The 72,089-nt window shown below is 39.1% G+C and overlaps 3 protein-coding genes and 1 pseudogene across 5 annotated transcripts; 3 read left to right on the top strand and 1 right to left on the bottom strand.

Moving 5' to 3' along the window:
- Positions 1 to 44,569: 44,569 nt before the first annotated feature.
- LOC113297976 lies at positions 44,570 to 47,276 on the bottom strand. Of its 3 annotated transcripts, none has more exons than XM_026546600.1 (8): positions 46,886 to 47,276; positions 46,505 to 46,558; positions 46,182 to 46,258; positions 45,810 to 46,072; positions 45,656 to 45,724; positions 45,495 to 45,553; positions 45,075 to 45,176; positions 44,570 to 44,979 (listed from the first exon to the last, which is right to left on the bottom strand). In XM_026546600.1, the coding sequence occupies exons 1-8, from the start codon at positions 47,112 to 47,114 to the stop codon at positions 44,882 to 44,884; spliced, it is 951 nt and encodes a 316-aa protein (XP_026402385.1). In that variant the 5' UTR covers positions 47,115 to 47,276; the 3' UTR covers positions 44,570 to 44,881. The 3 variants fall into 3 exon arrangements, with proteins under 3 accessions (XP_026402385.1, XP_026402386.1, XP_026402387.1); XM_026546601.1 differs by having other exon boundaries at positions 44,570 to 44,917; XM_026546602.1 differs by lacking the exon at positions 45,075 to 45,176 and having other exon boundaries at positions 44,570 to 44,917.
- Positions 47,277 to 51,913: 4,637 nt separating this feature from the next.
- On the top strand, positions 51,914 to 52,846 carry LOC113294996. Its single transcript, XM_026543357.1, has 3 exons — positions 51,914 to 52,204; positions 52,611 to 52,745; positions 52,841 to 52,846. The coding sequence occupies exons 1-3, from the start codon at positions 51,914 to 51,916 to the stop codon at positions 52,844 to 52,846; spliced, it is 432 nt and encodes a 143-aa protein (XP_026399142.1).
- Positions 52,847 to 54,324: 1,478 nt separating this feature from the next.
- Positions 54,325 to 55,451, top strand: LOC113297975 (tRNA ligase 1-like). Its single transcript, XM_026546599.1, has 2 exons — positions 54,325 to 54,453; positions 54,895 to 55,451. Exons 1-2 carry the CDS (start codon positions 54,439 to 54,441, stop codon positions 55,276 to 55,278), a joined length of 399 nt encoding a protein of 132 aa, XP_026402384.1. The 5' UTR covers positions 54,325 to 54,438; the 3' UTR covers positions 55,279 to 55,451.
- Positions 55,452 to 56,322: 871 nt separating this feature from the next.
- LOC113297974 lies at positions 56,323 to 65,552 on the top strand (annotated as a pseudogene).
- The last annotated feature ends 6,537 nt before the right edge of the window (positions 65,553 to 72,089 follow it).

The raw sequence follows: 72,089 nt of genomic DNA, 5'->3' as shown, positions 1-72,089 counted from the left end.
AGGAGGAGGCTGTGATCATTACACTGCAGACACACCCAAATGAATAAGACAGAATTATATGGAATCTCAATGACACAGGAGTGTTCTCAGTCAAGGAGTTGTACAAGGCAAAAATTGATCATCTTTACAGAAATGAAATACTAACTGGTAATTGGGAAGCCATTTGGAACATGGATGTGGCCCCAGTTATCAAAATCTTTATCTGAAAATGTGCACATGGAATCCTTCACACAAATGCCAAAACAGCTAGCATCTTGCATTACATCAATCCATTATGCACTGCATCAACCAGTCAATATTTCTTACAATTGGAATGCTGAAGCAAGATTTGGGAAGCATATCAATATATGCACACTACAAGATCCTGAGAATTCTTTATATTACATTGCACTAACAATGACAGATTTTGCAGGAAATACCATTGGCACTAGAGGACATCCAGGACACTATGGAGAAGGGGGAGCCACAGGAGGGGCATACCTAGCTTTCCAGTGGGCCAAAGAAATGCAGCATACAAACATTGCAATATCTACTGAATCAATGGACATTCTAGATCGCTTTAAGTTACTCTACCATGAAGCTGCTCAAGGAAGATTTCATCTTAATTTCAATGAAAGAAGACAACAGTAGAAATATGGTCATAAACCACATATCTTTTGTTTTATTGAATCTTAGCATCATCCATCGCAGTCGAAATATGGATGCTTTTAACTTAGCTCTTTCTTGTAAGAACAATGTTGGCAGGCTGAGTGCATCCACATCCACTGCCAATGCCAAAACACCACTCTTGTTCTGCTCTTAGTGCCTTTATAGGTCTAAGCTTTTCCTATAAAAAAAGATATTGGACCAGCGTCGTCTCTGGCCGAATCGTAACTTGTGAATAGAGAGTAATACTTCGCCTTCATTGATTGATCAAGTAACAATGTTTAGTTCTACAACTTTTTTTTTTAGGCTTTCTTATCCTGGCTAATTTGGGGCCTATGACTAAAAAATAAAAAGGATCATTAAGAAGTAATCTCTAGAAACCCCTTACCCTCCCATTTATGTTAATATTCTCTTATTCATTAGTGATGATTAATTTAGTAATAGTTAAATTAATAGTTCTGCTGTGACGAGGTCACCCTCGTGACAGCTTTTATAAGGGTGCATCTTCTGGCTCTTAATAAAATTTAAATATTATCCCGAGATGCATATACATATAAGATGTAATATCTAAGGGCCAAAAGATGCACCCTTACAAAAGCTGTGATAAGGGTGACCTCGTCACAACACGACTCTTAAATTAATTAGTATTTGAGTTTGATTATAATAATAGGATTAGAGTAGAATTTCATTTCTTGTTCTAAGGTTTGGAGGGAAAAAGAAAAAACTTGGGTTTGTGATTTTCTTAGCAAAAATAAAACTTTATAGTGACGATGAAGACTCTAGTAGCGATGAAGAAGTGGGTGCATCAGATAATCTTAATTTCGATCCTGCCGAATTGGATAATTTATTGAGTGGAGAAGAGAATGTCAACCAAAGAATGCTTGAGGATATTATTCAAGCGCAAGAACAATACCGCCGAGAAGAAGAAGGTGATAATGCTTATAATAGACAGGTATGAGTTGTAATGATCTACAAACATGTATTTGCATGTCCCGATAGCCCAAAAAAGGAAAAAAATTCAATTTTTTTTTTACTCAGAATCAGTTTATTCGATAGTACCACATAAACCGATTCTGGGTAAAATCCCCAAATTGGGAACAATAATCGGTCATTGTTCATGCAATATAATCCGATTGTAGTAAATTTTTGTCGCGATGAGTACGTGACGAAAATCGATTTTTGTTGGTGATGTACATATGCCGATTCCTTCACTTGGATGTTCCAGTAAAATACACGAAGTTCACAATCGGTTCATTTACGTATAAATGTGTTTATGGGTGAAAACTATTTCTCCCGGTTTTAGTAATTTGGGGTGTGTGGATGAGAAATGAATCTAAACCCTAAACAAATGCACTGCACGGGAGTGCTTGTGATTCGAGAAATCAATCTGTACAACTCTAGCCTAAACCAAGAAATGATCGTTCCAGACTTGCTTCGGTCACAAAGTGAAGGAGATGGTGTTGATCTTAGGGAGGGAAGCGAAGAAGCTGTTGAGATTGTGAAGGTGTTGGCCGTGTATGACTTGTATCAGAAAGCTGAACTGGGTTGCAGAATGAAAGCTATCAGTTCTGGTGTTGAAATACGATTGTGTCAACACTTGGCTTCTGTCTCGTCTCTTGTTCGGAAATAGGGAGGAGAACCTATTTATACAAGTCATTGCGCCTAACCCACGTTTCTCATGGGAAGTGGAGGAAGTGGAGTGATGGAGTAGTGAAGTCGTGGTAATTGTCACACGATCAGGTAAAGTCCACTTCTCCCATCATCACTAAACGTCCATGACTTCCTGACACGTTCTTATGATGGCGCGTTATGCGCTGCATGCTGTAAACCGCCAGACCAATACCCCAGTAAGTATCCCCCAGTTTGTGACATGATTAATGTCTCGAGTGTGTGGATCGTGGGACCCCAAAAGGTAGCATGTGATGCTAGATTAACTAACTAAGTTATTTAGGAAGTCGATATTTATGAAATATCGTGTGTATTCTATGCATGTAATGCATCGAATATATTCAGCACGTATGAAGCATCGTTATCTTAAGGCTTAACGGAGTATGTCACGATTAAGCGTCTTAAAATAGCATCACGTCCGACCATCTTCGAGTGATCGTTTGGAGGCTTTACATGTAAGCCCTTACTTGGCCGATCACTCTGTGTGGAAGAGTGATATTCGGTGATCGTGGTGATGCTTCACTGGTCACCTAAATCCTGTCTTAAGCTGGAGAAATTGGACGGACGAGATGGCTTGCGACCCACATCTGCGACCGTTGGATTAGGGTTTTGAAGAGGTGTGCAAGCATCACTCTTCAGCTTGGTCGAATCCAAGCATGGGAGACGTTTTTTGCAAGACCGACCTGGCATGCGTGTAGACGGCTTGCCGGTGTACGCGTCCGTACCTCACCGTCCCATGAAGATATGATCTAATCCACCCAATTTGTCCGATAAAGTTGATTGGTTGAGATCGGTTTGCAATAGAAAAACAATTCCGCAAAGGAGTTGCGACTATGCCTAGTTTAGGCGCACGAATCGAGGCACCTAGTCATGGTCGGCCTTGAACGATCGGTCACACATGTAGACGGGCCCACGGTGATTGTATTGACATGCTTGGGACCCTTTGAATCTACATCTACACCCTCCATCTATGCTTGGGAAGATGGATGGTTGTGACTGATTTGCGACACATGTGATATGCCGCAAACCCTAATTAGGGTTTCATGTGCATGCTACTTTGGATGGACGAATTTGCAAGCTATGCTTCTCGTATGGGGTGGCCGACCATGTGGGGCCCACATTGGTCGGTGGTGAACGTGCCAATACCTGTCTGATGGCTATGGGTCTGATCTAAGCCATCCAAACGTGCCGGTGAAGTTGGATTGTCGTGATCGATTTAAGACCCTTAGTGGAATTTTGTGCGACCCTTGAAGCATCACGCCGACCGAAATTTGGGAGGGCGTTTGCTCCTCTCTGGCTAGGTCGTGAGATGGTCGGCTATGCAGGTAGAAAGGGGGCCCGCCGGTGTACACAAAGGTGCTTGTCCGACCGGGAATGGGGAGATCCGCGCCGTCCAATCGCGCCGGCGAAGATGAACGGACGTGATGGATTTGAGACTGCCGTAGGCAGCTTTTGCTCGTACGAGCTCCTCCAAGATGCTCTATACCAGCCTGGACATCCAACTTCAGGCTGGTGTTTGGTGGTCGTTTGGAGGGCGTGACTTGTACCTGACCGGCCATGGCATTAAGGGGGCCCGCTGGTGGTCATTGTGGTGGTTGTCTGTTCCTTCTAGGGTTCGTCTAGGCTGGTTAAATCATGCGGCCAACTTGTGTGGTCGTGATCGTTTCTGAGACTGACATGGGAAGTCCAGATATCCCTTAGGAAATATGCTCAATCGGGCTAGTATAACACACCGAGAGATGTAGGCTCAATCAGGTTAGTATAACACACCGAGAGATGTAGGCTCAATCGGGCTAGTATAACACACCGAGAGATGTATGCTCAATCGGGATAGTATAACACACCGAGAGATGTAGGCTCAATCGGGTTAGTATAACACACTGAGAGATGTAGGCTCAATCGGGCTAGTATAACACACCGAGAGATGTATGCTCAATCGGGCTAGTAAAACACACCGAGAGATGTAGCATGTACGGGTATTTCATGCATGCCTCATTATTGACACTTGGAGATTCGTGTTACTCTGCTGATAGCAACACTTAGTCGTCATGCCGCACCAATAATGAGAGTTCTGCGGGAACATCACAGGAAATATAACGCTAATCATGCATTATAAATAATGCTAAAATTCACAGGGTATTTGGGATTGTTGCTACATGCTCCAACCTGGATGAATTTGTATATTTAATTCACAGAATACTGGGATTGTTGCCACATGCTCCATTCTAGGTGACTTAGTAAATTGAAGAATTATTCATCACTCAGATAGTTTTATCCTCTGTAGGATGTCAGCATATTAATTGGTTTTACAATTTGATCCCTGAACTAAAATCCACCATCAACATTAAGTCCCCTGCCTAGCACATAATGGTTACACTATTGTGGGGTAGGCATTAGATGATGACAAATAAAGATAAAACTTATGAGACAAAGTTAGACGTTATTAGGAGACACGGGTCGTGTCCTTGGAGCATGTCACGTTCAAGAGGCGTCCAGGCGAGCGTTCCCCTAGCATGATGTCGGTCTTGCCTGCTTCGATCGACCTTGCTATGCCTGCTTCGGTCAAGAGCCTGCTTCGTTCTTGCTCCGCTCGAATGTCGGTCTTGCCTGCTTCGATCGACTTTGCTATGCCTGCTTCGGTCGAGCGTGAGACCCTATGTGAGCATGCTTGCTTCGAACATGGGCAGCTGTGCATGCTTCGGTTAAATGTGGGTCCACTGCGTGCCTGCTTCGGTCGAACGTGGGACCCGATGTGAGCATGCTTGCTTCGAACATGGGCAGCTGTGCATGCTTCGGTTAAACGTGGGTCCACTGCGTGCCTGCTTCGGTCGAATGTGGGACCCGATGTGAGAATGCTTGCTTCGAACATGGGCAGCTGTGCATGCTTCGGCTAAACGTGGGTCCATTGCGTGCCTGCTTCGGTTAAACATGGGTCCACTGCGTGCCTGCTTTGGTCTAACGTGGGACCCGATGTAATCATGCTTGCTTCGAACATGGGCAGATGTGCATGCTTCGATCAAACACGAGTCCACTGTGTACATGTTTCAAACGTCAGCCCTATTCTCTGCCTGCTTTTCCCGTACGGTTGATGTGCTTGCTCGAGTGTCATCCTTGCTACTTCGACTAAACACCGACCCAGCTAGCTTGACCAAACACCTGACTTGCTGCCTGCTCGAACGTGGGACCCACCACGTGCTTGCTTTGCTCAAAAATGAACCGTGTGTGCTCAAATGTGAATGTGGGTCCTGCAGAGAACATTGAAGCAGCTTCTGGAGCGAGCAGGTCCTGGAGGGCTTTGAAGCAGCTTCTGGAGCGAGCAAGTCCTGGAGAGCGTTGAAGCAGCTTCTGAAGCGAATGTGGAGGTGGCTCCTGGAGAGAGCATTGAAGCAGGATTCTGAAGCGAACGTGGGTCCCGGAGAGAGCGTTGAGGCGACTCTTGAATAGACCATTGAAGCAGCTTCTGCTGGAGGGAGCGTTGAACTGGCTTCCTCTTCAGTTTGATTTACCCTTGCGAATTCCATGATTCTTGATTGACCATCTCTCTCGTGTTGAAGAAGTTCTAGACTGACGGTGAAGTAACTTCATGCTGAGCCTCAGTCCCCAAGCGTGGTTTACATGCTTATATCTCTGTTCTTAGTGGTTGTTGCCATGGTGAAGCTCGGGCACTGGTATCAACAAACGAACAACGGTTCTTAGCTGCGGCTGTGATCAGAAGAGACTGACAGGAAGAGGCGTGACAGCTACGGGCACGAACTTGGCGGTGTCTCGTTATTAGAGCGATAAGCATGATGGAACCGATAACTTCTTGATGTTGCCTCTAGAATGAAAAAGAGGGAGACAGTCCCCTGCCCACGAGTATCCACTGAGCCTTCGACTTGATAGATGTTGTCACGCTGGTTTCATGAGGCCGTCTTTACTACGTTGCGTTTCATAGACATCCAGGAATATCACCGATCTTTGACAATACGTCTGTTCTCTTGAGTGTATACTCGTATTTGTACATCTTGGAATCATAATGATAGCGTGCTTGCATCCATGTTTGAGATGGACAACGCGCTAAGAAGTCCCCAGTCACACTCCTTTGGTAACGCAACTACTTCTTCTACGTGAGATGAAATTCTGAAAGCGTCTCTTAATGTTTCTGCCGTCATCTTGGACGTTGTTTCATCATTGTGGCAGTCGTGTATGCGATACTGGAGTTGGAGTTGGCGCGCATGATGTTGTATCTCGGTGGTTTTCCTCTTACTACTTCAGCGAAACTGGTAGCAGGGCAGATGTTGTTGCGGATGAGCGTTCAACAGCTCCAGAGGATGACCAAAAGCGCAGATTCTCCAACATAGCACGATAGACATGCACTATCTTCTGATAGAGTGACTCGCCCGGATCTTGCTCGACATGACGCGTGGGCATCGTTATCTTCTTGAGGCTTCTCCCTTGAGGTATCGGCTCCAGTGGAAGATTGCCTTCATAGAGCGTTGATACGTTGCACCGACATTCTTTAAACCAAATGGCATTACAGTATAATAAAATTTTCGAGAGGAGTTCGAAAATCTATCTTACTTGTGTTATGCTCGTACATCCTTATCGTTTGTAGCCGCTACATCCATCCATGGAGGAGAACATGTTGTGTCCGCTGGTTGCATCTACTAACATGTCGATGTTAGGTAGAGGAGAATCGTTTTTGGGGCAGCATCTGTTCAAGTCCATGCAGCACCTTATCTGTCCATTTTCCTCGTGTCTGAACTGCGACTCCAATCGAATATGTCCTGGTACTCTTTGAGAAGTTCCACGAGCTTCGTGCGTTCATCCGTACACAAGGTTGAGATGATGGAGATAGGCCTAGGACATTCCTCAACGATTTCAATTTCATCAGTTGTGGAGTTGGTGCCATCTTGCAGCTGTTGTGGAGCATCTAGCACTTCTTCTTGTGGTTGTTGTAGCATTCCATTGGGTAGAGAGACTGGGTAACAGTCTCCCCTGCTAATTGATAATAGCAGCGTCGGTATACCGTTTTCCCTTTCTCGTTACGACTCGCCAGAAAAGTTCGTTCCCTCTTGGTGTGAACATGGGTTTCGGCTTCACCGGATGAAGAAGAATGTTTCGTCAGCAAAGATGACTCGTGGGGCTTAGACCTTAATGATGCGAGTCGGTCCTCCTCCTGGATTGACGCTCATGTGGGGAGTGGGATGCAATGGAATTTGTCTGATTCATCCTGCGGAAATTCCCTCGGTTTGAACAGTTCCACTCCGCATATTGGTGCTTATGGAGACAATGATGCAGGAATACGAACGACTTCTTCATTCAGCATAGTCTTCAGGCACTAGTGATATGTTGAAGGGACGATCCTATTGTCATGAAGCCATGGTCTCTCTAGTATCATATGGTAGTCCGGCTCCTTCTCTATGACTTCGAATTTCACTTTTGACTGAATGGGTCCTACTGATAAATTCGGATTGACATACCCGTATGTGCTAGTCTGGTTTCCTTCAAAGTCTGTCATTGTGGTAGGCTGTCGTACGATCTTGCATGGACGGATCTTGGTTGTCCCGAGAGTCTTGAGGGTAATCACATTCGAAGACGCTCCTGTGTCGATGAGGGCTCTCTTGAACTCTGAATCTTTGATGCGTGCAGTAACATGTAGGGCCCGGTTGTGACCTTCTTCCGCCATCATGTCGTCCTCTGTAAATGTAACATTATTCACAGATGTTTCTGGTACGTTTGAGACTTATGGACGTGGAGGAGTTAGGTGCACGTCCAGGGCTATCTGGTTGATTGCAGCAAATGTCTCCGCCCGCTGATTCTTCGAGAGGTGTAAAATTTCACACAAACTTTCTACTAGAGAAGCCGCTTCCTGATCCACTGGCCTCCGGTTCGTAGTAAAACTATTGACTTGAGTAGGATCGTTGTGAGGATCAGTCCCCAGTGTAGGAGTCTCAATGACATGAACGCTCATATATGATGTCATCTTGATGAGGAGATGTCGTTTATCGCTTCTTTGATAAGGTCCACGTAGGCCCGCGCCGCTGAAGTACCTGCTCCGGGTGCGTTGAATGCGTTCCTTGTTGGCTCCAGGGCCTGTCTTGGCTCTTGTGGCAACCGATCAGTTAATATCTTGAGAAAAGTGAGTACCTCTTTCTGATTTGCATCCATGTCCGTCTGTGACTTATCAAGGACTTCTTGTCTCTCCATCAAATCCACCATAGTAATAAGGGGTTGTCTTCCTCTGGCTCCTCCGACCCCTCGTCCTGAGGCAGGAGTGGTAGTTTCCCTGGTGACGGACGGAGGCGTTATACTCGATGAGATGTCGGGATTTGCAGCTGCTCTGGCTCTGGTGATAGGATGTGTCACACCCAATGGAATATCTCCTCCAGCTCCGCTGGTGATGGTGGTAGAGGACGTAATTCCACGAGATACATTGAATGCATTGACAGGTAACACCACTAATCGGGATATCAACGCCGAGAGTGTTGTCGGCGATGGCTCCGTCAAGATTGGTTGCTGATTCAGACCTAAGATCCACCATTTTGCAATATGAACAAATTGAAATGAAATTGAAAATTGATTTTGCAACCGAGAGATTAATCTCCCACTGTGGTCGCCAATTGTTTATGGGTGAAAACTATTTCTGCCGGTTTTGGTAATTTGGGGTGTGTGGATGAGAAATGAATCTAAACCCTAAACAAATGCACTGCACGGGAGTGCTTGTGATTCGAGAAATCAATCTGTACAACTCTAGCCTAAACCAAGAAATGGTCGTTCCAGACTTGCTTCGGTCACAAAGTGAAGGAGATGGTGTTGATCTTAGGGAGGGAAACGAAGAAGCTGTTGAGATTGTGAAGGTGTTGGCCGTGTATGACTTGTATCAGAAAGCTGAACTGGGTTGCAGAATGAAAGATATCAGTTCTGGTGTTGAAATACGATTGTGTCAACACTTGGCTTCTGTCTCGTCTCTTGTTCGGAAATAGGGAGGAGAACCTATTTATACAAGTCATTGCGCCTAACCCACGTTTCTCATGGGAAGTGGAGGAAGTGGAGTGATGGAGTAGTGAAGTCGTGGTAATTGTCACACGATCAGGTAAAGTCCACTTCTCCCATCATCACTAAACGTCCATGACTTCCTGACACGTTCTTATGATGGCGCGTTGTGCGCTGCATGCTGTAAACCGCCAGACCAATACCCCAGTAAGTATCCCCCAGTTTGTGACATGATTAATGTCTCGAGTGTGTGGATCGTGGGACCCCAAAAGGTAGCATGTGATGCTAGATTAACTAACTAAGTTATTTAGGAAGTCGATATTTATGAAATATCGTGTGTATTCTATGCATGTAATGCATCGAATATATTCATCACGTATGAAGCATCGTTATCTTAAGGCTTAACGGAGTATGTCACGATTAAGCGTCTTAAAATAGCATCACGTCCGACCATATTCGAGTAATCGTTTGGAGGCTTTACAGGTAAGCCCTGACTTGGCCGATCACTCTGTGTGGAAGAGTGGTGGACGGTGATCGTGGTGATGCTTCACTGGTCACCTAAATCCTGTCTTAGGCTGTCCGTCCAAGCTGGCGAAGTTGGAAGGACGAGATGGCTTGCGACCCATATCTGCGACCGTTGGATTAGGGTTTTGAAGAGGTGCGCAAGCATCACTCTTCAGCTTGGTCGAATCCAAGAATGGGAGACGTTTTTTGCAAGACCGACCTGGTATGCGTGTAGACGGCTTGACGTTGTACGCGTCCGTACCTCACCGTCCCATGAAGATGTGATCTAATCCACTCAATTTTTCCGGCAAAGTTGAGTGGTCGAGATCGGTTTGCAATAGAAAAACCATGCCACAAAGGAGTTGCGACCATGCCTAGTTTGGGCGCATGAATCGAGGCACCTAGTCATGGTCGGCCTTGACCGATCGGTCACACATGTAGACGGGCCCACGGTGATTGTATTGACATGCTTGGGACCCTTTGAGTCAACATCTACACCCTCCATCTATGCTTGTGAAGATGGATGGTTGTGACTGATTTGCGACACATGTGATATGTCGCAAACCCTAATTAGGGTTTCATGTGCATGCTACTTTGGATGGACGAATTTGCAAGCTATGCTTCTCGTCTGGGGTGGCCGACCATGTGGGGCCCACATTGGGTCGGTGGTGAACATGCCAATACCTGTCTGATGGCTATGGGTCTGATCTAAGCCATACAAATGTGTCAGTGAAGTTGGATGGTCGTGATCGATTTAAGACCCTTAGTGGAATTTTCTGCGACCTTTGAAGCATCACGCCGGCCGAACTTTGGGCGAGCGTTTGCTCCTCCCTGGATAGGTCGTGAGATGGTCAGCATTGCAGGTAGAAAGGGGGCCCGACGGTGTACACAAAGGTGCTTGTCCGACCGGGAATGGGGCGATCCGCACCATCCAATCGCGCCGGCGAAGATGAACGGACGTGATAGATTTGAGACTGCCGTAGGTAGCCTTTGCTCGTACGAGCTCCTCCAAGCCTCTCCATACTAGCCTGTACATCCAACTTCAGGCTGGTGTTTGGTGGTCGTTTGGAGGGAGTGACTTGTACATGACCGTCCATGGCATTAAGGGGGCCCGCTGGTGGTCATTGTGGTGGTTGCCTGTTCCTTCTAGGGTTCGTCTAGGCTGGTTAAATCATGCGGCCAACTTGTGTGGTCATGATCGTTTCTGAGACTGACATGGGCAGTCCAGATTTCCCATAGGAAATATGCTCAATCGGGTATAACACACCGAGAGATGTAGGCTCAATCGGGCTAGTATAACACACTGAGAGATGTAGGCTTAATCGGGATAGTATAACACACCGAGAGATGTAGGCTCAATCGGGCTAGTATAACACATCGAGAGATGTAGGCTCAATCGGGCTAGTATAACACACCGAGAGATGTAGGCTCAATCGGGCTAGTATAACACACCGAGAGATGTATGTACAATCGGGCTAGTAAAACACACCGAGAGATGTAGCATGTACGGGTATTTCGTGCATGCCTCATTATTGACACTTGGAGATTCGTGTTACTCTGCTGAGAGCAACACTCAGTCGTCATGCCGCACCAATAATGAGAGTTCTGCGGGAACATCACAGGAAATACAACGCTAATCATGCATTATAAATAATGCTAAAATTCACAGGGTATTTGGGATTGTTGCTACATGCTCCAACCTGGATGAATTTGTATATTTAATTCACAGAATACTGGGATTGTTGCCACATGCTCCGTTCTAGGTGAATTAGTAAAGTGAAGAAGTATTCATCACTCAGATAGCTTTATCCTATGCAGGATGTCAGCATATTAATTGGTTTTACAATTTTAGCCCTGAACTAAAATCTACCATCAATAATATGTAATCCGATTGTGAAGCCGAAATGTCTTAGAAGAAATGAGGACGAAAATCGGATTACATGTTATTCAACGTGAACCGATTGTGAAATATGGATTTTTTTTCTCTAAAATCATCAAGTCTTTAATCGAACTTTATAGTTGCTCATATAAAAGAAATCGTCTATATCGACTGTGATAGATAAACCGATTATAAATCCTCAACTTGTCGATATATGTTGTGGGTTGTTGCGGCGTTCGACGAAGATCAGCCCAAACCCGTATATCTAATGGGTCCTGATACCTCTGCCCACTATTTCACTGATTTGGAATGGAAAGAAAGAAACGATGCAAAGCAATGTATTATAGACAAGGGCATGGAGATTAAATGCGCAATAGTTTTAGGTCGTCGTTCAAGTTGTGATCGTTTGGAACTTGTTTGTGAGAGAAGTGGAACACAAGAAAGTCATTGGGCAAAGGATAGACTGTACATGAAAAAGACGACAAGGGAATACATTACTGAATCAAAGAACTTTGAATGCCCGTTCAAGATTATAGTTAATAGACCCAATGGTAAGGTGTACAAGCTCCATAAAGTGATGAATTGCTGTCATAATCATGATGATCCAGAATCTCTTATTGGACAGGCGGCCGTTTGTGGGTTGAAACCACATTAATTGGAAACGGTAAGGTCGATGAAAAGCATTTAAACCAAGTGACATCCTTAGGAAGATTAAGGAGGATGATAAGAATAACTTATCCACTTTGAGGACAATTTACGCCGCAAGAGCAGCCTTTAGAAAGAGAGAATGAGATGGTAGAGCGGTTATGGAACAATCTCAGTAGTTAGCCAATCAACGTGGATACCCAATGATGAAGCAGGTATTGGAAGGCAAAGTGACTCGTATTTTCTTTGCGCATCCGGAGATGATCAAGTTGGCCCAATGCTTCTATCAAGTTTTTTTAGTAGATTGTATGCACAAGACCAACAAGTACAACATGCCGTTATTAAACATTATTTGCCATACTTCCGAAAAGCAAACTTTCACGGTAGCATCGGGGTTTATGGATCAGGAGAATGATGTGAGTTTTACTTGGATGCTAGAGACCTTGAAGGAGATATATTGTGGCGATCAAACTCCAAGGATCATAGTAACAGATAAGGACCAAGCACTAAGCATTTTCTTTGCACATGGCATATACAATGCAATATTAGAAATAATTGTAGGGTTCATATCTAAAATCCAAAGCCACAAAAAGGTACCGCTCGTGAAAAGGCCGAAGATGAGCTTCTTCAAAAACTAACTCCGGAACAACGAGAGGAGGATAAGAAGAAAAGCGAAACAGAGTATGAAGCGAATGGGTTACTATGGAAGGCTTTTCAACATCATTGAGATTTAATGGTACATTCAGTGTCCGTGGCCGAGTTCGAATCTTATTTGGAGAGTTTTATTGGGCTATGGAAGAAAGATTACGAGAAATGTGTGGTTTATTGCTTGAAGAAATTGTTGGATCCATACAAGGAATTTTTTTATCTATGCTTACACCTACCAACACATGCATTACAAGAATGAGGCGACAAGTATCGCGAAAGGATCTCATGGACGTTTGAAGCAATGTAGTTAATATCGGATATCGGTTTATCTCGATCGGGACCGATACACTGGAATAACTTAAAATCGGAGATATTATCGTTGGAATATCGGAAGCAATACCGGTTCCAAATTTTATACCTATAATTTTTAGAACACACATTTTCACACGTTTTTGGAATACCTCCACAAAAATACAATAAAATACCATAAATATATATTCAAAAATAAAAGAAAATCGTAAATACATGTTAATGAATTACTACCAAATTAAATACAACTTTAGAAAAAAGTGAAGAGCCATGAGAGCTACAGTTGGTGCCTCATGTTATTCAGACATCTGGTCATGCTACTAACTTCGTTTGTATCGACAACTATTTTACCAACTGTTGAACATAGAAAAAAACGTTATTATCTTCTCCTCCCTATCTCTCTGGTTTACTGTATTTTCTGTTTTCTTATCATTTTCATGTCCTCATTTTTTTTGGTGAAGACCGATGGGCAAGGACCAAGGAGGAAGATAGGTTAGCCACACATCCAAGAAGAGATCTTGAAGTCGAAAGGCGTTTGGTTTAACACTTGTTGGGGCAAAATTAAGTTGAGAACTAGTTAAAACTATTGGAACATAACAAAGATGAAGATGAGATTCCATATTGACTGAAAGGATTTTGATTAATTTCAGATTCATTCTATCAATATATTTGTTTTTCTTAGAAAACCATATTATTGATCTTTAACATTGTACTTATTTGGAGGTGGAATTTATCAAATATACATGAATCTGTATTGATTTCATTGAAGTTTCGCTACTTCCATGTTGGATATAAATTCAAGAATACATGACATGGATTTGAGATAAGAATAACTTCGTTGATGTTGTTTGTTGATTTTAAAATAGTTTTTCGTTTGTAGAATAAAATTTCGACTGGAGTTTTAAGGGTGTATCAGTTCGGTTAGCCTGAAGGACCAACCTTTACCTAAAATATCTGTATACCGGAAATATCGGCTCACTCGTATCGGCGTATATCGGCAGATATTACCGGGAATATATCGTATCGTCGGTATAGTGCGTCTCGTATCGCCCAAGTGCCGGTACCGGTAAAATCGCCGATATATCGGCCGATACAGACGATATTGACTACACTGGTTTGAAGAGCTTGCTCCGAGGGAGCCAAACGATATTGACTACACTGGTTTGAAGAGCTTGCTCCGAGGGAGCCAAAACAGTGTGGTTACGATACAACAAGCCATCCGTGAATACACCAAGGCGGATATCGTCAATATAACCGCGCAAATGGATGAGAGTAGGATGAAAATCATCACAAGCTACAAGAATTACCATTGGTTGATTAGACGTTTAAACTATACGTTGTCTCACTGGGCAATCATTTCTATGATGAAGGATTAAAAATATTATGTGGATAACGGGATGGGGAGAAGGAGAATTTTATGTTCATGTATGACGATGACGGCCTTGGGATTTTCATTTCGTCACATGATTGCGAGGTATCAACAAAAAATTCCGTTTAAAATCATTGATCCTTTTGGAAGCAACTAACTTTCAAACCACCCCCAACCGAAGAACCACTCGAATCCTTTGTGGACACGGATATTGGAAGAGAAATCATCGAGAAATTCGCAAAAAAAGATGGCTTGGCACAATGAGTTTTGATGTACGACTTAAAACTAGCCGCTAACCCCCATATGGTACCGGTTGGAGAAAAAACGGTGCTACCGCCAATGGGTAGACCACCTACCAACATTGATATGAAGTAAGAAAGGAAAGATTTAAGGTTTCAATGAGTACCCAAAGAAACCCGTTATTGAGTCATAAAAGAAACTTTTCTCAATATGAGTATGAAGACGTTAAATATGAAGAGGCACAGGTTCCAAAGAAAATGGGTCGACCAAAGAAGGGAGAAAGCGGGACAAGTAGGCGCACATATGGTCCTTTCAAATGATCCAATTGCTCCTTCACAACATGAGGATCCAGTCGATCCTTCTCAAGAGAGTCAAGCGCCTACAATAAACGATGAGCCAAACGATCTAAGCATTCCTTCTCAAGAGAGTCAAGCGAGTACAACATGAGTATCAAGGATATATACATGGAAGGGACAAGCAAGACAAATGGGTTTTATGGTGACTCTAAGGGCCGCTCTTGGTGATGGAAGCACGCCTAGGAATGAACGAGGTAGACCTCATCGAAAGTGTTACACCATGTTCGAGGAGTATTATTCGAAACTTCCTAAATTCATTAAGTCCTATGTATTATCTACCGACGATGTGGATGCGGATGAGAATTGTGGTTATCACGTTGCGTTGGAACAAATAGGTCATATAAGTTTTGGCGGACGATGAGAACCTAACCCAATGCCAATATTTTAGGAAGCCGATGGCCTTACGCCTACAAGAAGATACGGATTTTTACATTTCGACGATGAAAGAAGGATCAAGAAATGATAAAGAAGTGAGATGATGAAATGGTTGTAGTGTACAAGGGATAAAGAGGAATGTACTAATTACCCCAGAGTATTAGATGAGCATGCCTCTATGTGGTCATCTTCTGGCGGAAACGTGTAGTTGCGTTGTTCATTTATTTGGTCAAGGAACATATTACACACCCGCCCCTAAGTACACTGTTCGCAATGAATCGCTTAAGGATCGTAGAATTGTTTTATTCAACCCTAACAACATACATTATATCGGTCCCAGGCTATGTGAAGATTGTCCATTACCACCGCAGTGTAGGTTTTATTATGACTCAGAGCTCACCAAGAAATGGCTTAAAAAATACGAGCCTAACATGAAGCGTTGGGAAGAGTTAGTCGAGCCGGATCAAGTGAAGGGTCTCCAAGTGTTGGAATGAGTATTTTCCTTTTGTTAAGAACTTGAACTATCATATACTTATATTTTGTCGCTTTCATATATTGTATGTTGCAAACTGAACCAAGCTTAAAGAATCAAGGTGATTTGTCTTTTTTGGGTACGTTGGACTCATGAAATTTATAACATAATCGGTTTTCTAATACGTTTTTAAAGTCCGATTAAGAAGGTAGCATGTTGCAGCTTTTTCAGAGTCGGTTTATACTGCAACTATTATAAACCGATTGTGAACTCAAATAAGAATCGGCTTACACCGGAACTAGTATAAACCGATTCTGAACAAGACTTGTCTGGGATTCATTCAGAATCGGTATTTGTGGATGAAAATGTAATCCGATTCTTGTAAAAAATTTTACAGAATAACAGACAATTTTTCATTCAATAATCGGATTACATATGGTCTAACATGATCCGATTGTGGACCTTTTTCACTTTTCATAAAATCTTAAAATTGAAACTAGCACGGTTGTATTTCTTAGTGTGAGCCTCAACTATCAATGTCGCTTCGAAATCATAAAACCGCTCTCCTCTCCAAACGGTATATTCATCATGTGTCGCGAACCTGTCTCCTCTTTGTCTAGCGAGAATCTCGTTGTACTTGAGGCATAATTTCCTAACATGATTCGTCCTTGAACAAATGTAGGTTGGTTCATAATTATAACGTGGTTTCTTACTCGTCTGTTTAATGAAAGGACCCAAACCAACTTGAAGCCAAAATATACTCTTATCTTGATGTTCTTTGGGAAGATCCTTGACTATGTAATAATTTTAAACCCATTCGGTCTCTTCCTCAACATCCTTTATTCTTTTCCTTAGTTGGAATTGCTCTTGACCTCGTTTCTTTGTCTTGAGTTTCTCTTCATATTTTTGTCGCAGCCGATGACGATGATATGGTTTCTTTTTTAGTTATTTGTTTGCTTAACACTTCATCTATTACATTAATATATTTTTTAAGTAATGAAGACGAGGTCGCGTTTGTAGTTGTTTGTTCGCTTCTTTTGTGTATGTCTTCTTCCATTGCCGCAATTGATTTGGTTGTTCGCTTGCATCTTCTAAGTATGTGTTCGATTGAATTGGTAGTTGATGATGATGGACTTGACATCTTCAAATGAAAAAAATTAACAATGGAGAAAGATTTATTTAAATAAGGTAGTGTATGATAGAGATAGGCTATCGTCTTTATATACACAAAGGACCAAAGACTATAATTTCAACAAAAAAAAGAAAAAAAAAAAGAGCCGTTAACAGTCACATTCTGATTATATAGATGCACGAATAATCTGATTCTTGATTTTTCTAAAAATTCGAACTTGAACCCAAAATTGGTTGATGTTCACCCCATCAACCCAGAATCGGTTTATGTAGGTGCACAATAAAAACCGATTGCTTGTAACATCAACCATAATCGGACTAATATAGTGCACAGATAAACTGATTCTGGGTGGATTTTTAGAAAATTTGATGAGTGAATTTCAAAGATTTAGAGGTAAATCATTGTTGGCTTCCTCTTCGAAGGAACACATTAAAGGGATTTAACTCAATCACTTGAATTGTTTGTTTTTTTTTTTTTTCAAAACCCAAAAAGAAATTAGATTTCAATTGTTGTTTGTGATTGATTAGGTTTTAGTTTCTATTTGATGGAAACTGAAAAAGCGGGGGTCTAACAACACCACCCAATATTTCGGTTAGCAATCTGTATGGACTAACTCCGAAATACTTTACTAGAGAATCAACTAGACAGTCAGACTCAATCTAGATAACAGTATCTCAAGGAGTTAATATCTCTATCTTGATTTGATTTTTACTCAAGCTAAAAACAATAGCAAGTATTTATCAAATACAAAGAATAACTTGGACGGTATCAAAGACCAATGTCCAAAGATCAATCAATATCTATCAACAACCAAAGGTTGGATTTCCAATTGATGATCACGAACGCACAACCTGTATTATTTCAATTATATAAAATATAATGCGGAAAAGAAATAACACAGACACAAGAAATTTTGTTAACGAGGAAACCGCAAATGCAGAAAAACCCCGGGACCTAGTCCAGATTGAATATACACTGTATTAAACCACTACAGACACTAGCCTACTCCAAGCTAACTTCGGACTGGATTATAGTTGAACCCCAATCAGTCTCCCACCGATCCAAGGTACAGTTGTACTCCTATGCATCTGATCCCAGCAGGATACTACATACTTGATTCCCTTAGCTGATCTCACCCACAACCAAGAGTTGCTGCCACCCAAAATCGCAGACTTGATAATAAACAGATCTGTCTCACACAGAAAAGTCTATCAAAGGATAAATCTGTCTCCCACAGATAAACCCTAGGTTTTGTTCCGTCTTTTGATATAAAATCAAGGTGAACAGGAACCAATTGATAATTCGATCTTATATTCCCGAAGAACATCCTAGATTAATCAATCACCTCTCTTCAATCCTTCCTGACTACACAGACGGTTTGTCGAGGAATCACAAACAGTGAGACGAAGATGTTTGTGACTTCTTTTTCTTGCCTATCGGAGAACTCTCACGATCTCAAGTCAATCAATCGATTGTACTCGTATGATAGAAGATGCAAGATCAGATCACACAACTATGATAAAGTATTATCGGTCTGGCTTCAAAATCCCAATGAAGTCTTTAAGTCGTTAACCTGATTTTAGAGAAGAAAATCAAAGGTTAATGGAGATCGACTCTTGCGGGCGCACTACTAGCACACAAACATGTGGGGATTAGTTTTGCACAATGTTAGATGTCTCCTCTATATAGCCTTCAAATCAAGGTTTTGCCTTAGTTACAAAGCAATCCATATTCACCGTTAGATGAAAACCTGATTTAGATTCAAGCTAATATTTATCAACCGTTAGATCAAAAACTTAGCTTCTCACACACACTTGGGTAGACATTTACTGGGTTTGTGAAAACCATGTCCAAACGTGTACGTGTATGTTGGTTCAACATAGTAACCCAAAAAGGTCAACCATATGAGCATTTCATATTTACCTTGTTCTTCTTCACCATAACTAGTTCAATTGACTCAAATGAACTAGTTAAAGAGTTGTTCAATTGCTATGAGATCTTATGTAACTACACAAGACACAATTGAAACAAAGATGATTCGATTCGATTGAATCGGCTCATGAACATTATAGCCACGGTTTGCATAAAGCATTCCTTAGTAATTTAATGTTTCATAATCAGAGCACATATTTAGGTCATAACCTCTTAAGTTCACAAACAAGTTCGCGGACTTAAGTTAATCGATTGAGTCTTCGAAACTCAGCAGAAATTCTCGGAAAGAGAACTTCCACCATTTCGCGGACTTGGTTCGCGGACTTAGCACACAAACGAGTTTTGGGAAATCCAGCAGAAATTCTCGGTTGAGAACTTCCGACAGTTCGCGGACTGAGTCTGCGGACTGGGTTCGCGGACTTGGCAAGCCAATTTCATAATCCTCCCGATTTCTCTTGATCAACAAAGTTCGAAAACTTCGGTTCAAGGAATACATGATTATGTAATTTAAACTCTCATTTCAATCATTGAGACACTCTCAGAGGACGCTATGTAGCCGTTATTCACAGACCGATTCACGTCAGAGCAATTCTCAAAGTGATTGAAACTTTCCATGACTTTCGTCACTAGGTGAAGATAAACTTGACCAAAGCGAAACGCTTTACCAACACACGATTTCGAGATAAAAGATAAGCAATGAATGCTCATCTCAAAATGTGAAATGTGTATGATCTAGTCTATATAGCATACGACTTTTGTCTCATAAGAAGTAGGAGATAGAATAGATAGACTTTTGAGTGATAGATAAGTTCAAGTCTCCACATACCTTTTTGTTGACGAAGTTCCACGGTTCCTTGTATAGATCTTCGTCGTTGTATGATGAATCGCCATGAAGTCCTTGAGTTCAACTACACTTTTCTATCCTGGTCCGAGACTTAGCTATGTAGTCTAGAAATCAAGACTCATAGTTTTGATCACTAACATTGACAAACATGCTTGAGATAACAACGCATGCGAGGTCGACCGAGCTATGCTCTAACAATCTCCCCTTTTGTCAATTTTAGTGACAAAACTATTAATACATATGGAATACAAAAAAGATAAACTTTAGTGGCTCCTATTCCATAGTCTAATCTTCAACGTTTCCTGAAATCTTCGTCCTTCCAAGTACTCCAATGATCCCAAAGGTTGTAAGTTTAGCATCACCGTTGTTGAGATCCGTAGCTATAACAATGAGAGAAATCGAGATTCTTAATCATTATTATACAATGTCATAGTATTATTATGTAATATCAAAGTCCAATTGTATCACGACTTTAACAATAATACTACGGTGATATATATCACTCCCCCTTAGTCAATACTCCATCTCGATCATGGAAACCACTCCCCCTTACACTATGATCCGAAAACTATATGTATTGGTAGTGTGAACTACATTATTTCTCCCCCTTTTTGTCAATAAAATTGGCAAAGGTACAAGAACGGGATCATAATGAAAATTCCACAAGAGAGATTTCATATACTAAAAGAAAAATACATACCAACTTAATTTAGATGCAACATAAAGCCGAAGCTAAATGCATTCATCAAGGAGTTTTAAGATACGAGATAACCCCTATAAAATTCCACAACCGCACACCCCGCAAGATATTACCATTAAGCACAAGTTCAAAAGAACTCCCCCCCATTTGATTTCATTCCCGAAAGAACAACAAGAGCGACCTTAATTTCGAAAGAAAAGAAGAATTTTTTATTGGACACCAAAAACCATGAGAATGATTTTCTATATCCAAAACTCAACCAAATTAACCACAAGTAAACCCATGATTAATTCAATTGGAATACGCAACTAAATCAAACCACAAAAGTGATCAATTTAATTGAAGGTGCTCAACATAAGTAAACTCACGGAGCTACGACTAAGTCAATCATATGGAGATGACTAACTTAACCGTTCAAATACTCAACATAAGGAAAACCTTACGGAATATATGACTACATGAGCCAAAGAGCATGATAGTGTAGCCTTTCATATACTCAACAGAAGAACTTGTGGAATATATGAAAACTCAACTAGATTAATTACAAGAGAACCTATAATTAATCTAATTGGAATACAAATAACCAAACTAGTCAGCGAAGTAATCAATTCAATTATTTTGGGCTCAACATAAAAGAACTTATGGAACCCCGACTAAGTTCATCGTAGAATATGACAACCTTAACCGTACATGTACTCAACATAAGAAAGAAAACTTATGGAGTACTAACTAAATAACCAAACTAGTTGATTAATTTAGTTCCTAATGCTCGACATATAGCATCTCTTGGAACAACCAACAAAGCCAAGGTAAATCGACTTAGTTGTAAGGTGCTCAACATAAGACACACAATGGATCCTTCACGGTAAAACATAACAAGATGGATCAATGAAGATCAATACGGTGAATAACATACAAGGATCTATTCTACTTTCCATCATAACGATATAATAGACTTTATCCTTGTCAAACAAAAGATATCATCCTATTTTCCATCAAATACATGATTGCATAGGCATAACTTTTGTAATTGTCAAAAGTCAATTCGTCCTTTCATCAATACGAATACTAATTCATGAACGACTTTACTTTTGACCGCAATATGGGACCTTCAAGTTCACGGACGTAAACAATACATATCCCATAAACAAATTGCAATATCACAAAATCATAAAGATCAATACTGCAATAACATCATCCTCTAAATATTTTTAGAATTTAATACCAATAAACCTAAAATTAAACATAAGAAGATGAAAACAAAAATAGCTATGTGTAGTCACAATCATCGCTATTCAAAGCACTAGCTATTCTTCCAACTAATCCAAAGAAAAGACATAATAGGCATTTAAACTCAAAAACAGACTCTTAGACCAAAACCCAGACACTAAGGATCAAGGACTGTTCTGGAAATGCATGAGTCTTGTGATCATCGAGCTTATGAGAGACAACAACCTCATCAACCCTTGAGGAAACATCCTTTTTGAGAGGTTCTTTCACGCGGTTTTTCATCATAGCAAGATTACATTTAACCTTTTTTTAACTCAGCTCTTACAACATCAAGACACTTAATAGTTCCAACAAGTTGTTGAGAATCAATGATCACCTTAGATTGAATCTTCTCCCCAATATTTGAGTAAGAAACGGGAGATTGAGGAAAAGATCCTTCAAATTCAACAAGGGTTTCCTTCTCTTTATCAAACTCAAAGTATATACCATTATCAACAAAGTCTTCAGGAAAGTCCCATGAAGAAGAGACCATTGATGATAAGCCTAGAGTGAAAGTTTTAACACAATAGGAAGTGTATATAAACGTATTGGAGGGAATTAGGGTTTAACGGTAGGTATAAGAGACTAAATCCAAAACCATATAAGTACCCTTATGAGAACCCAACACAAAACACGAAGCTTTTGAGAGCCAAGACAAAACTAACAAAAGCAATACAAAAAGATGATAAAATACTCATGTAAAAGTATGTGACTGATTATCCATCTAAGAACGATAAGAAAATAGCTAGATAATCGCAGTTACTTTGCACAGAGTATACCTATTCAATTCTCACACAGTTAGGATTTTTGGTGAGTGAGATATCAACCTTGTGATTAATTTGCACAAGTATGAGCATCTAGTTCATTAAATGACCATTGCTTTTGTTTAGTCTTCCTTCTTTGATTATCACTTAGTTTAGAAGAATACGGCATAGCTTGTTCTGCATATCCTTATGAAGGCTTTTTCTGATGACTAAATCTAGGACCTCTTGAAATTGGTTCAAGTGGATCAGAGTAGATGGGAATCCATTTTCCAGATTTAGATTTACCAAAAGCATAAACATGGGGAATACATTCATTATAAGAGTTTAAATGGTTAGAATGTATCTGTGATCTGTGACGACTTCTAGAAAGAGATCCATGTTTATAAAACTTTTGGTTTTCTGTGGATATTTGGTTCACCGGCGGTATTCGATTGACTATTTGTTCCATTGACAGTTGATAGAATCAAATTACGGAGTTTAGAAATTTATTTCTTTCTTTTAAAACAATGGATAACATAGTGATTTCCTTTTCCACAGAAGGCACGGGTTCGTGGAGGTGAAGAAACAACAGACACTTGTTTAAACTTCATAGCCACCGGAGAAGATTGTAAGTTATGAGAACTTTTCTTGACACAATCTTCTTCTGGAGAAAATTTCTTTCTGTACAGTAACTCATGAGAATTAATTTGTGTAGAAGAATTTTTCTTTAAAACAGAGTTTTCCTTTTCAAAGGATTTGTACTGTCCATGGGCTAAGACAAGCGATGCTTCAAGTTTCTCCTTCTCAACACGAAGTCTGTTTAGATCGGATGAATGCGTCTTGATCAAACAATTTTCTCTAATTGATCCTTCTTTGACCAGCTTTTCAAGATCACAAATCTTTTCACGCTGTATATTGTTTTCTTGAAGAAGTTTCTCAATTTCCTTAGATAATGACCCTATAATGTTGTAGAGTACTTGTTCACGATCAATAGACTTTTCGAATTCATCCACGAGTTGTACATGATCCTTGAGATCAACAAACTCTGTAGAATTTTTTGAAATTATGGTGAGCTCTATTTCATCTTTTGCCATTATGTCCAAAGTCTCATTGGAGGAAGAATGACCAACAAAGGATGGAACAGTCTTCCTACCTCGGGATTCGGAAGAATCATCTAAGGAGTGACCCTTGATGAGTGCTAAAAAGTGCATATTTCTATATATTTTTCTTGGCATTTAACTCATCTTTTGTGCATTAATTCTACATTTTATCCCATATTCTGTATTTTCTTTGTTTTCAAGAATAAATTTTTTTATTAACTAATTTTGCATTTTTAGGTAATAAATAAAGTTTGGATGAATAGCGGAGCGAAAAGAGCAGAAAAGTAGTGAAAAGCCGGGAGGAATTACACAAGGAAGCCGCGAAGAATGTTGTGCACAAGACCAAAAGGCTAGAAGTGGGCTTGAAGAGGAAGAATTGTTCTTAAAGAAGATATGGGCTTGGCATACCCAAGGCCCAAAACCCTCACCCAAATCCATTTCATATATCCATACCCGTTTCCTTTTCTAGCCGTCAGATTGGATCATCTCAGCATCTTATGGTCGCAGCATCGCCAGTACATCAAAATCTGAAGCTCCTGTCTAACACTACAGCACCTAACTCCATCTTGAGCCGTCAGTTTCGTTGTATCACGCATCCGACGGTCGATACCAGCCTCTTCACTTGTAGCCGTTAGATTTATCTATCATTTCCGCATCCCACGGCTCAGCTTCGCTGGACATCGAATTGGCTACACCCGCTTCACACTGTAACAACCTACACCTATACCCATCGCCAAACACTCCCCTCCTTCTTTCCATCGAACCCATCTTCTTCCTCCCACTCCCTCTGCAACTACTCCACTGTCACCACCTTCTCCATCATCACCACCATTCCCTGACACCACCAAACCACTCTACTCCACCCTAAAAGCGAAACCCATCATTTCCCCCATCTTTCTAGCCGCCTACTTCATCAGTCTCGCACCTTTCCTATCTCTGAAACCCTAGGTTAGAGATTGATGAATTAGGTGAAGTTAAAGAAGAAATTGAGGTGTGGGAATGAAGCAGTGAAGTCAGAGGAAGATTGGGTCAACGTTGTGGGTAAGATTTGACCCATCAAATTAGGTGAAATCGAAACCCTAAATTCACTGTTTTGGGATTTTTTTTTTGGATAAACCCTAATTTTGTAAATTAGGTATTTTTGAGAATTGGGTGTAACTATAAATAGAGTTGTGATGTGTGTGAAAGGGGGGATGCCTGGACTAGCCAGTGTGTCACCCAAGAGCACTGGAATAGCCAGTGTATCAAGGGTTAGTGTTTAATTTTCAACTGTCTTTGTTTTTATTCCATGTTTCAATTCTATTTAGTTTCAGTTCATGTTTATTCCATTGCTCTTATTTAGTTTCAGTTCATGTTTATTCCATTACTCTTGTTTAGTTTCAGTTCAGTTGCTCTTATTTAGTTTCAATTCAGTTCATGTTTTTGTTTTATGTCTTCTGTGTTTGCTTATGTTCAGTTCAATGCTCTGTTTATGTTCAATGTTTCAATTCCAGTTATTTAATGTGTTAAACATGTTCTAGTTCTTCAGTTAGGGCTCAGATGAAGCCTAGTGCACTGTTGAATGATGTATTCCTAGGATAGTTATCTTGATGCCTGTTTTGCTTGAGCAATGGGAAGTAATCAGTGCTCTGGTATGCCTATGATTGACTGTGCTGTCAAAAGACAGTCAATACTAGGGGCATATCAGTGAGCAAGCTGATTTTCCTCCCATTCTAATATATGCTCAAAGTCTTCAACTCAACCTAGAATTGCATTGCTTGATTAGGACACAAGGTGGAAATCAGTGCTCAAACTCCTACCTGCCCTTGGCTTACAGCCTTGGTTCTTAACTGTTTTGCCATATTGCTTTGCTGTTTTGGTTCTTAAATTTCTTGTCATTTGCTTTGCTTTGTTAACTGTTTTCCCATCTTTGCCTTGCTCACTGCCATAGTGCTTTGCACCCATTGATAGCTTAGGAATGCTTCAATACACCCCAAGTCCCTGTGGAATGACCCTGTCTTGCACACATTACTACAATTTGACCCTGTGCACTTGCAGGTATCACTGTAGGCATCCATTTATTGTCTTATTTTCACATCTTTAAATGCCTACCAAGTTTTTGGCGCCGCTGCCGGGGACTTGGTTGTGTTGTGTTGAATTTTTCTTGGCTGTTTTTGCATGTTAGTTCATTTGCATCATTGCATACTCTTTTGCATATTGTTTCATTCTAGCATACTCATCATGCATTGCATTCTTGCATTTTAGTGTAACTTGTTGTTTTAGTAGCTACTGTGTAGTGCAGCTGAACTTCTTAGCTTCTAGCAAGAAACTAATCTTCTCCTTGAGCTGTCCAGGTACCTTGCTGTGCTGCTGTTCAAAGGCTGTTGTGCTGTGCAACTTGCCTTGAGCTTCTACAGCTGCTGTTGTTGAGCTGAGCCTGTGTTGCTGGTCCCCTGCTACTGCTACTGAGCTTCTGTGGCTGCTGTTGCAGCCTGTTGCTGCTGAACTACCCCTGTTGCTGCCTGTTGCTGTTGTTGAACTGTACTGCTGCTGCTGCTGCTAAGCCCCTGCTGCTGGTGCAAAGCCCTGAACTGGTGAAGCTGCTGAGCCTTGATTGCTGGTGAAGCTGCTACCTGCTGTTGCAAAGCCCTTGCTTGCTTGCTTTGTCATAGGCTTCACCATTTTGAACCTGAACTGGTGCTCCTGCTGCCACTGAAGCTGCTGCAGCTGGTGTAAGATAAAGCCCAACTGGGCTGTAAGCTGCAGAAGGTGAAGAAGTTGAACCAAAGCCCAACTGGGCCTCAGAAAAGCCAAAGCTTAGGATGATCCAAAGCCCAACTGGGCTTTTGCAACCTAACTGAGCAGCTGGGCTGTGCTTAAGCAAGTAAGCCTAAACCCATTAAGAGAACCCAACCTGTGGGCTTCCATTTTTAATTTGTGGGCTTGTAATAATTTTTTCCATCTTTCTGTTGGGTTTGTAATTAATTTCTTGTGGGCTTGTTTGTTTAATTTCTTGTGGGCTTGTGGTTTTAGATTAATTTGGGCCTATTGTTTAAATTAAAGAAAACTGAACTTTTGAAAGCCCAGTTGGGCCTCATATTTTAGTTAGTAGCTAGCCAAAGCCCAACTAAATTTCTGGGACTGTGGGCTTAACATCCATTTGAAAACTAAACATTTACACTGTGGGCTTGACCCAAAAACAGAAAACGTTTTCAAAGCCCAGTTGGGCCTCGACCTTTGGCTATTTAAGAGCCCAAATTTCAAATTGTTACCTGGGCTTGTTTCTGAACTGAGGGCCTGAACTAAAGTTCGAGTGGGCCTAAATTTCAAAAACCAACAGCTGGGCTTTACAGCGAGCAGTGGGCCTATTTTTCAAAAACGTCAGCTGGGCTTCTTCTTCAAAACTCACAGCTGGGCCTCTCCAAAAGCACTAAAAGATCTACCCATTATCTGGGCTTTTTCCCGAATAGAAACCAAGGTTTCTTCATCCCATTTAAAGTTTTTCCTCATCCCATAAAAAACCAAATTTCTTTTCCAAAATTCCCAAGAAACACAAAGCTCTTTGCTCCCTTTAAAAAAACCAAAAGTTTCCAAATGTCTCCCGCCAAAACCAAATGTCTCCCGACAAAACCAAATTTTCCCCGAAAAGTCCAATCCCATTAAAAACCAAATTTTCTTGTACATAATCCAGTAGATAAAAATTTTAAAAATCCTTTTATTCCTTTTGTATATATTTTGCTAATCCAATATGATCTCGGCTGACATATGTTGGATTCTTGCCTTGAATAACGGAGTTCTAATCTTGCTTTCGCCGAAATCGGGTATTCTCTTTCCTTTTTCTCTACTCAGCATGATCCTCTTCATATGTTGTATTATAATATTGTTCATATTTTGAAACATTGAGGACAATGTTTAGTTTAGGTTTGGGGGTGAAAAGTAGATACTTTGATAATATGCCATAATTGAAAAAAAAAAAAAAAAGAAAAAGCAGAACTCCTTCTTTTTGAAAAAATTTAAAAATTCCAAAAAATAAATAAAAAAATAAAAAATCATAAAAATGGAGCTCATTTACCTTGAAATGTTGACTCTTGTGAAAATATGTATTTTTATTAGGAGTCTTAGTCTAGATATTTAGGCACCCTGATTCTAGCACAATTCACATAGTGATAAGAAACTTGCACGCGCACGATTTACCAATACATGTATAGCCTCGATCTTCAAGGTGTTTGATAGGAAGTTAGATTGCCAATCACTTTAGAATACTGAATGAGACTTGACTAGCTTGTTCTTTGGTTGGCTGGGATAGAAGTTGGAGGATACGTTAAGAAAAGCAACCATAGAATTTGACCGGATGCATTCGATAAGGGCCACCTCCTGCTAAGAGTCATGTAATTATGTTTTTCTTTTTGTTCATGTATCAAAAGTGTCACTATGTTGTAAAGATCAAAGTTATTTCTTACAAAATATATATATATATATATATTCAATCAAGTATTTATTTATTCCATGTTTTGTCATGTTAAAGACAACATTCTCTCTTGTTCCAAAAATAAAAGAGAGTAATCAATGTAAATAAGAGTCATGTAAAGAGTCATCTTTTTGTTGTAAATAGTCTTGTAATAAGCAAGGAGGGTTCAGCCATCGATGTATAACGCGGGTAAACTGAAATATCACCAACTCATTGGGTGAACATTCACAATTCTCGTAAAGCCGGACAACTAGCTTGGCTTAGAATTCGGTTCTTAGCCTAAAAACTATCTCTTGGTGATTAGTAGTCATAACTTCAGGTCATTCTAGACACATGTGTAGATACACTTTACACTCTTATCACATGTCTTTTTTTGTTATCAGTGCTAGGATTGTGCCTTTGATAGCTAGATTGACATCTCCATTTTGCTGTGAGCTTAAACTGACTTGCACATGTCACATTTGATGGAATCTGAGCTTATATTTTGACCTAGAACTTTGTAGGTACGTTCTAAGCAAACCTTCACGAGACTTCACTCGTCCACTAGGGACACTTAGTGGTTTAAAAGGCTTAGTGCATACGCTAAATGCATTCGAGAGACCAGCGACAGTGGTATAGGTAGGATTTCCTTAGTTTTGTTTTACTTGAGGACAAGTAAAATTCAGGTTTGGGGGTATTTGATGAGTGCTAAAAAGTGCATATTTCTATATATTTTTCTTGGCATTTAACTCATCTTTTGTGCATTAATTCTACATTTTATCCCATATTCTGTATTTTCTTTGTTTTCAAGAATAAATATTTTTATTAACTAATTTTGCATTTTAGGTAATAAATAAAGTTTGGATGAATAGCGGAGCGAAAAGAGCAGAAAAGTAGTGAAAAGCCGGGAGGAATTACACAAGGAAGCCGCGAAGAATGTTGTGCACAAGACCAAAAGGCTAGAAGTGGGCTTGAAGAGGAAGAATTGTTCTTAAAGAAGATATGGGCTTGGCATACCCAAGGCCCAAAACCCTCACCCAAATCCATTTCATATATCCATACCCGTTTCCTTTTCTAGCCGTCAGATTGGATCATCTCAGCATCCTATGGTCGCAGCATCGCCAGTACATCAAAGTCTGAAGCTCCTGTCTAACACTACAACACCTAACTCCATCTTGAGCCGTCAGTTTCGTTGTATCACGCATCCGACGGTCGATACCAGCCTCTTCACTTGTAGCCGTTAGATTTATCTATCATTTCCGCATCCCACGGCTCAGCTTCGCTGGACATCGAATTGGCTACACCCGCTTGTAACAACCTACACCTATACCCATCGCCAAACACTCCCCTCCTTCTTTCCATCGAACCCATCTTCTTCCTCCCACTCCCTCTGCAACTACTCCACTGTCACCACCTTCTCCATCATCACCACCATTCCCTGACACCACCAAACCACTCTACTCCACCCTAAAAGCGAAACCCATCATTTCCCCCATCTTTCTAGCCGCCTACTTCATCAGTCTCACACCTTTCCTATCTCTGAAACCCTAGGTTAGAGATTGATGAATTAGGTGAAGTTAAAGAAGAAATTGAGGTGTGGGAATGAAGCAGTGAAGTCAGAGGAAGATTGGGTCGACGTTGTGGGTAAGATTTGACCCATCAAATTAGGTGAAATCGAAACCCTAAATTCACTGTTTTGGGATTTTTTTTTGGATAAACCCTAATTTTGTAAATTAGGTATTTTTGAGAATTGGGTGTAACTATAAATAAAGTTGTGATGTGTGTGAAAGGGGGGATGCCTGGACTAGCCAGTGTGTCACCCAAGAGCACTGGAATAGCCAGTGTCTCAAGGGTTAGTGTTTAGTTTTCAACTGTCTTTGTTTTTATTCCATGTTTCAATTCTATTTAGTTTCAGTTCATGTTTATTCCATTGCTCTTATTTAGTTTCAGTTCATGTTTATTCCATTACTCTTGTTTAGTTTCAGTTCAGTTGCTCTTATTTAGTTTCAATTCAGTTCATGTTTTTGTTTTATGTCTTCTGTGTTTGTTTATGTTCAGTTCAATGCTCTGTTTATGTTCAATGTTTCAATTCCAGTTATTTAATGTGTTAAACATGTTCTAGTTCTTCAGTTAGGGCTCAGATGAAGCCTAGTGCACTGTTGAATGATGTATTGCTAGGATAGTTATCTTGATGCCTGTTTTGCTTGAGCAATGGGAAGTAATCAGTGCTCTGGTATGCCTATGATTGACTGTGCTGTCAAAAGACAGTCAATACTAGGGGCATATCAGTGAGCAAGCTGATTTTCCTCCCATTCTAATATATGCTCAAGGTCTTCAACTCAACCTAGAATTGCATTGCTTGATTAGGACACAAGGTGGAAATCAGTGCTCAAACTCCTCCCTGCCCTTGGCTTACAGCCTTGGTTCTTAACTGTTTTGCCATATTGCTTTGCTGTTTTGGTTCTTAAATTTCTTGTCATTTGCTTTGCTTTGTTAACTGTTTTCCCATCTTTGCCTTGCTCACTGCCATAGTGCTTTGCACCCATTGATAGCTTAGGAATGCTTCAATACACCCCAAGTCCCTGTGGAATGACCCTGTCTTGCACACATTACTACAATTTGACCCTGTGCACTTGCAGGTATCACTGTAGGCATCCATTTATTGTCTTATTTTCACATCTTTAAATGCCTACCAAGTTTTTGGCGCCGCTGCCGGGGACTTGGTTGTGTTGTGTTGAATTTTTCTTGGCTGTTTTTGCATGTTAGTTCATTTGCATCATTGCATACTCTTTTGCATATTGTTTCATTCTAGCATACTCATCATGCATTGCATTCTTGCATTTTAGTGTAACTTGTTGTTTTAGTAGCTACTGTGTAGTGCAGCTGAACTTCTTAGCTTCTAGCAAGAAACTAATCTTCTCCTTGAGCTGTCCAGGTACCTTGCTGTGCTGCTGTTCAAAGGCTGCTGTGATGTGCAACTTGCCTTGAGCTTCTACAGCTGCTGTTGTTGAGCTGAGCCTGTGTTGCTGGTCCCCTGCTACTGCTACTGAGCTTCTGTGGCTGCTGTTGCAGCCTGTTGCTGCTGAACTACCCCTGTTGCTGCCTGTTGCTGTTGTTGAACTGTACTGCTGCTGCTGCTGCTAAGCCCCTGCTGCTGGTGCAAAGCCCTGAACTGGTGAAGCTGCTGAGCCTTGATTGCTGGTGAAGCTGCTACCTGCTGTTGCAAAGCCCTTGCTTGCTTGCTTTGTCATAGGCTTCACCATTTTGAACCTGAACTGGTGCTCCTGCTGCCACTGAAGTTGCTGCAGCTGGTGTAAGATAAAGCCCAACTGGGCTGTAAGCTGCAGAAGGTGAAGAAGTTGAACCAAAGCCCAACTGGGCCTCAGAAAAGCCAAAGCTTAGGATGATCCAAAACCCAACTGGGCTTTTGCAACCTAACTGAGCAGCTGGCTGTGCTTAAGCAAGTAAGCCTAAACCCATTAAGAGAACCCAACCTGTGGGCTTCCATTTTTAATTTGTGGGCTTGTAATAATTTTTTCCATCTTTCTGTTGGGTTTGTAATTAATTTCTTGTGGGCTTGTTTGTTTAATTTCTTGTGGGCTTGTGGTTTTAGATTAATTTGGGCTTGTTGTTTAAATTAAAGAAAACTGAACTTTTGAAAGCCCAGTTGGGCCTCATATTTTAGTTAGTAGCTAGCCAAAGCCCAACTAAATTTCTGGGACTGTGGGCTTAACATCCATTTGAAAACTAAACATTTACACTGTGGGCTTGACCCAAAAACAGAAAACGTTTTCAAAGCCCAGTTGGGCCTCGACCTTTGGCTATTTAAGAGCCCAAATTTCAAATTGTTACCTGGGCTTGTTTCTGAACTGAGGGCCTGAACTAAAGTTCGAGTGGGCCTAAATTTCAAAAACCAACAGCTGGGCTTTACAGCGAGCAGTGGGCCTATTTTTCAAAAACGTCAGCTGGGATTCTTCTTCAAAACTCACAGCTGGGCCTCTCCAAAAGCACTAAAAGATCTACCCATTATCTGGGCTTTTTCCCGAATAGAAACCAAGGTTTCTTCATCCCATTTAAAGTTTTTCCTCATCCCATAAAAAACCAAATTTCTTTTCCAAAATTCCCAAGAAACACAAAGCTCTTTGCTCCCTTTAAAAAAACCAAAAGTTTCCAAATGTCTCCCGCCAAAACCAAATGTCTCCCGACAAAACCAAATTTTCCCCGAAAAGTCCAATCCCATTAAAAACCAAATTTTCTTGTACATAATCCAGTAGATAAAAATTTTAAAAATCCTTTTATTCCTTTTGTATATATTTTGCTAATCCAATATGATCTCGGCTGACATATGTTGGATTCTTGCCTTGAATAACGGAGTTCTAATCTTGCTTTCGCCGAAATCGGGTATTCTCTTTCCTTTTTCTCTACTCAGCATGATCCTCTTCATATGTTGTATTATAATATTGTTCATATTTTGAAACATTGAGGACAATGTTTAGTTTAGGTTTGGGGGTGAAAAGTAGATACTTTGATAATATGCCATAATTGAAAAAAAAAAAAAAAAGAAAAAGCAGAACTCCTTCTTTTTGAAAAAATTTAAAAATTCCAAAAAATAAATAAAAAAATAAAAAATCATAAAAATGGAGCTCATTTACCTTGAAATGTTGACTCTTGTGCAAATATGTATTTTTATTAGGAGTCTTAGTCTAGATATTTAGGCACCCTGATTCTAGCACAATTCACATAGTGATAAGAAACTTGCACGCGCACGATTTACCAATACATGTATAGCCTCGATCTTCAAGGTGTTTGATAGGAAGTTAGATTGCCAATCACTTTAGAATACTGAATGAGACTTGACTAGCTTGTTCTTTGGTTGGCTGGGATAGAAGTTGGAGGATACGTTAAGAAAAGCAACCATAGAATTTGACCGGATGCATTCGATAAGGGCCACCTCCTGCTAAGAGTCATGTAATTATGTTTTTCTTTTTGTTCATGTATCAAAAGTGTCACTATGTTGTAAAGATCAAAGTTATTTCTTACAAAATATATATATATATATATATATATATATATATATATATTCAATCAAGTATTTATTTATTCCATGTTTTGTCATGTTAAAGACAATATTCTCTCTTGTTCCAAAAATAAAAGAGAGTAATCAATGTAAATAAGAGTCATGTAAAGAGTCATCTTTTTGTTGTAAATAGTCTTGTAATAAGCAAGGAGGGTGCAGCCATCGATGTATAATGCGGGTAAACTGAAATATCACCAACTCATTGGGTGAACATTCACAATTCTCGTAAAGCCGGACAACTAGCTTGGCTTAGAATTCGGTTCTTAGCCTAAAAACTATCTCTTGGTGATTAGTAGTCATAACTTCAGGTCATTCTAGACACATGTGTAGATACACTTTACACTCTTATCACATGTCTTTTTTTGTTATCAGTGCTAGGATTGTGCCTTTGATAGCTAGATTGACATCTCCATTTTGCTGTGAGCTTAAACTGACTTGCACATGTCACATTTGATGGAATCTGAGCTTATATTTTGACCTAGAACTTTGTAGGTACGTTCTACGCAAACCTTCACGAGACTTCACTCGTCCACTAGGGACACTTAGTGGTTTAAAAGGCTTAGTGCATACGCTAAATGCATTCGAGAGACCAGCGACAGTGGTATAGGTAGGATTTCCTTAGTTTTGTTTTACTTGAGGACAAGTAAAATTCAGGTTTGGGAGTATTTGATGAGTGCTAAAAAGTGCATATTTCTATATATTTTTCTTGGCATTTAACTCATCTTTTGTGCATTAATTCTACATTTTATCCCATATTCTGTATTTTCTTTGTTTTCAAGAATAAATATTTTTATTAACTAATTTTGCATTTTTAGGTAATAAATAAAGTTTGGATGAATAGCGGAGCGGAAAAGAGCAGAAAAGTGGTGAAAAGCCGGGAGGAATTACACAAGGAAGCCGCGAAGAATGTTGTGCACAAGACCAAAAGGCTAGAAGTGGGCTTGAAGAGGAAGAATTGTTCTTAAAGAAGATATGGGCTTGGCATACCCAAGGCCCAAAACCCTCACCCAAATCCATTTCATATATCCATACCCGTTTCCTTTTCTAGCCGTCAGATTGGATCATCTCAGCATCCTATGGTCGCAGCATCGCCAGTACATCAAAGTCTGAAGCTCATGTCTAACACTACAACACCTAACTCCATCTTGAGCCGTCAGTTTCGTTGTATCACGCATCCGACGGTCGATACCAGCCTCTTCACTTGTAGCCGTTAGATTTATCTATCATTTCCGCATCCCACGGCTCAGCTTCGCTGGACATCGAATTGGCTACACCCGCTTCACACTGTAACAACCTACACCTATACCCATCGCCAAACACTCCCCTCCTTCTTTCCATCGAACCCATCTTCTTCCTCCCACTCCCTCTGCAACTACTCCACTGTCACCACCTTCTCCATCATCACCACCATTCCCTGACACCACCAAACCACTCTACTCCACCCTAAAAGCGAAACCCATCATTTCCCCCATCTTTCTAGCCGCCTACTTCATCAGTCTCGCACCTTTCCTATCTCTGAAACCCTAGGTTAGAGATTGATGAATTAGGTGAAGTTAAAGAAGAAATTGAGGTGTGGGAATGAAGCAGTGAAGTCAGAGGAAGATTGGGTCGATGTTGTGGGTAAGATTTGACCCATCAAATTAGGTGAAATCGAAACCCTAAATTCACTGTTTTGGGATTTTTTTTGGATAAACCCTAATTTTGTAAATTAGGTATTTTTGAGAATTGGGTGTAACTATAAATAGAGTTGTGATGTGTGTGAAAGGGGGGATGCCTGGACTAGCCAGTGTGTCACCCAAGAGCACTGGAATAGCCAGTGTCTCAAGGGTTAGTGTTTAGTTTTCAACTGTCTTTGTTTTTATTCCATGTTTCAATTCTATTTAGTTTCAGTTCATGTTTATTCCATTGCTCTTATTTAGTTTCAGTTCATGTTTATTCCATTACTCTTGTTTAGTTTCAGTTCAGTTGCTCTTATTTAGTTTCAATTCAGTTCATGTTTTTGTTTTATGTCTTCTGTGTTTGCTTATGTTCAGTTCAATGCTCTGTTTATGTTCAATGTTTCAATTCCAGTTATTTAATGTGTTAAACATGTTCTAGTTCTTCAGTTAGGTCTCAGATGAAGCCTAGTGCACTGTTGAATGATGTATTGCTAGGATAGTTATCTTGATGCCTGTTTTGCTTGAGCAATGGGAAGTAATCAGTGCTCTGGTATGCCTGTGATTGACTGTGCTGTCAAAAGACAGTCAATACTAGGGGCATATCAGTGAGCAAGCTGATTTTCCTCCCATTCTAATATATGCTCAAGGTATTCAACTCAACCTAGAATTGCATTGCTTGATTAGGACACAAGGTGGAAATCAGTGCTCAAACTCCTCCCTGCCCTTGGCTTACAGCCTTGGTTCTTAACTGTTTTGCCATATTGCTTTGCTGTTTTGGTTCTTAAATTTCTTGTCATTTGCTTTGCTTTGTTAACTGTTTTCCCATCTTTGCCTTGCTCACTGCCATAGTGCTTTGCACCCATTGATAGCTTAGGAATGCTTCAATACACCCCAAGTCCCTGTGGAATGACCCTGTCTTGCACACATTACTACAATTTGACCCTGTGCACTTGCAGGTATCACTGTAGGCATCCATTTATTGTCTTATTTTCACATCTTTAAATGCCTACCAACCCTTTGAGGTATTTCCGAGACGCTTGACAAGGTTGAAAGCTTTAGGAGGCATTTTGGTATGCGTATGAGATTCTGTCCACAGACTCAGATTGCCACAAACACAGACTTGTCAGGTCTTAAACGTGTTTGCCTGCTCTGATACCAATTGAAAAAGCGGGGGTCTAACAACACCATCTAATATTTAGCTTAGCAATCTCTATGGACTAACTCCGAAGTACTTTACTAGAAAATCAAATAGACAGTCAGACTCAATCTAGATAAAAGTATCTCAAGGAGTTAATATCTCTCTCTTGATTTGATTTTTACTCAAGCTAAAAACAATAGCGATTCTTTGTAAAATACAAGGAATAACTTGGACGGTACCAAAGACCAATGTCCAAGGATCAATCAATATCAATCAACAACCAAAGGTTGGATTTCCAATTGATGATCACGAACGCACAACCTGTATTATTTCAATTATATAAAATATAATACGGAAAAGAAATAACACAGACACCAGAAATTTTGTAAATGAGTATACCGCAGATGCAGAAAAACCCCGGGACCTAGTCCAGATTGAATACACACTGTATTAAACCGCTACAGACACTAGCCTACTCCAAGATAACTTCGGACTGGACTATAGTTGAACCCCAATCAGTCTCCTACCGATCCAAGGTACAGTTGTACTCCTACGCCTCTGATCCCAGCAGGATACTACGCACTTGATTCCGTTAGCTGATCTCACCCACAACCAAGAGTTGCTGCAACCCAAAATCGCAGACTTGATAATAAACAGATCTGTCTCACACAGAGAAGTCTATCAAAGGATAAATCTGTCTCCCACAAATAAACCCTAGGTTTTGTTCCGTCTTTTGATATAAAATCAAGGTGAACAGGAACCAATTGATAATCCGGTCTTATATTCCCGAAGAACATCCTAGATTAATCAATCACCTCTCTTCAATCCTTCCTGACTACACAGGCGGTTTGTCGAGGAATCACAAACAGTGAGACGAAGATGTTTGTGACTTATTTTTCTTGCCTATCGGAGAACTCTCACGATCTCAAGTCAATCAATCGATTGTACTCGTACGATAGAATATGCAGGATCAGATCACACAACTACGATAAAGTAGTATCGGTCTGGCTTCACAATCTCAATGAAGTCTTTAAGTCGTTAGCCTAATTTTAGAGAAGAAAATCAAAGGTTAATAGAGATCGACTCTAGCGGGCGCACTAGTAGTATACAGACGTGTGGGGATTAGTTTTGCACAATGCTAGATGTCTCCTTTATATAGCCTTCAAACCAGGGTTTTTCCTTAGTTACAAAGAAATCCATATTCACCGTTAGATGAAAACCTGATTTAGATTCAAGCTAATATTTCTCAACCGTTAGATCGAAAACTTAGCTTGTCACACACACTTGGGTAGACGTTTACTGGGTTTGTGAAAAATCATGCCCAAATGTTTACGTTTATGTTGGTTCAACATAGTAACCCAAAAAGGTCAACCATATGAGAATTTCATATTAACCTTGTTCTTCTTCACCATAACTAGTTCAATTGACTCAAATGAACTAGTTAAAGAGTTGTTCAATTGCTATGAGATCTTATATAACTACACAAGACACAATTGAAACAAAGATGATTCGATTCGATTGAAGCGGCTCATGAACATTATAGCCACGGTTTGTATAAAGCATTCCTTAGTAATTTAATGTTTCATATTCAGAGCACATCTTTAGGTCATAACCTCTTAAGTTCACAAACAAGTTCGCGGACTTAAGTTAATCAGTTGAGTTTTCCAAACTCAATAGAAATTCTCGGAAAGAGAATTTCCGCCAGTTCGCGGACTTAGCACACAAACGAGTTTTGGAAAATTCAGCAGAAATTATCGGTCGAGAACTTCCGACAGTTCACGGACTGAGTCTGCGGACTGGGTTCGCGGACTTGGCAAGCCAATTCCACAATCTTCCCGATTTCTCTTGATCAACAAAGTTCGAAAACTTCGGTTCAAGGAATACATGGTTATGTAATCTAAACTCTCATTTCAATCATTGAGACATTCTCAGAGGACGCTATGTAGCCGTTATTCACAGACCGATTCACGTCAGAGCAATTCTCAAAGTGATTGAAACTTTTCATGACTTTCGTCACTAGGTGAAGATAAACTTGATCAAAGCGAAACGATTTACCAAACACGATTTCGAGATAAAAGATAAGCAATGAATGCTCATCTCGAAATGTCAAATGTGTATGATCTAGTCTATATAGCATACGACTTTTGTCTCATAAGAAGTAGGAGATAGAATAGATAGACTTTTGAGTGATAGATAAGTTCAAGTCTCCACATACCTTTTTGTTGATGAAGTTCCACGGTTCCTTGTATAGATCTTCGTCGTTGTATGATGAATCACCATGAAGTCCTTGAGCTCAACTACACTTTTCTATCCTAGTCCGAGACTTAGCTATGTAGGCTAGAAATCAAGACTCATAGTTTTGATCACTAACATTGACAAACATGCTTGAGATAACAACGCATGCGAGATCGACCGAGCTATGCTCTAACAGAAACTGAAAAAAAGAGTTTTGATTAATGATTTCTGTATTTGTTAATTAATTAAGTGATTATGATTTTGTATTTGTATTTGTGTTAGAATAATTAAGGTTTCTTTAAAGGTTAATCTAGTAATTTATCATCTTTTAGGCACCCCATATCCTTTTCTTTAGGTTGATTGAAGAAATGCATATGCCCCAAATAATCACCATGGACCCATGATTAGCCATGTTCCTTATATAGGTTTCAAGAAGAGATATTTTGTAAAAGGATCGTAAGTTTTAGGCCAAATTAGGGTCTGGGTCGTGAAACATGCGGTTGATGCGATTAGGTCGTAAACTAACCTTGACCGTTTGGTTTGTTTAAGAAAATACCCTTATGACCGTTTGATTTTGACCGTTTGATTTGTTTAGTGAGACATTTCACCGAACACTCTACACATTCAAACAATGATGATTATCAACATTTCAATTGAATAACGCTTCAATTATTACAGCAGACACATTCACAATTATAATTTACTTAAGCGGTATCAATTTATCAGGAAACAAAGTCAACAAATTTATTTGGATTTGATGGATCCTCATTTATTCTTCAATTCTTTAACAAGATTTCTCAAACCCAATCATGGATCTTCATCACAACAATAAAAGCTTTGTAACATCAACATGTGTTTTCTTAACTATTCTTAACCATTCATCAACAGATGTTTCCCTTTTAAAAAATAATTTAACTAGTATCCTTGAACGCATTAAAATTTCAATAAGAAAGATGGATGTTTATCCATTTGACACGGTCTAGTAAAGTTGGATCGAATTCCTTTGATGGATTGTCGTAGATATGATCATATCACTATCTCTGATTCTCTCCAGCACACAGCTTCCATCTACTTCTTATTAAAAAACAGACAAGCTTACACTGTTTTTTTTTTGCACGGCTAAGCTTACACTGCTTCTCACAGCTTGATAATAAAATAAATTAATATTCCCTACACTGATGTTGCTTCCTCTAGTTCGGTATAAAAGATCTAAAATAGCAATATATCTTCAATTTCAATGACATCACCAATTAGCTTTGTGTCGAAACCAAGAGTGCTCTTAATCGAGAATTAATTTTCACTGCTGAACCCGTACTAAATACTTGAGATAAAAGAAGAAAGATCATTACCAAACATGAAAAAAGATGGAAAAGGACGAGTGAGATATATATTTGAACACTATTTAAACGATCAACGCTAGTCAGATAATGATCAAGGTGTTTTGTAAAATAAAAAGTGTCAACTAACAAGTTTTTAACGGTCCTAGGTTAGTCTACGACCCAATCACATCAACTGCATGTTTCACGACCCAGATCCTAATTAGGCCTAAAACTTACGACCCTTTTGTAAAATATCTCTTTCAAGAATTCCAAATTGTATCAGGACGGGTAAAAAGGAAATCACCTCCTGGAAACAAAACCAAAAATACACTATGGTGTCAGAATCCTACGGCCATCATGCTACTTTCCTTATTTAGATTTCCACTATTTATAGATCAACGGTGTTTGTTAAGTTGAGGGCAAAATGGTACACATCGGTTTTAGTTAGTGGGAAAGACAATTTTTGACACTTCTCCGTTGTTAACCTGAAGTCAAAGAAAATATACCTTAGTCAATCAAATTTAGCTTTTCCCCAATATAATTCAACTTTCCCTATATAACAAAAATCCAAAAATTCACTATGGTGTCAGAATCCGGTCGCCATCATGCTACTTTCCTTATTTAGGTTTCCACTATTTAAGTAGTGCAAACTGCAAACTGCAAACTGAGGGAACAAATCTAATTCTAGCGAAAAAAAATAATTCCAGCCAAAAAAAAAAAAGAAGCAAAGTGGGGATCTAGATCACAAATTCTTTTGATTACATATCACTTTCTGGATTTTCGCTGCACTTTTTTTTTTTTGTTTGTTTAATAATTTCTCCAAACCTAGGTTGACTGTGTTAAGTTGGTCCATTAATAAGCCTCGTCTAATTTTGATATTACTTTTCTGAACAGTGAATTACCGGTACCAAGATAACATGGAGAAACTGTACCATGATATCATGTTGAACATCTTCTCTCGTTTTCAACATAGTCGACGACGAGTACACCTGGGTGTCCGATCCTACTTACATCTGTAATCCCGTAACAGGAGAATATGTTTATCTGCCAGGATACATCAATCAAAACGGACATTCTTCTCGTCAGTGGCCTTTTGTTTGTGGATTCGGTTACAGTTATTCCACGGATGAGTATAAAGTGGTTAGAATCTATCGCTGGCGAGATACTATGTCCACATACACGATCAACAAAGTACAAGTATATACCCTTGGCAGCGGACAAGGGTGGAGAGATAAAGGAACAATCGATGAACATATAAATACACGCAACACTGCTGGTGTTTGCGCAAACGGAGCCATTTACTGGTCTGTGTGTGGTAGAATACTGGCTTTCGACTTAGTAGACGAAGAGTTCAGAATGATTCCTCTACCACCCTCTTCACAGATTCCGGATACGCGCATAGTTTCTCTAAGATTATTGAGAGGGTATTTATCTATTGTTCATTCAACTGGAGGTGAAGAAAGAAGATTTGTTCACATATGGGCATTAAAAAAAAAGAAAAGGTGTACTAGTACCGCAATGGAAGAACCCATATTCGACGATTTGTGGTGTTGTAATGAAGAGTTTAGTTTCTCATGGGAGGACCCTGATAGGACGGGCTATCTGTATGTTCTCTTCGCAATTACAAAGGGTAATCAAGTTTTACTGTGGTGTGAAGGATTTCTCTTTTACTATGATCCGCAGACTACAACTTTAACCAAACTCTGGGGTGAGCACTGGATGTTCATGAATAAAGCAGTTCCCCATTTAAACAGCCTTGTTTCGCTCGAAGCATTGGGAGAGAAGTCCAAGAGAAGAATATAACAAAAGAAGATTCTGTTTGTTTTGTGTTTTTTTTTGCTTGGCTTTACTTCCATCAAATATTTATGTATAGAATGGCTTTAGGAAGTCCTAGTTATTTTTTCCCTTTGAAAGGGTCGGCGCTCAATTTTTCGGTATTTCTTAGCCGTTGGTCTTGCTAATTATTGTAGAGGGCGGATCCGTTCAGAGAATGTTATTGATGCTGGATAGAAATTGTCTCTCAAGGCTTTGTTTTATTTTGTTTTGAAGACACTACTCTGATACCCTGTTGATTTAGCTTCATGAGTTTGAATTTCTGTAACAGGCTCTTGATTCTGGAGAGCTTGTGCTAGGAAGAGTTGTTACCGAGGGCTCTGCTGATAAGTGATAACACTGCTATATGTTTTGCAACCGTGGCTCCTGCTTGTGGGTGCAAATGCCATGTGGTTATTCCATATGATGATGCTACCGAGAAGGTATTTATGCCTCTAGTATCGGTATGGCATATTATTTGTACTCCAATGAGTTAGAATCGCTAGATATTTGAAGCTTGGCAATAGCAGAAGTAGCATGACATTTTATTACAGAAACCCAATTTGATCGAATCTTTCTAGGATGTTGCGTTAGAAAAACGGGATCAGATTAGTGATAACTTAGGGCTTAATAACATGATCAATTACACATTTTTGAACTCAAAAAAGCCAGTTACCTTGCCTGATAACATCCGAGATCACCTAAGTATGCTAAACTTTGACTAGTAGGCATATTTTCAATTGTTATGCTCCGAGGTCTTAGATCAAATAATGAAACCATATACATGACCAGTATTTTCTTCCTTATTTAAACTACATTTTGTTGAATCTGATTATACCAGTTGTTACTCAATTCTGAAATCCAGTTCCAGTGTATATTTTGTTCACATCCCTTCACCAATCCTTAACTACACGATGGTTCATGTGAATGACGGACACTTCTCAGACTAATCACTGATACTTAAAATTGCAGCCGCCAGCAAAGATTTAAGGCTCAGTCCTATGGGCTAGATATCTAGCTGTTAAATTGGCCATCTACGTCAGCCTGAACAACTTCCTAAATCCTATGGTATTGCTAATCTAGCAGCGAAACGCTGAATAAAACAGCGCTAAACGCCGAATAGTTCGGCGCTACACAATTTTATTTTTTTAAAAACTAATCATTATCTCTCTCCATCTTTTTCTTCTCTTTCTCCAATTTTTTCCTCTCTCTCTCCCTTTTTTTCCTCCCTCCATCACGTTTTCCCTCGTTTTTCCCTCTCTTTCCCCCTCTTTTTCTTCTCTCTCCATCACATTCTCTCTCAAAAATTAGTAAAATATATAGAGCGCCGAATGGTTCGGCGTTTATATCACTTTTTCAGCACCGAACGGTTCAGCGTTTCAATCTCGCTGATAGTTGGACTGCGAGCAATTGCTAGGTGAGAGAACTATCAACTATCACTGTTAACTTTTTTTCAACATTTTTTTCTTGATTTGCAACACTTTTTGGCCAATCTATCACTCTAATCTAACCCATAGGGATCAAGCGAAAGATCAAAGAGGGATATTGGAACAGTAACTCAATAAGAACATGAAGTTGTAGTTTTGTTTTATAATGTCTTTCAGGAACTTTTCCAGTTTATAAGCTTGTTCTATGTAAACATGATTTGATTTGATGATCGACAAATGAAGTTTCTCCACATGGTGTTTGCATTTGTTTACTTGATTGCCTACTTGTTTAGTGGGGGACTGCCCTGGATTTCCTTCGAGATTCATGTTTCCACTAGTAAGTAGTGTATGATTTTTGTTGAAACCCGGGCATGAATGAGGATAAGTAGAAATACTATTCTATCTTTCTGATGCACATGAACAATGCTCACTCTTCAGAAACATGTTCCCACCAATTATAGTTTTCTTCTTTCAATTTCAGAGCTTCAGTAACAGGTTTATCTTTTATAATGTTGAACTTGCTGTGGGAACAAATATTGGAAGCTCTTGATGCTACTGTTGAAAGTGTGAGGCCCTACACATAAAGACCACAGACAACTGCGTTAATATTGCAGGGAGAAGAGCTCTGAGTAAGCAAGGCATCAAAACAGCAAAAAGTTAATCAAGTTGATGATGAAGACTCGGAGAAAACCAATGGTCACATATTACTGGACGATCAGAATCCACTATCTGTTTTCTATGTAAAAGGGGTTTCTTGCTGATCAGTGTGATCAATTTGAGAACCTATTAAATGACAGTTAAAACATTTTGTTTTTCCTCACTAAATCTGCCTATTAAGTGTTCTTCTTCCTACCCGAATATGACCACCTAGCCAAGCAAGAATTTTACTTAAAGATTGTCATAGCCAGGTGGGATGCTGGATTGATGAGCCCCATCATATTGCCCAACCTCAAGGCTGACTGTGGTGCCAACGGCTTTGCTTGCACTACTTATGAATGGGCTCTAAATTAAATGCTATAAAAGAAAGCTGTATTGGTAAATGACTTTTGGTGGCGTTGCACCAATACAATGTTACATGTACCATGTCAGATCAGGTAGACATCAAGTGGTTGTAACCAACGCAAAGTTACTTCCTGGCAAAGTGGCCGAATTTTTTTTTTTTTTTGGAGCATTATTTTGGATAATTATTTATTCAATGTTTCGTCTAGAATTTTATATCTTGCGACTTAGTAAAACTTTGTCCGACTTGGTAAAACTTTGTCGTTAATTTTCTCGTCTTGCATTGTTTCCTATTGTCTGAAACGATGCCACAAGTAAATCAGGAAAGTCCGTATAAATATCTAAGTGATCATAGTCCACAAATTCTGTGCGATATGTTCAACAAGAACGAATGTACATCAGGAAAGTCCGTATAAATATCTAAGTGATCATAGTCCACAAATTCTGTGCGATATGTTTAACAAGAACGAATTGACGGTACGTTTTTGCAGGGTCTTCTGATCTGAGAGAACAATGATAAGAGTTTCATGGTTATCATATTACCAGCGTAATGACTGAAGTTGGTGGATAGGGTGTTCTGTTGCTTCTTCATGTAGTTCTGATGCAGTGTCTTCAACTTGCATTTTGTTTGTTATCTAAGTTGAAAGCTTGTTTCAGTCATTCTTTTTTAAGATGAAATGAAGAATAGAAAAATACCCTTGATGAAATACAACACAAAATATGGCGGGATTTCAACAGTTGGTAGAACTGGAAACAGCCAATTTATGGTTCATTCAACATTTCCTACCCCGAAAAAGAGTTAGAGTCAACAAACACCACTTGTAAAAATTGAAGTTACCATTCTCCAACTGCTAATGCTCACAGATGCCTCCACAGGCTTGACATACAGTGTTACGCTATCATGGCTGCCGTGCTGTTTGTCAATTGGAGTCGAAATTTTCACCTTTCCAAAATTAGAGGATTACTAAACCATAGATATACACGGCTATGCGACAGAATTTCTCGAAGTGAATTTGTCCCCCTGCAATGTGACCCTCCAGCAATCAGTTTGCAAGATAAATACAGACGGCTTCTTTGGTACAACTGTAAAGTACACAAAGAAGGACTCGATGTCATGCAGGTCGGCACATCACCTCACCATAATACAAAAACAAAAGCTAATGGGCTGGGCAAGGTACCTCGAAATTTATTATCCCGGGTAATTATCCCAAATGTTTCTGCAGTTTCTCGAATCATTATACCACTTACTCCGGTGTAAGAATTTACTTGGCAATTGGCAACTGCGAGAATCCAGAAGAAAATGATTCTACCAATTGCCTTTTGCTAAAATTATAAAATCAGAAAAACTCTCCATATCGTAAGAGTATTAGGAAACAAAAGTGCTACTTCATACTTGCACCTTTTACTCCCCATGAGCGAATGAGATATTGCAAGAAAAGGATCAAACGCAAATGGGTTCAAAAGACAGGAAATGACACCAATTGAGTATGGTCATAGTTTGCAGCATGAAGACGTTTTGGATCCTCGCTGAAACCACCAAAAAGTACATACCGAAAGTGAAAGAATGAAAAGAGAAAGGTATTTGTTTCTCATGTTACCTAGAAGAATAGCACCATGTAAGTCCACAGCCATAAGACACTGAGATAATTGGTTTCTCCTGCAATATTAGAAAAGAAGAAAGAACTGAGTACCTTGATCTGTGTATATAATCAGCATTTCGAGCAAAGAAGGAAGATGAGAGAAGAAACATGTATCTTACCCAACATTCTTAAGGAGTTGAGCAATATACTCTTTCCACATTTCGTGCATTGGCTTGAAATAATCAAAACTACGACATAACCAAGTAAGATCAGCATGCAAATTGGGAATGAAATCTAGAAGTCAATATACTCAGTGCTTCATAAGAACCTTACTTGTGAAACTCTTTAGGCAAATCAAATGAACCACACTTCTTATGTTGTCTCATTGACATGTGCTTTTTTGAGCGCTTTGAGTGACTTTGATAATCTTTAATACGAGCACCAACTTTTGCACCCTGGCCTTGTACCAAATTATCAAGAAGCATCCAGTTGTCAATTTTCATGCTTCTGGACCCCTGCATGTATTTCTGTGCTGAGTCACCACTTTGGAGAAGTGTGTGAAGAATCTTGTCAACTGTGCTCCCTCGACTTGTAGGCTGCATTGTTCAATATTGAGCTAGACTGAAATACATGCTTCTCCAATGCACACTAACTACTATAAGAACCTAAAAGTAAAATCTAATACTCATAGTATCACATAAATACCTCTACATCAGTTTTTAGCAAATTGTCGTGCACAGGCTGACAGATTACTGAGTATGTAGGACCATCTCCTTCATAATCTGTAATCAATAGGTATGATGTAAATTAGTGTAATTTAAATTGCTAAATGACACCTCATTCTGAAGGAGTAGCTCATGATAATACGTAACATATTAGTATGATGTAAATTACTATGAACAATGAGAAACAGCAGCAACTCATAATTAGACAGTTAATAGCAGCATCAACCAAAAAGTAAAATTCTTGTCACAACTCACAAGCTTCTCGAACTCTATTAGAAAAATAAATAATTTACAATATATCACCTGCGGCTCCAGGAGTTCCTCGAACTGGGGCATACCCAGTGAATGCAAAATGTCCTGAAATTTATCAATTACAAAAAGCAAAAAAAGAAAAGAAAAAGAAAGATGTCATTAAACTCAATTCAAAGAAGCCATATCACAGGTGCATTGTCATAGAACTGTTTCACTTGGTACTTCAAATGTCTCCAGGGTTCAATAACAAGATTGAAAACTCATAGACCAAATTTCCTGAATAAAATGTTTAGGGAGATAATTTCCAAAAAGTAGAATTCTCTCTAACATTATTTGGCAGCAATATATCATGTCGAAACACTAGTGGACAAGATGAATTTAAGGTAATTGAATAGAAATCAAAGCTAACTCAGTGTGCATAAAAAAGCGTACCTTTATTAGAGACTTGTGTAGAAGATGATGCATCAGGCTTATTACTCTTTGTAGCAAGAGATTTTGAAGACGAATTCTTGTTTTGAATACCCTCTTCATTTCCTTGATGTACATGAGAAAGTTTTCTATTCTTAGGTGTTGGTGATGGCTGTTGTTGTTGAAGAACCTCAGCTTTAGCAAGAGCAAATCTTCTCTCTAGTGCATCTAATGTACGCTTCTTCTGGTCCATGGCAGAAATTGAAACTATTTACCACTAAAATAACTACTTACAGAAAAAAAGAGATCACTAATTATCCCTCAAACGTGAAAAAACGTGAGGAAACGGAGTAGTTAACATGTGATTTTGTGCCTTGGAAAAACCCTTTTCTTCAAGACATAAAACCCTAAAACGAGGTGCTATGAGATTGCATTTGCAGGCCGATTTATTTTATTCAGACACCCGATTTATTTTATTCGGACACCCGATTTATTTTATTAGGGCACCCACTCATCAACACGACCCGTTTTGTGCCGTGACCCACTTAAAAAAACAAGACTTGGATCACAAGAGAGGATTTGCAGAGGGGAGGGTTTTCAAGGTTTCTAGGATAGAGCAGGAGAAAAGCAGAAAACCTAACCCTGCCTGATATCTCAAATCCTCGTGAAAATAGTTATGACAGAAAAAAGAAAGAAAAACAAATTTGAAGAATCATCAAATCATTGGCACAGTGATATTAGTGATCGAGATCATAAACGTCGACATATTAGAGATGTGCAGTCGTAAGAGGAAAGAAAGAGATATAATAATTGAAGAACAATTTGATAACAAGGAGAAAAAAGTTGGCAAGGAAAGCACAAAGACGAAGAAATTTGTAATTAGCTCTTCTGATGTGAGTTGATTTTACTGTTTCTTCGTAATTATTTTTTCTTACTCCACATTTTAATCTGGGGTTTTCTGAAAGAATTTTTTTCTCTTCGCACCCTTTCTTCTTCTATTATGACACACACACTTTGATAGCTCATAGAGTCCCAGGGGGTTAATCGTGGGAGAGTTTGAGAGATTTTAATGTATTTGGGTTTTCTTCTGTTAGTCCTGGGAGAGTTTGAGGGAGTCTCTCCAAATCCCCATTAGTCGTGGGGGAGTTTAGAGGAGTCTCCTAAACTCCCTAAAAAACACCTGTTAGTCGTGAGGGAGTTTGAAAGAAGCTCTTGAAATCCCTGTTAGTCGTAAAATCCTAGAATGCTAGGGAGTTGGGCTGTTTTAGGGGAGTTCGAAGGAGTTTTTAGTGTATTTTGGTCTCACCAGAAATCTCTCAAAAGAGTAGAGATTTGGGAGGGAGTTTGGTCAGCGAAAACATAGGAGAAGGAAGGAAGGAAACACTTCAAGGAGGTTAGTCGTGGGAGAGTTCGAGAGATTTTAATGTATTTGGGTTTTCTCCTGTTAGTCCTAAGGGAGTTTGAGGGAGTCTCTCCAAATCCCCGTTAGTCGTGGGGGAGTTTAGAATAGTCTCCTAAACTCCCTAGAAAACACTTGTTAGTCGCTGGGGAGTTTAGAAAAAGCTCTTGAACTCCCTGTTAGTCATAAAACCCTACAATATTAGGGAGTTGGTTTCTTTGGGGAGTTTGAAGGAGTTTTTAGTGTATTTTGGTCTCACAACAAATCTCTCAAAAGAGTAGAGATTTTAGTGTATTTTGGTCTCACAACCAAATTTGGTTCAAAATCTTTCTTTTCGAATCATATGGATTTCTCAAATCTCAGCAACAAAAATGTTGTTCCCAACATGATGAAATGATTATCAGATGATGGCCATTATGATACGGTGAAACATTTCTATGAAAATATTAGGATAGTGATCTAGAGTCCATGAAAAAGTGTGGATATATAGATTTGTTTAGATCTACATATCCCGTAAGATGCACCAGCAAAAAAAAAAGTACATATCCCGTAGAAGTCTTCACAATTAGCGCTTCCCTGAGTTGAATTACATTACCACTTCTGCAACCACCGTCAAAACTATTTTCTCACCACTACCATCACCACCTATAACCAACCACTACTCCCTTAACCACCCCAAATAAGAACCCTAATTTCAGAAATAAATAAAGGGAGTTAGAATTGTATGGAGACCGTTAAATTGAAGGGGAAAAAAATTATCTCGTTGCACAAAATAACATACTATTGATACAGAGATATGATCATTTTCATTTATTTTTTTTCTTTTAATTAAAGATCAATGTTATTTGCAAATGAGGGTTTATTGTTTCTTAAAAGAGAATGAGTTAGGAGCGAATTCTCTCAAACTCCCCCAAACTCCCTCTAATAAACTCCCTCAAACTCCCTACACTCCCTCAAACTCCCTGAACTCAAAAACACCAAACTCTCTCAAACTCCCTACACTCTCTCAAACTCTCTCAAAATTCCTGAGATTTAAAATACACTCAACTCCCCAGAAATCACTCGAGGACTAACCCCCTGTTCAGCTTTCAGGTATGCTTTTTTTTTTCTCTCATCTTTTCTTCTTTGATCTCTCTATGATTGTTTTGTTTTGATTGTTTATAGTTTGTTTTGTGTACTATCTTGATATTTTTCTTCATATCAGTTTTTAGGGTTTATTCCGTTAAGTAGAAAACCCTCTTCTTCAACAATCAAAACCCTATTCTTCACTCTCTGTCAAAAACCATGAACCCTCAACATCAAGATCGATCTGTTGTTTCCCCTGAGAGATTTTGAATCTCTGCATGTTTATTGGACGATTGATTTTTCGCCTGTATTTTGTGTGCATGTCTAGTATTGTTGAAAATATGGTTTGGTTTAACAACATGTTGCTTAAGTAGTTTTTTTTTGAATGTCCGTATAAAAATGGAAAAACTGTTCGTATTTTCTGTTCATACATAAAGGCCAAAGCTTGGATTTCCTGTTTTATGATGCAATTATCCCTAGACAAAATTTTTAGAGTAGTTGTTTAGAAGCTAACTTGTTTGGCACCCTGCTGCAAAAGTGTGAATGAGTTAGAGTTGGATAATATATAAAAGAACTTTGTTAGTCGAAAACAGAAATGTGCTAACCGTGCTCAGGTCTTCTCCCTGCGCAATTGCCCTGGATTGGATTTATTAGTAATATGCTCTTTCCGATAGCACGTTAAGGGAAGGAAAGCAAAATATTGATACTAAATGCGAACTAGAAGTAATATGCTCATTTATGTGCCCTCTTAAGTTTCTGAATTTTCATTTTTACACAGAAAAATGGCAGACCTCTATCAACACGACAAAGGTAATGAAGTGCATAAGAAATTTTACATTTTCAAGTTTTCTTCTCACGAGATTTCTCATGTTCCCATTGGGTTCCTTTTATTGGTCAGTCCTTCTGTAGTTAAGTGAAACTAAGCTAATCCCATAATTTCTTTCTGGTTACATAAGATTAAACTCCATGAACCTGCAACAAAATCAACTTTTCTTTTCAATTATAGAGTATGAATAGTGAATATCATAAAAGTATAATTTACTTCATTGATCAGAAAGAAACAACACATTCTTTTACATTTCAATGGATTTATCTTACTTTCTCTCTTGGCCTACTACTCTATAATGAGTTGAACTGATTGAGTCAAATATGAAATGCCAACAGTTGTACAACAGTTTTCGAACAAATTTAAACATGATTATGCTCTTAGCAATATAGAAACTGTATTTCTAAGAGAACTAAATTACAATTCACGTATCATCATTTTCCTGTACATAAAGTTTTATTCCTATGGACAGAAAGACACCATGGTGTAAAGTTTCAAAGGTTGTCCAGTCATTATCATGAACAGATAAATTAATCTAAATGCGAACACGGTACTAGTAATGATAAATAGTATCGTGATACTCAAAGAAATACTCTTTTGGCTATGTATGTTGCTGGCAAGTTGTCACGTATAATTATATTGATTTGGCGTCGTAATACTCTTTTGGAACGTTTGGATGGTGAGTAAGGAACAACATTTCGAGGAATATAATTCATGTATGGTTCCCTATCTTCATCCTCCGTTGTAGCTTCTTCTTTTCATTCGAAACAACTCCGTTGTCGTTCTGGTTAGCTTCTTGCTCAAAGCCAGTAGCTTAGAGCCACTCAGGTTTAACTGGATATAAAACACTAGCTTAGAGACACTCAGGTTTAAATGTTTGGACGTTGTAGTAGATATAAAACACTAGATTAGAGCCACTCAGGTTTAACCTGTACAGCTTGTTGTGAACGAACATTTTGATGGTGCAATTGTATGTGAACTGCAACCATGATGTATTAGTCAAAGTAGGGTCCAAAAAATTTTATGGTTGATCTTCATTATATTAGCTCATGAATAGACGATCAAAAAATTTGTTCTTGTTAAAGTAACCTCACTTTGACAGTGTTTTCATTGGTTGTTTTCTCTCTTTTCTCTCTGCTTTTCTCCAATTAATATATTTGTTTACGCCTCTTATGAATCTCTCCTTTCTTGCTTTGTTAAGTTCTAGTATTAGTCTAAGTACTAATGTAGCTAACATGTCACACCATAGAATGAAAAAATCCAGCCAACCTGCTGAAAACAACAAGAAGAAAAAGAGTGCTAGGAAGAATAAGAATACGGAACCGGAAACGGAAGTGACTATGAATTACAAACAATGGACAACTCGAGAGACTGAGAAATTATTGGAACTGTTGGTAGAAGCTACACTTGAGAAGAAGAAAGACACTAATGGATGTTTTACTAAGAGTATAGTGGAAGAAGAGATACTTCCAAAACTTAACCAAGCATGTGGTTGTGACAAATCTTTTGAGAACTATAAAGGGAAATATAGATGGCTCAAGACTAGATTTGGTCAATACCAGGATTTGTTTAAATCTTGTACTCTGGATTCGGTTGGGATGATGCTAACAAGATGATTACTGGATCCGACGAGATGTGGAACAATTACTTTGAGGTATGTGTGTGTTACTTACCGACAACTAAATTTGGTCGCTCTCGGTGGACAGTTAGTAAAAACTTCAACAGGATGTTGCGAGCTTTAAATGCTATAGCCCCGAAGATGATGGCTAAGCCAACAAGTGCAACTCCAATTAAAATTCGAGAGAGTACACGATTTTACCCATACTTTAAGGATTGCATTGGAGCTATGGACGGTACACATATTCCAGCAATGGTGAACAAAAGAGATGCAACCGTTTATCGGAATCGACATGGAATTACATCTCAAAATGTGTTAGCGGTTTGCAACTTCGACTTGGAGTTCATATACGTGCTCAGTGGATGGGAAGGGTCTGCTCATGATTCGAAAATCCTTAACGACGCAATGACAAAAAGAAATGGACTGAAAAATACCGCAAGGTAATTTTACTTTTATCTAATGTGAAGTTTTGATTTTTTTGGTTAAGTTATATTTGGGTTCTACTTAACGAAGTTTTCTTTTTGTGTTTTATTCAGGTAAATATTACTTGGGGGATGGTGGGTTTGCAAACCGGCGATATTGTTTAACACCATTTCGTGGCCAACATTATCATTTGAAAGAATTTTCTGGTACGGGTAATCATGCCAAAAAAATTGAACAATTATTTAACATGCGTCATGCTTCTTTGAGGAATGTAGTTGAAAGATTGTTTGGTATTTTGAAGTCTCGTTTCTTGATCTTTAAGTCTCAACCTCAATTTCCGTATCAAGTGCAACCGGAGATAGTGACAGCTTGTGCAGGCTTACACAACTTCTTGCGAAAAGAATGTCGTTCAGATGAGTTTCCAGTCGAGGAAGATAGCCATCCATCAACGCTTGTAAATGACGACGAAATTTTGACACAACAAACTCAAGAACAACAACGTCAAGAAACTAATGCATGGAGAAAGAGTATAGCAGATGATATATGGGAAAATGTTCGTGAACAAAGGGAGTTAGAATTGTATGGAGACCGTTAAAATGAAGGGAAAAAAATTATCTCGTTGCACAAAATAACATACTATTCATACAGAGATAGGATCATTTTCATTTATTTTTTTCTTTGGTTAAAGATCAATGTTATTTGCAAATGAGAATTTATTGTTTCTTAAAAGAGAATGAGTTAGGTGTGAACTCTCTCAAACTCCCCCAAACTCCCTCTAATAAACTCTCTCAAACTCCCTACACTCCCCCAAACTCCCTGAACTCAAAAACACCAAACTCTCTCAAACTCCATACACTCTCTCAAAATCCCCAAGATTTAAAACGAAGGCTATTATTGGGGCGTCACATTCCATTAGAGGGGCATCACCTAATAGGACAAAAACGGGTCACCCATAAGTAATATCAAAAACCCCTTATCTCAAATAATTTTGTAATGACTAAACAACCCTTATTTAGTTAATTTTAATTTAATTTAATTAGATAAAAATTAAATTAGCGAATTTTGTTGTATACTTGGTGAATTCTAGGACAAAGTTTTTGTGCGAAGAAAAACTGACCGTAAAATAAACTTCTACGGTTGGAAATAATCCAAACCTGGACGTAAAATCACTTCTACGGTTGGAAATAATCCAAACCAAGACGTAAAATCAGATTCTACGGTTGGAATTAAAAGGAACCTGGACGTAAAATGAGCTTTTACCGTTGGAACTAATTCAAACCTGGACGTAAAACTACATGCAAATAAAATTCTACGGTTGATATTAATCCAAACTTGGACGTAAAATCTCCAAACCTGGATGTAAAATCACTTCTACCGTTGGAACTTAACGAAAACTGGACGTAGAATCGGATTCTACGGTTGGAATTAAAAGAAACCTGGACATAAAATGAGCTTCTACGGTTGGAACTAATCCAAACCTGGACGTAAAATTACATGCAAATAAAATTATACGGTTGGAATTAAAAGAAACCTGGACGTAAAATCACTTCTAGTTAAAGGGTAATCTAGACATTTTGTATATGTGTTAGGATATCCCATAACCACTTTTTTGGACATTAAGAATCCAAGTGAAGCCCCTCTATTGAAGTGTGACGCCCCAATAATAACCTTCTTTAAAATACACTCAACTCCCCACAAATCACTCGAGGACTAACTCCTGTCCATTTTGGGATCCCAATCTAACCAAATGGACCCTAAGAGTCTTAGGACAGAGTGAGAGAGAAAATCAAATAATTTTTCAAGGTTTAACGGGTCAGTCGTGGCACCGATAAAGAGCTGATTCTGATTTCTGACTGCCATTTTTTGTATGTTTGTTTGATTCTCACCGCCATGGAGAAACTTTCCTGGTGATCACTAGGGCTGTTCATGGTCGGTTTTGGTTCGGTTTCTAACCAAACCAAAACCGAAACCAATATTATTGGTTTCTAAAAATCTAAACCAAACCAATCCATTAACCATTTGGTTCGGTTTCCAAATGGTTCCAGTTGGTTTCGGTTTGTTCCAACGGTTAACCGATACCATGTTCAACCCTAGTGATCACATAGAAACATCTTGTCTATATATAACATATACTCAATTTCTCTTCTTTATCTTCTTCTCCAAAACCAAAGAATTTCTTCCTACTTCATCCTTCTCACAAATTTCGTCGTACATTTAGGTTAACTGATTTAATATCTGAGTCAACAATGCCTAATCGTAAGGTAAACCTAGTTTCATCAGTCTTTAAATTTTGTTTTGAATCATCAGTATTCAAATTGTGTATAGCTTAATCAATCTTTGGATTGTTTTAATCAATTAGGGATTATAGTTTTACCTCAGAAGTACAAAAAGGTTTCATAACTTCAGCTAATTTCAGTGACTCAAGCTTACTTCAGTACATTTAAAACTCTGTAAACTTGTGAACTTTTTTTTCTTCTTGAAGATGCATATTTCTTTTCATAATTATCTTTAGTTTGTCATTTTACTCCTAACAATTCATGGCTCACTTAACAACTTAGCACTTGAGTTACAAACTGTCGCTCTAGTAGACTTTAAAATGGAGTCAAGTGAGTTCTAAAGATTCTCTCGTATGTCTTTGCATGTAATTGTTTAGGTCCCATGCCTGCTAATATATATAACAATTGGTTGTTGTTATTGTTTAGGGAAAAACTGGAAATAAAGGAGGTCGTCAAGTATGGAAAGAGAGTTCAAAATCTAGAGATTCTTCTTCAGTTGCAGATTCTGTGGGTTCAGCGAATTCAGCTGCGGATCAAGGTAAAAACAACAAGTTAACTGGATTAAGTATTGGTGAACTGAAAAAACGAGTGCAAAATGTAGCTTCAACGGTTCAGTTTGGTAGTGTCCCTTCAAAAGAACCGAGTCCCGTCCAGGGCGAGAAAACCGTATGGAAGCCTAAACATTATGGAACTGTTAGTGGATCAACTAATGCTATGGATGGAGCTGCTTCAGCTGAAAAAAATAGTGCTGGTTCGAGTAAAGTAGTTAGAGGTTCACTAGCAGAAGATTTTGTTACAGATAAATACTAAGATCAGGGCGACTTTTTATCCTAAATTTGAGAATGAGAAATCAGATCAAGATGTAAATTATTTGTCTTTGGTTTATAATTTTTAGTGGCCACACATGTATTGGAATGTACTGTACTGCCTACTCTCTTGATATAGTTCTTCATTGAGAAATAAGTAAATATTACATTTAAGCATGGCATGGATTTCTAGGTGTGGTATTCTTTTGCAGGACATTATTCATTGCTACATTTTCTTTATCCGCAGGTTAGAACAAGAATGATAGAAATGGTCTCTAAAGGCTTGGCATCTTTGGAGGTATACTTCTATTATTCTGTTCGATGTGTAGATTGCTTTGTCAATCTAATTATTTTCATGAAATGACATCGGTTAACTACTTTCTACAAGTCTCACTTAAACACTCCGGATCTCTTTTCATGTATGCTGGGCATGAGGGCGGAGCATATGCAAAGAACAGTTTCGGCAACATGTACAATTAGAATTCTAGATATATTTTTCTACCTCATTACTTCGTTAAATTTTAAGTTTAAATCTTGGTCATCATTCCTCATTTGTATTTCTGTTATTACCTCTCTTTCTCCACTAAATTTTCGCCAGATATACCAATATGAAGGTTGAACTTACATATAATGTTATTAATGCAGATATACTGCTGTTGGTGTTTTTGTTCTTGGGAGGACGTTATTGTGCCGAGAGGTTCATATTGTTCCTCAAGGCATTCCAGGATCTGGCATCAGAAACAGAAAACTAAACATTCAACGGAAGCTAGTGCACATAGAACACATAAGACACAGAGATTTAACGTGGTTCGGCAATGTGCCTACCACGGGCAGAAATTCACTTCATTCATATATCAGAGAATACACGATGCACATGACACTCAACACCCCTTCTTCTTCTCCGTCTTCACATTCTCAACTCACCTTCATCTCTCTTCCAACTCCCTCAGCCCTAAAGCTATGAGAGGATTGCTAATGGAGAGATTACTTCTCTTCTTTGTGAGGAGATGTCTACAACTTAAGGGTTTAGACAAGATGATGTAGTTGATATAGATTCCCATAACCTAAGACCGTGCCTTTATTTATAGGCTTGCAATACTTCGATTAGGAAACCAAGCTTTACTCTAATTTAGGTAACCTAAACTAGCTAAGATACGAAACCCTTGTTTATATAGAAGTCTAAACATAATTCTAAAAATCAGTCAAAACTGATTTAGGAAATCACTGATGTTTCCTAAAACCGAGCCAATATCCAACAGACGTTTCGTGAGGCATGGGGTACCGAAGCCTTTAAGAAGCAAGCAGAGTTTAACGACTTTCTTGAGGTAAGATGCATAGAATTATTCAAAAAAGGGCGTGAATAATGACCTTTAAAGATTTCGGTCTATGTTTAACTTTGTCAAAACTGTCATGTGACTTGCTGGCTGATGTTTTCAGAGAAATCATATGTGTATATCAATGGAGCTGGATACTGCTGTTTTAGGAGATCATGGCCAGCGTCCTTTAGAAGATTATGGTATCAATCAGTTTTATCTATCTTTTCTGAATTAAAATCTAAATTACATGTAGTCTTCCTACTTTTGGGCGACTGATGCATGGACCTAAGTTTTGTAATCCCCATTTCTTCTCTATGTTTGCGAGATCTCCATCTAATGGTCTTAATGGGCGATGGTTACATGATGTTGTATTTCTTGCTACCATCTTGATGCTCATGGAAAACCTTTGCTTCTGTGCAGTTGTAGTGACCGCAGTCACAGAGTTTGGCAATGGAAAGCCGAAGTTCTACTCCACTCCAGAAATAATTACATTTTGTAGGAAATGGCGCTTGACTACAAATCATGTTTGGTTGTTTTCAACAAGGTGAAGGTCCTTTATTTGCGTAGTGTCGCTAGAAAAATGAAATAACTAAACAATGATGGACAGTAAGGTCAATAAGCATGTTGCCATTAAGTGACTCATATTTTATTTTCTAGCAGTAGTGTTATATGCAGATATAACATGATAGATTTTGTGTACGTTCTTGTTATTTAAGGCAGTCTCTTCATTTTCTAGAAGTAGTGTTATAAGCAGATAATATATCATGATATTTTTTGTGTATGTTGTTGTTATTGAAGGAAGTCAGTCTCTTCATTTTTTGCTGCCTGTGATGCCTTGTGCAAAGAAGGAACCACTACGCCTGTATGCTAGGCCCTCGATGAAGTCGCCGATATATCTGTACCAGGTTAAGTTTCTGTAGCACTGTTTTACTTCCATAGCATCATCTACTATTAGCTCTCAGCTTTTCTTGAGCAATGGGAGCTGTTCTATAACTATTACCTTTATTCCTTGACACATTACTTTGTATGAGTTGTTGTCACTGTGAGTTGGGAATTTGTCTTTTCCAGTTGTTTCCTAATAGCTATAAGCTTTAACTCCATATGCAGCGTCAAAAGACCATGTATACAAGTACAAGGTGAAATCTTAGAAGGTCTGGTTGCCCGAATGGTGAGCCATGAGAGCTCGAAACACATGGAGAAAGTTCTGAAGGGTTTTCCCCAGCCCTCTGAAGGAGGTTTGTACATAGCTTATAGGAATACTAATTTCATTTACAAGTCATATTGATTTCACTTGTCTCTTTGATTTTTCTATACATTTCATGAGATCTGTCTTTGTTAGATGTATATGCCTAACCTGTTTTTAGCTTAGCCTCTTCAGTCTTTAATTGAGAAGTAAATTTAGGTTTTCATCCAGAAGTACAAGTTTGTGGTAAACCTCAAGGTCTGATATACATGTTATATATGGGAAAATTATAGCAAGCTGAAAGTACAAAACTGTTCGCATTATGTTCCTGTTCCAGAGTCTGTTCCTCGGCTTCCCTGCATTTCCGCCTAATTATACCTTTATTTGCAGCCACCCATGATTTAGGACCTAGCCTACGGGAGATATGTGCCGCCAATAGATCAGATGAAAAACAGGTACAATTGGAGTACCTTCTGGAGTATCATCCTATTTATGTTTGGTTAATCAACTGGATCTGCTTGTTTTTCCTGCAGCAAATAAAAGCACTCCTCCAGAGTGTTGGAAGCTATTTCTGCCCCAACTTAGTGGACTGGTTTGGAGATGGAAGCGGAGATGCTCACTTGAGAAATGCTGACCGCTCTGTTGTTTCGGAATTCCTACATGCAGTTCCAACTGATTATGCCACAACTAAGTTGCAGGTGAAGCTAACGCCAACTATCATTTGTAAGTCGATAAAATGGAGTCTCCTTTTTCTTTCTAGGAGAACCACTGTATGTCTTCCCCAAAGAGGTATACATCTGCAAGTTGTCACCTTGGTATAATCTGACCTCCGAGGTCATATGCTTGTTCCAAGTTTCAACTGCACTATTTTTTGAGTGACCAGGACATGACCAATTAATATCTCACCAGTTGTTGTTTCTTATTGCCAAGCAAATACCAAGAGTTGTACCATTTTTGGTAGCTAGCTTCTTGGTGTATCCTGTAGTTTTTTTATTATTTTTTTTAATCTCACATTTTTGTTTCTTTTTGCCAAGCAAATGCCAAGAGTTGTACCATTTTTGGTAGTTAGCTTCTTGGTGTATCCTGTAGTAATATATCTCCTTTTTTTTTGGTAATTGCTACAGGAAGTTGTTTGTTTGATAAGTGGAAAACGGTTCCCAGCTGCTCTTAAATGTTACTATAACTTCCATAAGATAACCTCTCTTGCAGCAAATAACGTACAATTTAAGATGGTTATCCATGTATATAGAGATTCAGCTTTCAGGAAGTACCAGAAGGAAATGAGGTCTGCCTAAACTCACATTTATGTAGCTGATCTATGGACTGTTCTTTCCGTAGTTGTGTATATAACCTATCTTTATGTTTGTTCTCTTGAATGACAAAGGTGTATTTCATTTCAGGCATAATCCAGGCCTGTGGCCATTGTATAGAGGTAAATATCGTCCATCCTGAGTTTACTATTTTATTGCTAGATATTGTTACAAGGACTGCTTTTCTAGATTGAAGGAATTTTGTTGATAATCATAATTGGATTTATGTTGGCCATCGTATGCGAGATGTATGATTTGTTTATTAGTTAATTCAGTTTTGAAAATACATGGTTGTTGCTTGTTGTTTCACAAGTCTGGTGAAGATTATATTTCTGTGTTAGGGCATGTCAGTCAGTACATTTCTAGTTCCACTAGTTATGATTTGTCTTTCACTGATTTCCTTTATCTAGGATTTTTTGTTGACATAAACTTGTTCAAAGTGAGCAAGGACAAAGCTGCAGAAGACAACAATGTGCAGTCAAAGAACGCAAATGGTAGCTCCGAGACAAGTACATCAGGAGCAGATGGTTTAGCTGATGAAGATGCTAATCTGATGATCAAATTGAAATTCCTCACATATAAGGTATGCAATTACTGGTAGTGATCCGTTGCAATGCATTTTTAGAAAGTTCATCTCTGAAGAAAAAAATATCCCTTGGATTTTGGTCTTTTGACTTGTTCCTTTTGTATATTGAAATTGTCACATTTTTAATTGGAACATATGCTTGAATCATAAGTTCGTAACGATGTTCAGATCAAATAAGGTATATGAAGGGTTACTCAGTCCTAATGTTGCACACGTGAAATTACAATTGCTTATGTTTTTATGTCTGAGTGTTTTCATGGCATCTTTAAGCTCTAAAGTTGTCTTGGTTCATAAGCATTAGAAACTCGCATGTAAATTTAATGCAATTAGATAGTCGCATAGTCGCTGTGACTGCTTGCATGTGCTTTTCTGGAATCTCCCTGTTTGAAGTGGACGGGCATGTAAATTTAATGCAATTAGATATTCTTGTGACTGCTTGCATATGCTTTTCTGGAATCTCCATATATTGGTATATACTTCGAAATGCCACTAAAAGTTTTGAATGTCGGTGTTTGTTGGGGTTTTGGACAGATACAGACTTTTTTGATTCGAAATGGGTTGTTAATTCTTTTCAAAGATGGTCCCGCAGCTTACAGGACTTATTATCTGAGGTTAGTTTGTAATATCAGTTTCCAAAAGCCCATTTGTCTTTGGATCAGTTGCTGACATTGTAAAGTAACTGCCTACTTAAAATCTCTTTGAATCAAGTGTAGGAGTTCCATTGTGATGTTAGGGACATAAACTTCACTTAGCACCATCACATGTTGACTCCTTGAGATTAAATTTGATAGTCTTCAGTCTAGCTGAACCGTGATTATACTACCAAGTTGCTAATAATATCAGATTATCAATTCTTATTATTTATATTGTAAAGTCTTGTCCATCTATTATGCGTTTAAATACTTAATACTGGTTTTGGATCGTCAGGCAAATGAAAATATGGGGTACATCTTCTCAAAAGCAAAAGGAACTCAGCAAGATGCTAGACGAGTGGTACATAGTGTTTCATTTGCACTTCGCTTCTTTCTTTTTCTTTCCTTTCTGTTTCTTGTTACATTGGCTGATAACATGTGAACTGAATTCCCAAAAAATATTCAGGGCTTCATATATAAGAAGGAAGTGTGGAAACAAGAAGTTATCATCTTCCATATATCTCACTGAGGCTGAGCCTTCCCTTGAGCAATATGCAAGACGCAGTCCACATAATCAGATGCTTATAGAATCTGCTGGGAATTTAGTAAGGTCTGACGATTTCCTGGCAATTGTTGAATCAGGCAGGGATGAAGAGGGTGACCTTGAAACAGGACGGAATGCAACAACTTCAAGTCCTACTCGTACTGTAATGGATTCAGTTCGAAAAGACGAGGGTCTGATTGTATTTTTTCCTGGTAAATAATCCCCTTGAATTCTTGATTGGTGGACTAGATACTACTGACATTCGTATTCATTGGCCTGTAGATGTTGAACATTTAGGATAGGTTCTGAAATCAATGTTAATTCTCATTTCAGGAATACCAGGCTGTGCCAAATCTGCACTGTGCAAGGAAATAGGTGGACTTGGTGATGACCGTCCAGTACATAGCCTCATGGGGGATCTTATCAAAGGTGTGTGGTATTGATTTCTCTAATACAATGCAATAGTTCTTCAGAAGTGGTGAAGGAACGCTGTAGGATGCACACTGAAGCATCTTGATCAGATTAAGTTGAAGTGTGCTATGACGAAGCCAAGTGTGTGGTGCATTAGTTCCCATTCTTTAGTAAGCATAAGGTGATAACCATTTATGATATAAATGCAGGAAAATATTGGCAGATGGTTGCTAATGAGCGCAGGAAGAAACCATACACTATAACTCTCGCTGATAAAAATGCACCAAATGAATAAGTATGGAGACAGGTAAAGCTTTGGTTTCCTGTTATTCTTTGTTAATGGGCACTGAAAGGCTCTAGCTAGATGTATCTTCTATTTTCCTTCTATTTTCAATTTGAGTAACTTTTAATTGAAATGTTCTAATGTCGCAGATTGAAGATATGTGCAGAAGCACAAGAGCTTCTGCAGTTCCAGTTGTTCCTGATTCTGAAGGTTCTTAACTCTCCTTTACATTTCTACTTCCATCTTAACTAATTAACAGATCATAGTAGTCCCCTTCCCAGATGAGTTAAATGATGTATGAAATGTATATTTTCGATTTTCAGGAACTGATTCAAATCCAGTCACTCTTGATGCTTTAGCTGTTTTCATCTTTTGTGTGCTTCAACGAGAAAATCACCCTGTATTCATCTTTCTCCTTGTCTTTTGCCTACTTTTACAAGGCGATAAACGTGGGTTGATTTCTAATGCATAATTTCTATCTGCTCTATACATTATGAAGGGACTTCTGGACAAGACGTCTCCATGTGTTGGTTATGTCCTGCTGATGTTTTACCATCTCTATGACGGAAAGGTAACCTTTGTTCGGTTGTTGTTAAAATATTGGTTGTTGTTCTGACGAACTCTTAACAACATTGTTAACTTTGTCATTCATTTTCCCCCATTTCCAGAACCGCAGTGAGTTTGAGAGTGAGCTGATTGAGCGTTTCAACACTCTTGTTAAAATACCATTACTCAAGCCTGACAGTAACAAACATGTGCAGGAGTCCTCTACCTGATCCTGTGAAGTCTATACTAGAGGAGGGAATATGTCTTTTCGAGCTTCACAGAAACAAACATGGAAGGTAGTCTATGTACAGACATACGTATTAGAATCAGAACTACTCTATGTCTATATAGATGACCAACTTCTTGTATTTGGAATTTCCTCTCAAGGCCAGGAGGCTTATGTTTTATATATGTGTACAGTGCAATCTAGGTATTGTAAACAAACATATGATCTATTTTCACATCCTAACATCTGGATACCAGAAAACTAACATGATTATTCGACATCTTCTTTGGATATTTTTCAAAACTTGTCCCTTGGAAGTGAAGAATCTCATTAGTCATAATAAAGTGCATGTTAAAATCAAATAATAGTTTACAATTGTGTAATATGTAGATTATGGTTTTCCAGATATTTATTTCTCAGCTGAGAGTGAGGACAGGAATTGAATGAACTGTTAATTGAACTACTTGATGTAATGATTGTCTTGAAAGATCCGTCTCAGAAATTCTAAGTGTTCAGTTATTGCTTGATGAAATTTCTTAGTTTCTTACTGCTTTGTTGTCAAACTTTGTATGTTAGATTGGAGTCCAGCAAAGGGTCATATAAGAAGGACTGCGCGAATTGGGAAATACGGCTGCATCAGGTTTTACTTGCTAATGCGGACTCTCTCAATGCTATTCAGGTAAGTACTTTTGCTTTTCCGTCCATCTTGTGAACTTCAGTTCTTTTCACTATAGATACGCATTAGTTCTGCCAGAAATTTGCAGTTTGGAATCCCAGTGTCCTTCATATTGTAAAGCTTGGCAGTAGAGATTCGAGAAATAGCTGTTAGTTAGGTATCTTCTAACTAGATGCTGACTCTTTCTACCCTGGTATGACCGGTCGGTCAAGCGGCCTAGTAATAATGCACAACAATGGTGCATTATTGGCAACATGGCATAGGCCAGAAATGCGAGTTGCAACTAGGCCAAGGCATGGGCCAAACAGGGTTTGGACATGCCCAAAGATGCAAGAATAGCATCAAGAGGTGCCAAATGAGTTTGTCACATAACCTGTATGCATGTGGCATGCAGGGATGCAAGCAAGACTTGCATAAGCACACTTGCGTCATTGGGCAAATGATGCACAGCGATGATGGCCGTACTTTGGCTGGAGAAAGCTATCATGGCGCAGCAAGGCTAGATGACATGTGCCAGGCACATGGCCTTGACAGTTACAGGTTGGTTACACGGGCGTAGTGTTTGCTTTACGCGTTTCTAAGGCTGGGAACTGTCTGTTTGGCTTTAGGAGAGTAGTTGGGCAAGTTGGCACGGTTGGCCAACTGCCTTGTGTAAAGTAAATCCATAACTGCAAGTCAGTTACTTGTCTATAGTTTTTTGTAAGGCTGTATAAGCCTGATCTTGTGGTGGGTTGGGTGCCCGGAACAAGAAGAGTTGTGTAACCCTAAGGTCGTGTTTGGTATCCTGGATATCCCATTCTAGGTTGGGTTATCCAGTAAAAAACTGTTAAAATGTGTTTGTCTCACTGCAATTCCAATCCTGGATAAGGATTACTAAACCTTCCTTGATTTTAGGAAGATAAAAAAGTGAGGTTAAGGTATTCTTCCAAATACCTGGGACACCTGTATCCTCACTTGGGTTAGACAGTTATTTTCCTTTTAAATAAGTAATTGTCTAAGAAATAATTATTTGGATTAACCTATTTCTGTAGTCAAACAAACACAATATAACCTAGCCCAAGTTATGATAAAATTTTAGACAAATACCATTAAAACTAACCATTAACAAGGTTATCATAAATTAAATTAAGGCAAACCTTTCCAGGGTATGTTATTCCGTTTCTAAGCTCCCAAACAGACCCTAAGTGTGCAGTAATAATAAGGCTTCGGCCAAGATTAAAGCTAAGTTCTGTCGGTGCATTTGTCCCTTTGTTTTGGCTTATTGTTTTATGCATCAAGCGGAGTGTGTGTACTATTTGGAAGGCTTGAAAGATTTGTGAGCAGAACCTCTATTTAGTATGGGCTGAATAGAGTTTTAGCCAAGATGTTAAGAAATTGGCTAAGGGCGAGTTGGCTGAACTGTGCTGTGGAGCATAGTGCCATTGTCAAGGTTGGGTGTTGCATTTGGATAGTTTGAACCTGTGACACCTAGTATAAGCAGACACGAAAACAAAAGAAAGAAAATAATTTTGTATCTTTTGATGTGCCTATACTCCAGGTTCAGTTTGATTATGTGGTCAAACAAGTGTTGGAGCAACTAAAAGCTGTTGCAAAAGGCGAATCTAAACCACCTATTACAGGGAAGCCGCGGTTGAGAACAACAATTATTTTTGCTGCGGTCACTCTTCCAGTCGCAGAAGTCAGGACCTTCCTAAATGGGGTAAATTCTTTTTACTTATTTCCTTATTTACCTGTTTTTGAAGTCTGTCTTGACAGAGCTATGGCTTGTCTTTGATACAGCCAGTTATCACTCATAATGGTTACAACTCTACTGATCCTTTCCTGCCTCTGATTGAAATAGTTGTGTGAGAAAGATCCTAGAATTAAAGGTTTCCTCAAGGACAAGGATTTGGTGAGCTGCGTTACGAAAGCTCATGTAACTCTTGCGCACAGGGGAAGCCACGGCGTTGCAGCTGTCACTAATTATAGTATGTACCTCAATCAAGATGTACCGGTAGATCTTACATCCCTTCTCTTTTCAGAGAAAGCTGCTGCATTAGAGGCCTGTTTAGGGACAGTTGATGGTGAGAAGATAAGTTCGAAAAATGAATGGCCCCACATTACCATATGGACTGCACCAGGAGTATCTCCCGAAGAAGCAAACACACTACCTCAACTGGTTTCAGAGGGCAAGGCAATTCGCATTAGTATAAATCCACCTTTCAACATTTCTGGCACATTAGACTTCTACTGATTTGATGGTAACTTAGTTTAGAAGTTTTGAGGTGTGCTGTAGCTTACTGAGTTCAACTGTATCAACGCAAAGGCCGCGAATCTCACTTCCTTTTTACATTCATTCAGAAAAATCTTATCATCGAAGAAGAAGAAATCAGAATCAACAGTCTTTCTTTTCTGAACTTTGCTTGAACCCCAATTTTGATCAAAAAGGTTAAATTTTGAATGTAACTCTTCAAACCTGCCCCTTGCTTGAAATTCGACTACCTTTGAATTGAAAGCTAAAGTTTTGTGGACCAGAGGTTTGTTTTGCATATTTGGATCGAAAGCTAAAGTTAATCTTCATTACTGCATGAGAATGTTATTGGCGGTGGATACAAACCGACTCTCAAAGCTTTGTTTTATTTTGTTTTGAAGACACAATTCTGTAATTTTAGCTTCACCAGTTTGAATTTCTGTTACAGGGCTCTTGATTCTGGAGAGCTTACTGAGGGCTCTGCTGGCAGTCTTGCAACTGTGGCTCCTGCTTATGGTTGCAAATGCCATGTGGTTATTCCAGATGATGCTGCCATTTCGAAGATATTTACGCCTCTACTCCTAATGCGAGATGCCTATAGTATCTGTATGACATATTTTTTCCTCCTATGAGTTAAGAATTCACTAGAAATTCAAAGCTTAGCAACAGTAGAAGTAGCATGGCATTTTTGTTACAGAACACATATTGATGTTGAGCTAGCTAAACGGGTTGAGATTAGTGGTTACCTACGGTTTAACAACATTATCAATTGCACATTTCTGAGCTCAAAATGGTCGGTTACCTTGCCTGAAAACATCTAACCTCAAGTATGTTAAATTTTGTCGAGTAGGCACATTTTCAAATTTTATGATCTCTTAGAGCAACTGCAGTGGTGCGAGTATAACCAAAGACCAAAGAGGGAAAAAAAGATCAAATTTTGGGTTTAGTATGGTGTGTGACGCTACGGTGGAAAGACTAAATTTGGTCAGACGTACATTATATGTTCGCCTGGTGTGGGGCGTAGACTATACCAACACCTGATTGGGACGTGCACTAAAAAAAAAAAAAATGAAAGAAGTGGGGCGGAGGTATAAAGCCGGCCCCACTAAAATGATTTTGAAAACAAAGAATGGGGCGGGGGTATAATGCCCGCCCCATACAAAATAATAAAAAAAAATGGGGCGTAGACTTTACGTACGCCCCATGTGGAGCGTAAACTATACCAACTTCTGGTGTGGGGCGTAGACTATACCAACGCCTGATGTGGGACGTGCACTATATGTCCGCCTGGTGGTGGGGCGTGAAGTATATCAACGCTCGACTATATCTGGGTTTAGTCTTGGTCCCAGACCAAATATACTCTGGGTTTTAGTCGTTGATCAAAATTTGATCGATAGTACGTTCCACTACGTCTGTTCAAAAGACCAAATATTTGGGTTTACTCTCCCAGTGTGGACGCTCTTAGACCAAGTAACAAAGCCATATGTGTGTCCACTATTTTTCTTCCTTGCTTAAACTGCATTTTGTTGAATCTGAAAACTGGTACCAGTAGTTGCTCAATTCTGAAATCCAGTTCCGGTATATCATTTGTTTTCGTATCCCTTCAACAGTCCTTCACTATAAGATGGTTCATGTGAATGATGGACACTGCTCAGACTAGTCACTGATACTTAAACTTGCCGCTGCAAAGATCTAAAAGTTCTTATATGCTGCAATCAGTCTCCAGACTAAAGAGGGATATTGGAACACTTGATCAAATAAGAACATACAGTAGTTTTTTGTGGTACTGAAACTGAAACAAATAGTAATTTGTTCTTACACCGCAAAGAGTCTCTAAAGCTGCAGACTATTTTCCAAACAGTTTGTGTCTCTGACAGCGGAGGAAAAGCAAGGAGACGGTCAACTAATAATTTTCTGTCAAGTTCACTATTTTAAATTGGTCCCTTCATACAAAACTATCCGATGGCTTCTCTCTGAATACTTCAGTATGTAATTGGGTTGCCGTGATTGATAGCAGCTAACTATTTTCCTTTGTATCTTTGGGATTTCAGCTTCTCAAGCCTGCTCACAGAGTCAATTCTTATGATTTTCTTGAGTCCAAAATGGCAGTGTGAAGAAGAAAGTACAACTATTCTTATTCTTATAAAATATGTTATTGGACTCATTCCACCTTGCTATATGGCAACTTCTCTTATTCCCAAAGGGGGTGTCAATAAGCTTGATAGAATTTTGAGGAATTTCTTGTGGGGTCATTCCAAAAATTCTTCAAAAATACATTTTATTAAATGGGATAAGCTGAACAATGATAAGGATAATTTAGGCATCAGATCTTTGCAAAGATTATATGGTACTTCATGGACAATCCCAACAAACTCTGGTGCCAACTAATGAGAGCCAAGTATACAAGACATAACTTTTTCGGGATCTGTAAAAACTACAAGGTGCTCCTTTGCTTGGACTGCATGATCAAATGTAGAGATGATATGAAAATTGGTTGCTGCCTGGCTGTTGGCGATGGCCAGATTCGCCAGAATATTAAGATACGGGGTGATCCTTGGTTGACTGCCACTGGTGAACAAAGTCATTTTATCTCGAAACATATTTGTCAAGTGGTCTCAAGCGTCAGTGATCTCATGGTGCAAAAGTTGAATAGATGGAACCCAGAGCTTATAAATAAGCTAGTTCCACCTGACATTGCAGAGCAGATTACGAGTATCGACATCCAAACTCCGAAGATCAGATCAAGCACACATTATGTGGCTCCACCATCCTAGCTGAAACTTTTCTACAAAATCCTTCCAGAAGATGAAAAGAAGTAATTAACCTTTCTCTTCCCAATCTCAAGTCGACTGCATCGCTTGGAAGAAATTCTGGAAAGTTGCTGACATTGATCCTAAGGTTCTAATGTTTATGTGGAGAATAGTGTAGGAGGGCCTAGCTCTTGCCACCAGCATTGGAAGATTTGTTAGAGGCATAAACTTGAGTGCAGACTGTGCAATAATGCTTTGGGAACTTGTTAAAGGCATAAACTTGGAATGTTGTTGATTCCTCTCTCTTTTTCTACGCCATGACTGGTCCAACTATCAAAGATGTAGATACCACCACCCGTGAACTATCTCAACTAATGAAGAATCTTACAGATCTACACACCCGTGATGCAGCAGAGCGTAAGGAAGCTGCTCTAAGACAAGATACCTTACTTGCTTCTTTGGTTAAAATCTCTGAGGAAAACCAAGCTATGTTTAACGCACTTATTCAATTTCTATCTAAAACACCACCAGATCCACCTGAACCTAATTCTGAAGAAGGTTCAAATAATACCCATCGAAAGAATCCTTTCAATACCTTCTCTAAAGTTCCTAAACTAGACTTCCCTAGATTTTCTGGTGACAATCCTCGTAGCTGGATCCGCAAGTGTGAAAGATTTTTTCAGATCCATTCCACTTCTGATGAGCAAAAGACTGAAATTGCTTCTTTATACTTGGATGACAAAGCTGATTCATGGTTTCTGGACTTCCTTAATGGTAAAACATTCATCTCTTGGCCTGTTTTTGTAGAAGCTATTTGTAGTCATTTTTAGGATCTTGCAAATGATAATTATGTGGGTTGTTTTAACAAGTTATCTCAACTTACTTCCGTTGAAGAATATTTTGAGCAATTTGAGCAGCTAAAAGCGTTAATGTTGAGTAAAAATCCTCACCTTACTGAAGATTACTTTGTGTTGAGCTTCATTAGTGGATTAAAGGATGTTTTAAAGAGTTATGTGCAGATGCACAAACCGACCAGCCTTGCTCAAGCATTTTATTTGGATAGACTACAAGAACTTGCTCTCTCATCACAATCCTCAACCTCCAAAACCATTCCATCTAAACCAACACCAGCCACCTTCACTTACACCAAATTTACACCACCAAGACCACCTACAGTTCCTTCCATAATGGGTGTTTCTCCTTCTACACCTATCCCTCAAAATTCTACACCACCACTTAAAACCCCTTATGTACCCCCAATCAGAAGACTCGCTTATGAGAAAATGAGTAAAAGAAGAACATAAGGTCTTTGTTTCAATTGTGATGAAAAATACCAACCAGACCATAAATGTAAATCCCAACAATTATTTATGATGGTAGCTGACCATGAAGCAGATGATATGGAACTTCACCTCCTCAAGCTCCTAGTGAAGACCAATTGGTTGACTCAGATATGGAGATTTCTCTCCATGCCCTTACTAGAAATGTCAATCCTAACACCATTAGGATCCCAGGAGTCATCAAGAAAAGGGACATCATTTTTCTAGTGGACACAGGTAGTACTCATAGTTTCATTGATACTGCTCTAGCAACTCAATCGGGTTGTGAAGTTCAACCAACTGCTCACATGTTGGTCACTGTGGCCAATGGAGCTAAGACCACAAGTACTGGGATCTGTCCACAACTACAGTGGACAATGCAACAACAACAATTTGCTACAGATTTAAGATTAATTCCTTTGGGAGGGTGTGATATAGTTTTGGGTGTTGATTGGTTGAGAACTCTTGGTGATGTCACTTTTAATCTGGCCAAGCTATATATTTCTTTTCTTCACAAGGGTCAAGTAATAACTCTGCAAGGTACTTCTACTAAACCCACACTCATGCTACTTAGTGGTAATGCTATGAAAAAATTTATCAAGAAAATACTCCAGCTCTAGTAGGCCAATTCTTTTCTATTATAATGACTCCTCCACCTGCTACAATACCTACACCAATTCAGGAGTTGCTCAACAACTTTTCTGATGTTTTTGAGGAACCAACACAATTACCACCACCAAGAATTTTAGACCATCAAATCAATCTTAAACCAGATTCCCAACCTGTCAATCTCAGACCCTATAAATGCATGTATATACACAAGTCAGTGGTGGAGTCCTTAGTACAAGAAATGTTAAAAAAATGGGATTATTCAAGATAGTCATAGCCCTTTTGCTTCACCAGTTCTCCTAGTGAAGAAGAAATACAACACTTGGAGGTTTTGTGTTGATTTAGAAAGCTAAATTCCATAACTATCAAAGATAAGTTCCCTATACCTGTAATTGATGAGTTATTAGATGAATTACATGGAGCCAGAATATTTACTAAGTTGGATTTAAGGGAAGGGTATCACCAGATCAGGGTTCATGCACCTGATATACATAAGACAGCCTTCAGAACCCATCATGGCCACTATGAGTTCAAAGTTATGCGATTTGGCCTCACAAATGCACCTGCCACCTTTCAGGCACTTATGAACTTTGTATTTGGTCCCTATTTGGGAAAATTTATTCTTGTGTTCTTTGATGACATATTGATCTATAGCTCCAACATCCAAGAACATGTTCAACATCTCTCCTTGGTTCTTTCCTTGCTCAGGGAACACAAGTTATTTGTCAAATTTTCTAAATGTTGTTTTGCTCAAGACTCTCTGGAGTACTTAGGCCACATTATTACTTCAAATGGAGTGGTTGCTGATCCTGAGAAAATTGCTTGTATGAAGTCTTGTCCTATTCCTACTACTCTTAAACAGTTAAGAGGTTTCTTAGGCCTCACAGGATATTATAGAAAGTTTGTGAAGGGCTATGGTAATATCAGTAAACCTCTCACAGATTTATTGAGGAAGAATTCCTTCTTGTGGTCTCAATCAGCTGAAGATGCTTTCAACACCCTTAAACAGGCTATGTGCACTACTCCTGTCCTTTCCCTTCCTGACTTCACCAAAACTTTTGTAGTGGAAACTGATGCATGTTCTAGAGGCATTGGTGATGTTCTCATGCAAGATGATAGAGCAATTGCCTTCTACAGCAAATCCTTAGGGCCAAAGACTTCAGGGCTATCCACTTATGAAAAGGAGTTACTGGCTGTGGTTAATGCAGTGACCAAATGGAGACACTATCTCACTGGTCACCCTTTCATCATCAATACTGACCAGCAGAGCATTAGATACTTTATGGAGCAGAAGATTACCACTTTACTGCAACAAAAATGGCTCATCAAGCTTTTGGGATTTGACTACACAATTCATTACAAAAAGGGGTTGGATAACAAAGCTGAAGATGCTCTTTCCAGACTTCCTTATATTGATTCCATACCAACTTGCAGTGCTATGGCCTTATCTACTCCAGCTTGGACTCAAGATATTATCAATAGTTACACCAATGATGCAGTTGCCTCTTCTCTTATTCCACGACTCTTGGTTAACCCCTCTGCAGTCCCTAACTTCACATACTTGGAGGGCATTCTAAGATTCAAGGGGAGAATTTATATGGGTACCAACTTTAACTTGAGGCAACACCTTTTGCACTCTATTCATTCATCTGCCATTAGGGGTCATTTTGGTATTCTTGGTAGTTATGTTAGAGCTAAAACATACTTTTACTGGAAAGTCTTAAAGCAAGACAACTTGATGTTGGTCAGCCAGTATGAGACTTGCCAACAAAACAAACTTGATCATCAACACCCTGCTGGACTCTTACAGCCACTTCCAGTCCCTACTCAGGCTTGGCAGCATATTAGCATGGATTTCATTGAGGGCCTTCCTAAGTCACAGAACAAAGATGTTATAATGGTGGTAATGGACATGTTCACCAAGTATAGTCATTTTATTGGTCTTACTCATCCCTACACAGCTATCACAGTGGCTCAGGAGTTTTTGAATACTATCTTTAAGCTGCATGGACTTCCAGCTTCTATTGTTTCTGACAGGGACAAGGTTTTTACAAGCAAGTTTTGGCAAGAACTTTTCAGAACTTTGGGCACTCATCTCTCTATGAGTACAGCTTATCACCCTCAGTCAGATGGCCAATCTGAAAGAGTTAATGCTTGCTTAGAAGGCTACTTGAGATGCATGACAAGCCATAAG

This window comes from Papaver somniferum, chromosome 7 (assembly GCF_003573695.1).
Source record: "Papaver somniferum cultivar HN1 chromosome 7, ASM357369v1, whole genome shotgun sequence".
NCBI lineage: Eukaryota > Viridiplantae > Streptophyta > Magnoliopsida > Ranunculales > Papaveraceae > Papaver > Papaver somniferum.
Note: the sequence above shows the minus strand (reverse complement) of the source record. Positions and strands in the feature narration are given on the sequence as shown.

Bases quoted from the DNA above. Each gene is read 5' to 3' on its own strand.
- LOC113297976 (XM_026546600.1), bottom strand. From the start codon at position 47,114: ATGGACCAGAAGAAGCGTACATTAGATGCACTAGAGAGAAGATTTGCT. The intron at 45,554-45,655 runs GTAAGATACATG...CTAATATTGCAG, and splicing joins CAACTCCTTAAGAATGTTGG to GAGAAACCAATTATCTCAGT. The intron at 45,177-45,494 runs GTAACATGAGAA...GGATTCTCGCAG, and splicing joins ACATGGTGCTATTCTTCTAG to TTGCCAATTGCCAAGTAAAT.
- LOC113294996 (XM_026543357.1), top strand. From the start codon at position 51,914: ATGGCTAAGCCAACAAGTGCAACTCCAATTAAAATTCGAGAGAGTACA. The intron at 52,205-52,610 runs GCAAGGTAATTT...CGTTCAGATGAG, and splicing joins GAAATGGACTGAAAAATACC to TTTCCAGTCGAGGAAGATAG.